The 72,089-nt window shown below is 33.5% G+C and overlaps 2 protein-coding genes and 1 pseudogene across 2 annotated transcripts; 2 read left to right on the forward strand and 1 right to left on the reverse strand.

Moving 5' to 3' along the window:
* Positions 1-3,458: 3,458 nt before the first annotated feature.
* Positions 3,459-9,841, reverse strand: LOC18442988 (7-deoxyloganetin glucosyltransferase). The gene is made up of 3 exons (XM_011628267.2): positions 9,607-9,841; positions 4,024-4,393; positions 3,459-3,939 (listed from the first exon to the last, which is right to left on the reverse strand). The coding sequence occupies exons 1-3, from the start codon at positions 9,839-9,841 to the stop codon at positions 3,459-3,461; spliced, it is 1,086 nt and encodes a 361-aa protein (XP_011626569.2).
* Positions 9,842-23,248: 13,407 nt separating this feature from the next.
* Positions 23,249-58,454, forward strand: LOC105421317 (beta-glucosidase 12-like). The gene is made up of 13 exons (XM_088863640.1): positions 23,249-23,381; positions 27,122-27,191; positions 38,149-38,207; positions 38,294-38,369; positions 38,542-38,619; positions 38,703-38,790; positions 39,747-39,999; positions 50,018-50,133; positions 50,294-50,508; positions 50,628-50,659; positions 50,940-51,042; positions 51,176-51,284; positions 58,209-58,454. The coding sequence occupies exons 4-13, from the start codon at positions 38,309-38,311 to the stop codon at positions 58,384-58,386; spliced, it is 1,233 nt and encodes a 410-aa protein (XP_088719766.1). The 5' UTR covers positions 23,249-23,381; positions 27,122-27,191; positions 38,149-38,207; positions 38,294-38,308; the 3' UTR covers positions 58,387-58,454.
* Positions 58,455-70,508: 12,054 nt separating this feature from the next.
* LOC148782264 ((R)-mandelonitrile beta-glucosyltransferase pseudogene) lies at positions 70,509-71,262 on the forward strand (annotated as a pseudogene).
* Positions 71,263-72,089: the final 827 nt, after the last annotated feature.

Consider the following 72,089-nt stretch of genomic DNA (forward strand, 5'->3'; position numbering starts at 1 on the left):
TAATTCATAAGTTATCCCCATCTTGGAGAGAGTACCAAAAGAAGATGAAACACAAGAAAGTTGATCTTGATTTGGTCCAACTTCAAAGATCTCTTTGAATTGAAGAAGAGAATTGACTTAGGGAAAAGAAAGATGAATAATTTAATTTTCACTCTAAGGCAAATTTTGTTGAGCAAAAATCAAGTTCTCCTTTTAAAAATAAGCATTTCTTTCCCAGTTTCCATAATGAAAATTATAAGGACCTGAAGTCTATTGCCAACAAAAAGAAAGCCATTTGTTCTGTATACGGAAAATTGGGAAACTATTCAAGAGAGTGCCGACACCGGAAATGTCTCAAAAGGCCTAGAAACCAAGTAAACTTGAACACTGAAGAAAATTTGGTAGCAATAGTCATTGAAGTAAATATGATCGATAAAGACAATGGATGGTGGGTCGATACCGCCGCTACCATTCATGTGTCTAACAATCGAGACATGTTTAAGACTTTTGAACTAGTGGGTAACGATAATTCAGTGCAACTTGAAACCCAAGTTATAATAAATATGCTCGAAAATTGTAAGGTAGAACTAAAGTTTAGATCTAGAAAGGTACTCACTTTAGAAAATGTGTACTACTTACCAGACATGAGAAGAAACCTTGTTTCAGGATGTATCTTATACACGAAGGTTTTAAAATGGTCATTGGATCTAACAAACTCATCTTGACAAAAAATGGTGTATTTGTTGTCACATTTATGGCAAAAAGAATTTTAGAGTGGGGTTCCCTATACTAAGTTCCCTCTTGCTATTTCCTTAGGGATTATCCTCGAAAAAACTTTATATGTGATGCCAACCACATATAAAACATATGTGACCTTGTTTCTCAGCTTTTGATTGGAGTAGACGGTTGGGATAAATTCATATATAATGTCCCATGTCAGTTTTGTGTTAGAGTTTTTTTATTTTTTTTATTTTTGTATTTTTTTTATTTTTTATTTATTATTATTATTTTTTTATCAAGAGAGATAGAAAAAGAAATAGATGAGACTGGCGTAGACCAATCAAAGAGCTGAGAGACAAAGCCTTACTTCTATTTTTTTTGTTCTCCTTTTCTTTGTTCTAAAATAAAAATTATTTTGTGGTGAAATTTTGGTATGCAAGGGCGCTACCCGTTATTTGGGAGCTCCAAGAAGTGTGCTATCGCACATAATTGTATTTTGCTTGTTAAGCGACTTAAGAATATATATGGTATATCCCTTCTCCCGCCTGCAGCAGTGGCAATGAAAGTTATTAAGCATGACGCTTGGTTTTGTGGAAACTTATGCTGATGGATGTCGAGGAAGCGAGAAGAGCAGTTAGTACTACAATCTATAGGGTCAGAGGTATCCTTACCATTAACTTATGGAATAACTTTTGTCATTCATGTTTTGCCCTAAAAAATTTGTGTTGGTTAAAATTTTGTGGAGTTCTTTTACATGCTTGGTTAAAAGCTATTAACTAACGGTCCAAATGTTTTTTTTAATATAATTATTTTTTTTAGTTTTTAAATATATATTTTTTATGGGAAATGATCATATAGAACCTTCTCTTACTTGTATGTATAGGACCCAATGGATCACCGTTAAATTTGATATGGATATATAAAAAAATCAAATCCCACACCTATGTGATAATTTTTATAGAGATTAATGGTGATCATTTGGAAACCTACTTACATAAAATAAAGAAGGGCCTTATAAAATCAATACTCATTTTTTATATTCATGATTTCGATGTAAAAAATTGTATGTTATGTAAAAATTAGATTCAAATTATATTTAAAAATAAATTTATGGCCAAGCCCATCTTGGAACCATGTCCATAAATGAGTGTATGAGGTCACAAACCAAAGGTTTTTAACTATTTAAGCATTGCACGCGAAATGTGGGGTTTTGTGCAAGCCTTTGCTTCCACAGAGACTTGTGTTTGGTATGGCATTGTCCGGTTGCTTTTATTTGACGCATACATCTCACAGAGTACTTTATTATTTATAAACGTATATTTTTATGGTAAGTTGTCAGACTGCTTACAACAGCGTGCTCCCCTGGCGGCAATGCTCTACGACCTTCTAGGGTAAAAAAGCCGGTTATTATATATATATATATAGAATAAACATTTTGTCAGGTAAAGGGTGTCTTACTACAATAAACGTCAACGGTCTATATTCAATTTTGGTCGATCCAATGATCTCAAATATTCGATAGTGTTTGAATTTTTAATTTTTTTTTACAAATCGAATTGATTTGAAATTTAGAGCGTTTGTACATAAAAAAAAACATTTGGACCGTTAGTTAATAGCTTGTGTTGGTTAAAATTTTATGTTGGTCAATAGCTTGTCAAGCTATTTTCATAACCAATTGGAGGAAGGAGGTTTCTATAGGGGAAGTTAACAGAGCAATCTTTGGATTACCAGGAGACAAGACACCGGGCCCCGATGGGTTCCCCTTAAACTTTTTTCAAAAATTATAGAATTTGATTAAAGGGAAACTTTTACAGATGGTGATAGGTTTTTTGAGCTGTGGTGAATTTTTAAAGGGGATAAACTCAACTTATATTTCCTTGATTCCAAAAAAATAGATATTTGCGGAGCTTTTAGACATTATACCCATCAACTTGCTTACTAGCTTTTATAAAATTGTGGCTAAGCTTTTGGTAGAGAGATTGAAGAGAGTGTTACCTCAAATTATTATTGGGCCACAACCAGCCTTCATTCAAGATCGGTTGATTATGGATAATGCTTTGGTGGCAAATTTTGGTAAAAGACCTTAAACTTTTTTGTAAACCGTCCCAAATGTAAGTAAAGGAGGTAGATTGTATTAAGTAGGCAATGGACATAAAACGTTACCAAAAATTTCAATGAATCCTAAATACACCCCAAATAGTTAAAAAACGCTTTTATGATGATGATTATATTATAATATCATAATATATTATATTATTATGTAATAATATATTATTATATTATTATGTAATAATATATTACTATATTATATTGTAATGCCATATTATATAATTCTAGGGAGACACGTATTCCAGGAAATTCAAACAGTAGTCAAGTATCTTTTAAGTCTCTTACCATAAACTAGCCAAACAGCAACACCTATATTAGGATATGCCAAGTTTAGGAGATAACAATTCTACAAGAGACATCTCTCTAGGATAACTTAACAAGTCCTTAGAATCAATGTTATAAAAAAATGCGAGCTTTTTATATTTAGTAGTCCGAAGGCAACATGTGCTTCTCATTCTCCACATTACTTACTTGTATACAGTAACATCTTTCAAAGCTCCAAAGAAACGCCAGACATTATTTTCACCACACGGGCAAACCGACACATACCCAAACAAGTCTCACATTTCCATGCAATTTAGAGGAGGATGAGTTCTCATAAAAACTTCTAAAATCATTCAAGTGAAATTTGTGGGAACATGTAGATTTGATTAGTGCTTCTTTAGAAGCACTTCCTTTATTAGCCGCTCGAAGTTATTATGAGAGCTACCTCCAAATTGAACAACAATTTTTGAGCTCACCTTCGATTTCTTGGCCTTTAACTGCAACTCTTTACCCTTCTCTCCTCCCATCAACTTTCTCACCAATTCTTCCACATCCTCCCTCTTAACATCATTGTTTATCTCCATCCCAATGCCCAATTCCTTGCAAACGTACCAGCAATTTGTTTGTGGATCGGCAAAAAAGGGCCAACAAATCATCGGCACGCCATTGAGAATGCTATCAAGTGTAGACTTCCAGCCATTGTGAGTTAGGAAGCCACCAATGGCATGGTGTGGCAGTACTTTCATCTGGTTACACCAACTTAAGATTAGCCCGCATTCTTTGGTTGCTTCGACAAATTCTTTTTCTAACATTGCCGATTCGCCAACTACAAGATCTTTGCGAATAACCCATATGAAAGGCCTTTGGCTATTCGCAAGACCCCAGGCAAACTCATTGAGCTGATAGGGTGTTAAAAATGCCGAACTGCCAAAATTCATAAACACAACTTACCTAGTCTCCTTGTTGTTGAGCCATTCTACACAAGCATCCTCTTCTTTCCCAAGACTCATTGAAACTGACTTTAAACAGTCTTTGGATTCAAACTGGCTAAAGCTTGCAATCGGGCCGATTGTGTAGATTGGGCAATGGGTTCTTTCTCTTATGGCATCGAGAACAGATTTCTCTAATTCTTCGAATGTGTTGATGATCAATGCCGAAGACTTGAGAGCCTCAGGGCATCCAACCGTGCAATTTTGTAACATGGGATCATTAAGATTGGTTGTCCTAATGAAGGAGGGTGAGTCCCTTAGACGGATATTGGGCATTCCAGGTATCCAATCGACAACTGCTTCTAGTTCACCGTTGGTCATGAAATTCTCATCTGCATTCGCCAATAACACAACATCTACCATATGAGTTTTCTCTTGTGGTGGCCATCGAGTTGGTGGGTAAGGCCAGCCTGGAAAATGGACCCGATCTGAGTTTGGGTTTGGGTCAAAATTTTTGATCCGTTGGGTCGGGTTTGGGTCGAAAACCTTGGAATTGAGTCGGTTTTGGGGCCAGAACGACCTGACCCGACCTGGACCGGTTCCCAACATGGGTATGCCAACACATACACATCTGGTTATACATATAACATACATTATAAAAGGGATTGTGTACAATGAGACCATCTAGCTTTGAGACAAGGTGGTAACAATTCTTTACATCCATTTGACGTAAAATTTGATAGTTCGGATGTGTCACAAAGTTTGAAAAAATTTCTTTTGAAGATTGAGCTTGGTCAATAGAATAATTGTAGCCACCCAATTTCACATAGAATGGTCAAGACTAATATGACCACCTTGAATCAAAAGGTAAATAGTCTCATTATGTACTTTCCCTATATATAATGTACGTGTTTGTTCTCATGCTACCGTGTCATTGAAGTATAATGAAAACATACTTGTAGGAAACTATGTTTGTTATGTTTGTTTCAACCCAAATTTTGCACACACTCTCTTCATCTCGATAATCGATCCATTATAAAATTCAATTTGCACCATAAATATGGCCAAAATTAGTCCCCTCCAATAATGAATCAAGACTATAGATTTGATAAATTTCAAGATCTGGGCATTTAAGAGTTCAAATTAATTTTTTTCATTTTTAGTATTGTTAATCTAATGATAGCAAAGCTATCTAAAAAAATTAGGAAGGAAAAAGTTTCATTCTGAGGCCTAGATCTACACATCTCACTAAATTGATGGCCTATATTAATTGGGCTAAAAAAAAGCTTCTTTGTGTGTATTTTAAACTTTTCCGTTTTGGGTTGTTCATTAGAAAGAGCGTATATCTAAATATTGCGGAAAACAAATAGCCCTAACTTGGTTCTTGAATATTGTTTAATTATAGTACTATGAAGTTGTATAAAATCACTTTCCATATATATATATATATATATATATATATATATATATATATATATATATATATATATATATATATATATATATATAGAGAGAGAGAGAGAGAGAGTGGAAAAGTCTTCCCAATGCCTATAGGTTAAAATGAATAGTGATTTCGTCTACTCTCATCACTATCCAAATTTCATCGCGCAGTCAAGATTGTCTGGTAGTATTTTTTTTTCATTTTTTTTCTACAAATCGGAATGACTTAAAATTTGGCGGGTATGTACATCTTATTAAGGCGCATCTAATAAAAATATAAAAAAAATTATTTGTGAAAACTAAATTGACCAAAATAACCCCGAAACATTTCAAGGGTATTTTGGTCAATTGTTTTCACATAAAAAAAATTTTTATATATTTTTCAACGATTCCCCAATTTTTGATGAATACACGTTCCAAATTTCAGGTCAATTCAATTTGTAAAAAAACATGAAAAATGAACTACTACCGGACAATTGTGACCGTGCGATGAACTTTGGACGGTGATGGAGGTAGGCAAAATCACTTTTCATTTTAGCCTTTAAGCATTGTGTAGTGTTTTCCACATATATATATATATATATATATATATATATATATATATATATATATATATATATATATATATATATTGAATTTGCCTATATATGTATGTACATATGCGTATTGAATTTGCCTATATATGTATTTGCATATGTGTATTCTATATTTGAAATATATTTTTTAGAATATTTTTCAAAAAACTTTTTGTAAGGCTCTATAACTGTACAACCTGGACTTTAACTGGGCTGAGTTGAGGTCTAAGTTTGGGATCCGATGGGTCGAGTTTGCTTCAAATACATTGGACCTGAGTTGGGTCCAATCGGTTCAAGGTGTAAGTTGACTCGAAGCCGACGGACTTGTTATACCAATCTCTCTCTCTCTCTCTCTACTTGTGTTGTAGGCATCCTTTTACGATTCTTTGAGAACCTTAAAAATTCCCCTAATATCTTTAAAATTTGAAAATGAAATGTCTCTCCTCTGAGTTTTTAGTGTCCCAAAAAAAATTAGGCGGAGTACATTATGTACCATCATTATTTTATAAAAATAGGTGAATATTAAATGTACACACGTAAGAGTGGTTACTATATACAATCATTACATATTAATGTGTAGTTTCAGCTGTCATATGGTACAAGATAATGAAATGTTATTTACAATCGAATTATTCTTAAATTTCTATCTTAATGAACATTTTGTTGATCGTCTACAAATTTCTTTCGATGCGTCCAAAATTTCGTGATCTTAAATGAACATTTTCTTGATCATCTATAAATATCTTTGAATACCTTCCCATATTTCTAGTGAGTTACGCTTTACTGAAATACAAAATCACGGTAGAGAGAGAAGGAGAAGCAAAAGATGGGTAGAGTACTAGACAGAGATCAGTTCAATAAGAGAGACAGGTATGGCGAGAATGCTATAGAGAGATCCGCCCAAAAAAAAAGGCTTCAAAAGAGAGATGGCTAAAATGTTAGGGTGAGGTAAAACGGGAGCTCCATCATTACCCTCGGTTGCCACGACTCGGTTGAAGGCCGTCCTCCACTAGATCCTTTATTAGACGGAGATAAAAGATCCGTCGTTCATTGGAAGATTCAGAATCTCTAGGATTGTCCCGCACCGAAGAAAAGAAAAGCCAAAAAAAAATGAGCGTTTAAAGGAGATGGCATTGTCCACGTGAAAGCTTTACCCTGCCTAATTTAAAAGTAGTTTTAAACAACTTTAAAATTTTCATAAAGGTCAAGATCGGTTGATTCACTGTGCACGCCGATTGCAAAGTTAAATCGGTTTTAGGCCAGATTTGAGACCGTCCAGCAGATTCTCGATTTGGGCGGCAAATTTTTAAACCTTGCTTCTAGTCGGGCACACCAATAAAGCGTATATATAAATAATAGCAATAAATAAATTAAGCATAGTCGGGCACACCAATAAAGCATATATATAAATAATAGCAATAAAGAAAAGATGCAGTTGGCACACGGATGCATCCGTAGTAGTCAGGCACACCATTAAAGCATATATATAAATAATAGCAATAAATAAATTAAGCATAGTAGGGCACACCAATAAAGCATATATATAAATAATAGCAATAAATAAAGGGTGCAGTTGGCATACGGATGCATCCGGTAGAAGTAAGGTGCACCTTCAAATTTTATCATGGTATATAATTTTGATGTAAAATGTTTTTTGGATTATCTTGAAATCTATTTTTATTTCTAATTATAAAATTTTAAATTTAAAAAATGGTTAAAATCAAGTAGAACTATAAACATATGAAAATCTTGAAAATAGACGGTGTAGATAATATGTTGCAAAATACACTATTTCTGAGACTTAAAATCTTTTTATTTTTCATGGTCATACATCTCGAAGTTGAGATGATCAATCAAAGGGTTTTTCAACATTAAAACTACATTTTCCAATGGATTTTTGAGGTGCATCCGTAGTGCTACATTACAAATGTTGCATCCCTATATAAACTTTTTCCATAAATAAATTAAGCAAAATGCCTCCAATCATTTGAGCGGTGTTTTGATAAATTTATTTATTCATAGTTGTTTTTTCATAATTTTCTATATGAAGTCACTCCCCCCCCTCCCACACACACACACACACACACACATACACACACACACACACACACACACACACACACACATATATATATATATATAGGGTGCGGTTTCTATAACGTTGCAACTGTAAACAAACCAATTAAGGCGGACCTCGAAATTTTATCATAACATGTAATTTTGTTATAAAAAATTCTTAGGATTCACTTAAAATCTATTTTCATATCTAATTAGAAAATTCTAAACTCCAAACATAGTTAAAGTCAAGGAGATCTAAAAACATATGAAAATCTTGAAAATGGATGGCCTAGATAATGCGTTGCAAGATGCACTATTTCTGAGACTTAAAAACTTTTTTTATTTATATTCATACATCTCGATGTCGAGATGATCAAATAGAGGGCTTTTCAACATTAAAACAACCTTTCCGATAGATATTTAAGGTGCATACGTAATTCTACATTTTAAGGTTGCAACCTTATATAAACTTTATATATATATTAAAATATATTTTTGGAATATGTTTTAAATGATATTTTTGACAAATGTTAAAAAATCTTATTGAGAACCAAGTTACCCAGTTTGGATTAGATCATCAGAAATAGAAAAAGAACATAAAGAAGCACTTCCTTTAGCCAAATTATCTGCCAAATTATTTACATCTCGAAAAAATAAAATTTTGTTAGGTGCTAGACTTGGAACCGACCCTGACCAGGTCGGGCCTAGGTCCAATTTTTAAACCCAATGTTCGGATCCAGATCCAAAAGCATGGATTCGAGTTGGGTCGACCCAACCCATTAACACCCATTGCTCTTAGGGAGAAAATTCTTAAATAGTTGCACGAGAATAGGTGGCGTACTGCTTGGTTCAGCATTATTCGGAGGCACAACACCACATCCACGAAACCATAAGTAGACTGTAAAAATAGTTAATATTTCAAGCGTTTAAATCCAATGTTGAGCGACTATTTTAGTGGATACCCTAAAAGCTTGGAAAGATAATAGTGGGATGTGCAACAGGCAAGGCACTCTAAAAAGGATCATGGTATGAGACATAACCTTCTAAAGAAGTGGCGGATGGCCCTTGTGAGTTATTTTTTTTTTGTTTTTTTGTTTTTTTTTGGTGTATTAGTGACTATTTAGGCCCCTACCTTTTTATGCAATTGGAGTCCGAGACATTTTTTATGGGGCTCGATGGTACTACTAAAAAGGTTCTGGCTGATTCTCTATCATTGTAAGGACTTATCTTTTCTTTTGTGGTGGACTAAACGAGAATGACAAGATAACAAAAAAATGTGTGTGTGAGTAAGAGGGCACCTATATTTGAGACTCCCTCTCTCTCTCTCTCGCGCTACACAAATACAAAATAGATGTTACCTAATTACAATTGCCTTTTCGGATAAGCGTTCTCAAGGGCATTTCTTGCACCTACGATCTCAAGGAAGTAATGATAGAGTGAGAATGTGTGTGAGAGAGACCATTGAATGGCACAATTCCTCTTTCGATGAGCTTGTTTGTGGTAGTGCAAGAAACCCCAGAATGCACAACTACTTGTCAGGATCCCGAGCTCTTTTGCAACCACATGCGCAAAGCTGCGATCCGAAATTATGCATGTAAGCCGAGGGACTTGTATGTAGCCATTGAGTTTTGAAACCAAATCCCGGAAAGGACTCAAGAAATATTTCCCTGTGGCATCAGAACGGCTCGGAACATCCCGGCCATGCTCCAATGGCAAGCCATCGGGGATTGATTCCAGCTTGAAATCCTCTAAATACTTCAATTCCATGGCTCCTCTTGATCTAGTGTTACACGCTCATGGTTAAATTTAGTGTTGATAAAAGTAATGTAAAAGCCTCTAGCATGGAGAAGCTTAGCGAAGGGTTAATATGGCCTTGAACGGGAAACCGGAGGCACAAGGCGTGGGGTTTCTCTTCCGTTGCAGACTCCATACTCTCTCTCTCTCTCAAAAGCAATGAGATGTGTCTTGTGCCAGGGCCTTGCTTTCAATTTATTGAAAGACATGGAGGCAAAGGGACATGAAGTACCTCATGGGACCGGACTCCAACAATTGCAATTAATGATAATAATAAGAGAAAATTTCTTTGTACACCTTATGGTATTTATCTTAGTAGACCCATCGATTAGAAAAGTATCGATCAGTGTTAGGTTTTTTAAAAGTTCTAGACAGATTTTGAAATAACGGGTTCTCTTCTCTCTCACCTTTTACCATCGTCTTTTCTCTCTCTCACTCTTAGCATCCTTAAGGTAAAGCATTTATTTACTCACTAACATTATCATGTGTTTTTTTGAGGTCTCTGCACACACCTTAAAACATGGCCTCATGGAGAGAGAGGAAAATATGTCTGAAAAAATACAAAGAGAAAGAGAGCTTGTTATTTTGAAAGTTATTTGGGATATAAAAATATCATCAAGATTTACGGGGTTTTAAGATAGCTTTTTCAAAAAATTAATGCTGCTAGATAATTTTCCAATATGTGAGCCTACATGGAAATGATACACCAAGTTAAGGTACAAGCGAAATTTTCCATAGTAAACGCAAAACTAAAACAAAATTAGTTGGCATTTGTCCACTAAAAGTAGGAAGAAAGAAATTATCCAATTTTTAAATCCAGCTGACAGAAATATGCGTATTAGAGTACCCAATCATGCGTTCGATTTTAGTTGGAATTTTGTAATAACAAAATATTTAAATTTGACAATTTGGCTATTAATTGAGGCTTTCATAATGAGATAGTGATATTTGTTAAATAAATGAGATTTTGAAATCATTGCTCATCCATGGGAGGTCTAACAAAACGAGCAATCTAGATCTCACAAAGAAGAAAAAACGTTTTGAATGAGGTCTCCAAACTTCCTACCCTCACACACCTCCCCAAAAAAAAAAATTCGAACAAGTAACTTGGAGAGATTGTATGAACCAAATACCCTCATGGACCAAATATTTTTGGGTTTATATTTATTTTAATATAAATCAGATTGAGTGAAAATTTTGGGTGCCTAAGCTTCCAAACTTTGTTTAAAACAAATTAAAATATTTTTTTGGAAACTACGATATCAATCTCAAATGTCATATCTCGACTGGGCACTCTAGAGCATGATTTAGTATTGGGGTCAGCATTCTGAAATAATGGGCATCAACATTTGAACATCATCATCATAATTTTTTTCCAATTAATTGTGGTCGGGTAATACCGTGGTTTTCTGAATGCATGATGAGTTTTGGCAAAATTTTACGTTGGTTGTTTACGTAATACAACCTAGCCTTTTTACCCAGGCATGGGATAGGTTAAGGGAAAGTTTAAAGTCATCACCCTTCTTCGACCTAAATCTCATGAACCTATAAAATAATTAAAAAAAAATAACCTATGAAAAATGAAATAATTAAAATAGACTTAAAACTTTGAGACACATACACCATCCAAATTTCGTTTTAATCCGATTTCAGAAAGAAAGAAATAAATAATTTATCACATTTTCAAATGAAACAAAGGGCCCAAAAATGGGAAATCCGAAAAAACGAATCACCCAAAATTGAGGGTTAAAGATGGCATTTCTTACATTTGAGAAATGTGAACTTCCATGTTATGTACTGTTTCCTGTTGCTAGACTGGGAATTAGTATAGTGCAAGTGGAAATTTGGACTTCAATACCAAAATTTCCGGTTGCCAAACCACCAAACGCACTCCATGTTTCAGATATTTGTATGTAAACAAAGGTCGCACTTGTCGCTTGCATTGATCCTTAATTGCCGCATAATGTTGTTGCCATAGATCCCAATCGGCTGTGTTTTTTATGGTGAACATTTGATGTTCATGCACGAACATTCAAATATGGTGATCCCAGCGATTCGGTGCATTTTTTTAGTTCTAGATAAACTTTTGGGAGAAGAATTCAAAGAGACTATTTCCTCTTTAGTGTAAGGAAGTCACAATCGCCTTTGTCCATCATATTTTAAATTGAGTTTTTGTAAGTTAGATTCAAAATTCAAAAATTGAACTTTGTGACACACTCTCCAGTTGAAATATAATGGCTAGGAGTAATTGTAACGTTAAATGAAATCCAATGGCTAGCAGTAATTGTAATTGTAATGGCTAACAGTAATTAATTGCAATTGTAATTGTAATGGCTAGCAGTAATTGTAATTGTAATGGCCAGCATTAATTGTTTGAAATCTAATGGCTAGCAGTAATTGTTTGAAATCTAATGGCTAGTGGTAATGGCTAGCAGTAATTGTTTGAAATCTAATGGCTAACAGTAATTATTTGAAATCTAATGGCTAGCAGTAATTGTAATGTCATTATAACGGTAAATGATTTCATAGTATGCAATCCCTTCATATAATATCATTTCCGTAGTGGCTCTCCCAATAAAATTTAATTTAGAACTTCAATCTCCAAATCCTAGTATCCATTCCAATATGAAGTTTGGACCAATTTCGAGGTGAAAAGGGATTTAAACTAATTTTCGTACCCCAAATTACTTTATGTTATTGAATTGGGTAGGGTGTCTTGTAATGCTGAATACTGACTTGGGACTTCCTATAATCTTGCACCTATCACAAAATAATTTGTTTTTAGGTGTAGGAACATCGTGTTTCTCATGTTCTTAGAGGACCATTAAGATTTTGAAAAATTAAAATGTTTTTCTTTATGTACTATTTATTGGCTACGCTTCTTGTTGTTTGGAAATGATTTGGTTGTCTTGCACCGCAAACAAGTTAGGATTTGTTTGATCCTCACTTGTCTGATCTTGAATCCTTTTGGAATTATTTAATCCTTATGACAATCAATATACCACAAAAACAAAAAAAAAAAGTAAAAAGAGGAAGATATGATTTTAGGAGTGAGCACATTATATAAATCACTTTTCCCGATCGATGAAGTTTCTATATGGCCTAGATTTTATGAAAATAAATAAAGCCTCATCTCAAATCCTCGTTTGGAAAGAATTTTTACCAATGAAAATCTCCATGATGGATATAAAATCAATTTTCAACACCGATAGAAAATTTTGAAACCAAAAAGTGGTACCGACCTTAAGGATCTATGAACACTTATTTTTTAAGATAAAATAGACGGTCTAGATAATTTATTACAATATATACTATTTTTAGAGCTTAAAATCATATTGTTTTTTTCACAACCATAATATTTAAGTCGAGATGTTCAATGTAATTGTTTTTCAATACTTGAATTATAATTTTCAATGAGCTGTAGGCGAGGCTTTATTTAGTTTGATAGGGTTTGAGCCCCATCAAACTATTTTCCTTTTCTAATAATCCACTAAGGCTTCTCGAAATGTTGTCAAATTCGACGCCGAAGCTTTCAGTTGCTTCAGGTAGATTCGGCCGCTTCGGATGGATTCGACTGAGAAATAGCATTTGACCGAAAAGTTTCGAGGCAAAAATGCAAAATTTCAATCTCTCTTGTGGGTAAAATTGGTATTCCCGTTTTTTTCTCTCTCTTTAGTTAACAAGTAAGAGTTTTGAACTTTTGAAAGTTGCTTAAAAAGTGAAATTTTTTTTTTTTTTTTTTAATGTGTACGTCTTGGCCCTTGGGCACCAGAGCATCTCCCACCTCTCTCTCTCTCTCTCCAAAAAGTACCGGCACACTCTTTCTCTCCCCTAAGTCCCATAGCGAACGTAACTCTCTCTCTCTTCCTGAGTCCTATTCAGAGCGGTTGTGCCCTAAATTTGGGCCTCCAAAAACCCTAATGGTGCAAAACTTTGGGCTCCCAAAAACCCAATTGGTGCCCAAATGTTTTCATTACGAAAATTCTTCCTCTCTTAACATTGTGCTATTGGGTATTTGAGTAATCTCAAAATATCCTCTAATTCTGGGCTTTCCCACATTATATCTAAATTTTGGGCTTCTCTCTCAATTATTTTTTGATTTTTTTTATTAGTGGGAAACATTATAAATTGATGCGCTCAATCTACTTATATGGCATACATGTATCTTTATTAAGTTCATGCATCTTTTATAATTTTTTGTTTTTATATTATACATGGATGTTGTTTGCTTCTCGAGTTCTCTTGTACCAAATTTTCTATTTGTTGGTGTTTTTTTTATTAAAATAGAATAAAACTTAATAATATAAACACTGTAGACCAATGAAAAATAGAGAGATTAAAAAAGATACTGCACATAGAATTAGAACTAAATGGCAAGGTAGCAACGTGCATTTAAAGTTTTATATAAACACCGTAGACCAATAAAAAAGTAAAAATTAAATAAAAAAACTATGACTATTCTATTACTGCATGCTTGCTTTCTTTTCTATTGCAAAGTTATAAAATCGGTTTAAAAGCTTTGTAAAAATTTCATTGAAGTTTTATGCTTTTTAGATGCATGCACAAAATAACTTTTATAATAGAGAGATGTTTATACAACGTTGACACCTTACAAATGTAAATTGAGGTGCACCTCTAAAATCCCTATAAAATGTAGAGAAATAATCACAAGATAATTGCGATATAAGCATTTTGACCTTGCTATGCGACACCTCATGCCAATATTAAATGCTTCTTGATACTCAAAATACTTAAGAAGGCCCATTTTTTTTAAATCCTGGGAAAAATCAATCATAGAATTGAGATTTATTGGAATTGACGTTTCGTAAAATATGGTAGGTGCTGTTTGGATCGCATCCAGTAGAAATTAAGAAAATACAAATTCCCTGCATGGATTGCAGGGATATCTTATTTTTGGAAATACAATCCTTTGTCTCTCTCTAAAAAATTTAAAATAATTTCTCTTTCTAAAATTTTAATACAATCTCTTTCAAAAACTTAAAATTTGAAATAGTCTCTCTCTTTCTAAAATTTTTGAGATAGTTTATCTCTCTAAAAATTTTATATACTTTTTCTATCTAAAATTTGATATAGTTTCTCTCTAAAATTTTGAGATACTCTCTCTTTAAAACTTAAAATTTGATGTAGTTTCTCTATAGAATAATTTTGAGATACTCTCTCTCTAAACAATTTCATATAGTTTCTCTCTCTAAAATTTTAAGATACTTTCTCTTTCTAAAACTTAAAATATGAGATAGTTTCTTTCTAAATGTTTTACGATAGTATCTCTCTCTAAGAAATTTTAGGCACTTTCTCACTCTAAAATTTGATATAGTTACTTTCTAAAATTTTAATCTTCTTTCTCTCTATAAAACTTAAAATTTGAGATAGTTTCTCTCTCTAAAAATTTTATGTAGTTTCTCTCTCTAATATTTTAATATACTTACTCTTTTTAAAAATTAAAATTTGAGATAGTTTCTCCATCTAATTTTTTTTAAATAGTTTCTCTCTCTAAAAATTTTAGATACTTTATCTATCTAAAATTTGATATAGTTTCTCTTTCTAAAGTTTTATATACTTTTTCTCTCTAAAATTTTCAAGTAGTTTCTTTATCTAAAATTTTAATATACTTTCTCTCTCTAAAAATTTTAAATAGTTTCTCTCTAGAAAAATTTCAAGTACTTTCTCTTTCTAAAATTCGATATGGTTTCCCTCTTTAAAGTTTTAATATATTTTCTCTCTCTAAAACTAAAAATTTTAGATAGCTTCTCTCTCTAAAACTTTTCGGGTACTGTCTCTATCTAAAATTTAATATAGTTTCTAATCTCTAAAATTTTAATATGCTATCTCCCTAAAATTTAAAATTTGTGATAATTTCTCTCTCTAAATAGTTTGAGATATTTTACTCTAAATTTTTTTAAGTAGTTCGTTTGTTTAAAATTTAATGTAGTTTATCTCTTCAAACTATTAAGATACTTTCTCTCTAAAACTAAATAATTAAGATAGTTTCTCTATCTAAAATTTTAATATGGTCTCTCGAAAACTTTAACTTTAAGATAGTTTATCTCTTTAAAAATTTCTTTCTCTAAAACATTTTGTGTACTTTCTCTCTCTAAATAATTTTGTACATTTTCTCTCTCTAAACTTTGATTTAGTTTCCTTCTCTAAAATTTTAATAGATTTTCTCTCTCTAAAATTTAATATAGTTTCCCTCTTTAAAATTTTAACTATTTTTTTGTTTTTCTCCAACAAAATGAGTCATTTCCATGAAATGTCAATTCCACATCTTTTGGTGGTATTGAGATTTCCAAAAATTGGGGCTTAAAATGAGCATTCAAGAATCCCACGGAAATCCCAATTCCAACTGAAATATCAATTATGAGTGAATCAAACACGATTGGCCCAGCTTTTCCAGAAAAAATGACTCCTAAAAATCTGAATCCAATGAACCAAATGGGACCTAAAAGAAGTGGTTCTAGAACCTTTAATATTTTATTTGAATGTGATTTGTAGTACCAATTTCCATGCTTTTTTTTGACATGTTGGTTAGTTTTATGTAAATCCAAAGCATTACAAAATTTTGCTTTCTAATGAAACTTCTTTCAAATTTCTAGTTGCTAACTAGATTTAGTTTTGCCCGCTAGGGATATAAATTATGGAAATAAAGTTACGCACAAATTAGTCTAACTTCGTCACTAAAATTTCCCTCAAACTTAGCTAAATGAGAAAACATTGAAAGTTCCTTTACCACTTATGCCATAAGCAAAATACAAAATCAATTTTTTCTTCTGCAAATGTAACACCCAAATCTTGAAAAAACTATTGGATTCAAACACTACTGAGGAGTAAAATGTCAAGCCAACATCGCACTTCGATCGGGTTCAAATCACCATCACCACGTATCCTTCGCCCAGGTCTCTCACTTAATGTTTAGAAATGTCGCCTCAGGTTAAGTACTCAACCGAGGTATGTGGCAAGTTATTTGGGTGAGTCCGAGTGGATTTTCCTAGGTCTTATCATTATTTTCATCATCCGATTTTTAACTTAATTATTTGGGAGTGAGCTATATAAAACTATTTGTGCTATTCTTCCCTATGTAAAGTCATACTCTTAGTAAGATTATGTATTATTATTGTATCTTTTTTCACTACTTCCATTTGTATCTTTTTGGGACTTCTTATTACTTTTTTAGAGTCTTCCACTTGAACTAAATTGCGCATCCTAACTGGTGTTGTATTAGATGTATATTATACGTTGCCAGTCCACCTAAGTCCACATTCCCTTATCGCTTAATGATATCATACCGAAGTTATTCATTTTGAATTCTATCGTTTCTTGTCCTTTTACTCATAATGTTAGTTATGTGAAGCTATATTCCCTAGATATGTGGCATAACCAATTTTTATGAGTAAATTCCTTATGAACTTGGGAAGGTCCTATTAGTTAAGAAAATTACGTGATTTGGTAAAAATAAAAAATAAGTCATATCTTGTGGGGAAATCTTGAGCCTATTATTTAGGTAAACCCATCAAGATTGGATAGGTCTCACGTGGTAGCTTATGGAAAATAGGAGTCCAAGTCAAATTAGGAATAGGAGAGAGATGATCACGTGAGTTGGTATGTGTTTCTTCTATATAAAGTAACTCTTTATAGAGAGAGAAAAAGACATGGAATCATGCAAGAGAGAAGAGTTAGTTCTTTACTGGAAGAGAACTTTGCTACCCTGTTGATATAGACAATTTGCATAACCACATAAATCTTTATGTTTCTGTTTTTTTATTTTTCTGTATTATTTTTCTTTCTCTTATTTTTGTCAAACCTTGGTTTTTATCATCTACAATTGGTATCAAAGCCTTAGGGTTGTTTAAGATTCTTGTTAGGCATAAGGTTTGTGACAGATCGCAGATCTTTAAACATGGCTGAAGAAAGTTCGACTAGATATAATATTCCACAATTTATCGGTTCGGATTTCTCAACCTGAGATTGAAAGATGCATGCGGTGTTGGTGAAAGATAGTTGTATAGTAGCTTTAAAAGGCATAGAAAATAAACCATAAAAGATGGATGATGAAGAATTTGATGAAAAGATGTATTGGCCAAGGAAGATATTTTCTTAGCGCTTGATGAGTCCGTCTTATTCAATGTCTCCTTGGAAACTTCTGCGAAAGATTGATAGGATAGGCTAAAAAATACTTATGAAAGTAAGTCTCTTCGTAATAAAATTTTCCTTCTTCGGAAACTTTACAATCTCATCGTAAGTGTTGGTGCATCTTTTGCAAAGGCACTTAAATGAATTTAATGCCTTGATTAACAAGTTGGTGTCACTAGATGTAAAGATTGATGAAGAAGATAAAACAACTATTTTGCTTTGTTCTATGCCAAAATCTTGGGATGGATTAATCATGAATCTCAGTAGTACGAAATATCTTGAATTTGATTATGTTGTTTCAACATTTTTGACAAAGGAGTTTAGACGAAAGTCTGGTCAGGATTCCTATGGGAATGTGTTTATAGCATGGGGAAGATCAGTGGAGAGGACTATAGGTAGATGTCTGTCAAGATCCAAATCAAGAAGGCATTGGAAAGTGAAGTGTTGGAGCTGTGGAAAGTGAGGCCATATGAGGAGAGATCACAGAAAGGGAACCAGGAAGCCCCTATATCTAGTTTTAATGAGAAGCCTAATGGTTCTCAAGAAAATATAATAGAAGAAATTGATTCTTCTGAATATGGAGAAGTTATGTCTATAAATAAGGAAGACGTTTTGCAGTATTGGCTACTTGATTCAGGTGCATCCTTTCACATGACTCCACATAGGGATTGATTCCATAGGTACCAACCATGTGATGGATGTATTGTTTACATGAAAAATAATGACTCAAGTAAAATAGTAGGAGTTAGAGATATAAGAATCAATATGTTCAATGGAGGCATATGCACCATCTCGGGTGTCAGACATGTTCCAAGTCTTAGAAGAAGCCTCTTATTATTGGGAAGATTTGATGACCAAGGTTTCAAATTTACAAATGAAAAAAGATGTTTGAAAATTTGAAATGGCGAAAGGAGAGTTAACAGACAACTTGTACAGACTTGTTAGTGAAATAGTTTTGGGAGAGGTCCATAAGGTAGAGGTGGATTCTGTCATGACGTGACATGCACGTTTGGGTCATATAAGTGAGCGCAAACTCAAGGTAATTATCGATAAAAACTCCTTCTTGGATTAAAATATTTTAATTTAGATTTTTACAAGTCATGCTTGTTTGGAAAGCAGAACAAATTGCAATTTGCTTTATCCACCACTAAAAGTACGGATTTTTTTGAATTCATTCATTCGGATATATGGGAATCACCTATTGTATATGTTGGGGAGGGGGGGAGAACTGCTTATTTTGTCACTTTTATTGATGATTTTCAAGAAAAATATCGGTTTTTATGCTAAAAAAGAAATCAGATGCCTTTAGTTGTTTTCAAAAATTTAAAGCCTTGGTAGAAAATCAGAAAGGAGGAGCATCAAGTGTGTAAGAACTAATAATGTGGGAGAATGTTTTTTTTGGTGAATTTAATAATTTTTGTAGTGAGCATGATATTGCTAAGCAATTAACAATTTCTGGAACACCTCAGCAAACCGGTGTTGCTGAGTGAATGAATTACACCATTATGGAGAGTGTCAGGTGTGTGTTGAGTGCTGTCGAGTTAGAGCAGTGTTTTTGGGTAGAAGCTGTTCATACAACTTATTTACTAATCAATCGGTCTCCTAGTTCTGTTATTGACTGCAAGATACCAGAAGAGGTTCTGATAGGTAAACGTCATGATTACTTTTTCCTTCATATTTTTTGCTGTGATGCATGTTCTTTGATTATAAAGGAGAAAAGAACTAAGTTCGATGAAAAATCCAAGACGTGTGTTTTTCTTGGCTGTGTTCATGGTACGAAAGGGTATAGATTGTGGGATCCTACTGACCACAAGGTTATAGTTAGCCGAGATGTTATTTTCAATGAAAATTTCATACAGAAAAAGAAAGATGAGCTAGATGCAAAAGATGTTGAAGTGGAATACGCACGTGAGAACCAGCGAGATGGTTGTCAGGATCAAGAACCTGAAATTGTCCAAGAGTGAGGCTTAATGACTATGTCTTGTCCTATGCATGCCTAGCAGAAGTGGGTGAGCTAGTTTCTTTTTGTGAGGCATGTTAGGTCGATGAAGTTGGTCAATGGATAGTATCTATGGAAGAAGAGATGAAGGCCTTGCGAAAAAATAAAACATGGGACATCGTCAAACTACCAGAGAAGAGAAAGACAATTGGTTGCAGGTGGGTCTTCAAGAAGAAGAAATGTCCTGATGATACTGTTGAAAGGTACAAAGCTTGATTGGTTGTAAAAGGGTATGCTTAGACATCAGGTATTGATTTTGATGAGATTTTTTTCCTGTTGTGTACATGTCCACTAATAGAGTTGTTTTGGTTATAGTTATTGTTCTTGATTTAGAGTTAGAACAATTAGATGTGAAAGCTACATTTTTGCATGGCAACTTAAAATAAAAAATTTATATTACCCAACTTAAGGGTTTTATTGAGGAAGGTAAAGATAATTTGGTTTGTAGGCTTAAGAAATCATTGTACGGGTTGAAACAGGCATCGAGGTATTGGTACAAACGATTTGAATATTTCATGTTGAGATTGAATTTTCATAGATATGAAGTTGGCCATTATGCCTACTTTCATGACTATAGTGATGGGAGCTTTATTATCTTATTATTATATGTCAATGACATAATTGTTGCAGGACCAAACAAGTAGAATATCACAACACTTAAAGTTCAGTTGGTTAGGGAATTTGAGATGAAAGAATTGGGAGTTGTTAACCGAAATCTTAGGATGAGTGTACTTAGAGACATGAAGAACATAAAAATTTGGTTAACTCAAAAGAGTTATACCAATGACATGATTGTTGCAGGACCAAACAAGGGGAATATTGCAACACTTAAAGCTCTGTTGGTTAGCAAATTTGACATGAAACAATTGGGAGGTTAGCCGAATTCTTGGGATGAGTGTACTTAGAGACATGAATAATATAAAAATCTGGTTAACTCAGAAAAGTTATGTGGTGAGGGTTATGTGGTGGGGTTCTGCGGCGCTTCAATATGTAGAATTCCAAACAAGTTAATACGCCATCTCTTTTGCATATGAAGTTGTCTTCGAAATAATGTCCTAGCACCGAAGTAGAGAAGACACAGATGTCTCGAGTACCGTATTCATTTGTAGTAGGGAGCCTCATGTTTGCTATGGTTAGCACCAGACCTGACATAGCACAAACAATGGGAGTTGTGAGCAGATATATGACAAATCCTGGTCATGATCATTGGACCGCTGTGAAATGGATCCTTCGATATTAGAAGGTAACTTGTGATGTTGATATTAGTTGCAGTGGAATGGATTTGAAAGTTACTGGTTATGTCGATGCCGACTTTGCAATGGACTTGGATAAAATAAGGTCTACTATCAGATATGTTGCAGCCTGTTATAAGTTATAGGAATTTACTTTAATTTTTATATAAAAGCCACTACGCAACACCTATACCTATAGGCAAAATACTACAGTGATTTTGCCTATAGGCACATCGCCATCCAATTGTTTCGGACAACGAGGATTAAAGACAGCCACGGATCTAGCATGTTTGTGGCGGTAACCCGTCATAGACATAGTATATCCGTGGTGGTAAAAAAATCATGTGGAGACCGCCACAGACTATATGTCTTCCTTTGCGGCTCCATTCAATAAAATACTAGGAATATATTATGTCTGTGGCGGGACGAAACACTATTCAAAATTACATATAGGAGTTTTTAAGAGTTTTTGTTAGTATATATACTTTGAGTCGTACATATAACTTCGAACAATTTGGCCTTGCCCATAATAACTCGGTGGAGTCAGAGTGAACTCGGCTCTCCCTCTCTCTCTCTTATATCCAAGAACAATGAGTGTGCTGATTTTTAATAAAGAAAGGTATTTTCCAAGGTAGGTGAAGGAAATTTTGAAAATTTTATTTCCCCCGGATCTAAGTTAAAAAAAAAAAAATGAATAATTTGTGTAAATTATTGGCCATTCGTCCGCCGTAGTCCTAGGATCTTGGATAACAGTTAAATGGAGTAACTAACATGTGCATTTCGAAATATGGTATCAAGTAAAATGTAAATGGTGATTATATACAAATTCTAAATCGTGGTCTTCTGCGTATGGCACTTAGTATAGCATTTTCTTCAGATTTTTTCCGTCGTGTTTTTGCTTTCCAAAACAACATGCAAGTACTCTACGAGCATATTTCGATATAGACCTACGAGCATATTTCGATATAGGCCAACGTAGATGTTCACTTACTCCTTAAGAGGGATGTATGATTGGATAGAGTTTGTATGAGTTCATGTAGCATTGAGTCACCCCTTAAAATTTTATTTTTGAGATGGATTTTTGGACCTAGTTTTTCAGGACATATAGTCTCGAATATGGAGATCTTGAATATGAAAAAAGAAATAAATTTTGAAATTTTAAAATAATAATTCTATTAAGAAAACATTTGGACTGTTAGTTTCAATTGTTTTTAGATGGACCACTTATTTGCATCCATATTTAAGATAGATGCTTATACCTTGTGGACCGTAACTATAGAAATGTCGTGCCTACCGTATGAAACAATTTTCACATGTCATTACCATCAAAATTTTATTCCAACTATTTGGGGTCACTTACAAGTGTAATGAGTTACACACCTACAACCACCTAATTTAAAATTTGACGGATAAGAATGATTGTGACTTTTTTGTATTAAAAATGAATGATCTCTTTATATGTGTTTTCAATATATAACTCTTCAACTCTCCTACATGAGTATTTCATATATTTAATATGTAGGATATAATCCTGTCTTGGACAATTTGTGGATGTAACTTCCTCAATCCCGCTAACCAACTTTACAAGCAAAATCCAAATGCCTAAAAAAAATGGAGACTGTCTAATATTTGGATGATCAGATCCAAGTATTTAGGAATTGAAGACAATTTTTTATTTTACAAAAATACTCATTGGGTGATTCAAATGTGAATCCCAAAATTTCATATAAAAAATATATTCGAAATAATTCTTTTACTTGAGGGAGTAAATACCTCCCACAAGAACGTGGTATACACGCTCCATACACATTCTCTTTAGATATTCAAAAAAGAAAATGAATTGCTTGCATTCTAATAAATCCAAAGTCAACTTTAAGTAAAAAGGTTCGATGTAATTCTAAGGAGAAAAATTAAAATAATGGTGAGAAAAGATGATAATGGGATGATACTTTATATAAGGGGATCTAAGAGTGCCCAAGACTTAGACTTAGGTTTCCCAATGGCTTTGCACCTTTCTCTCCTCTCCTTTATCTTTCTCTCACTTAGTGCCTTTGCCTTTCCTTTTGCTGAGGCTTTAAACAGGAGGAGCTTCCCACCCGGTTTCATCTTTGGAGTTGCATCCTCAGCTTATCAGGTTTATTATTATTGTTATTACTTCTTCTTATTGTGATTTTTATGTATAAAAGATAAATGGTTACTTTATAAACAATCTTATTATTATTATTCGTGTTGGTGGTGGTGTTGCTTTCTTTATCCCTATAAGGCAAAAAAAAAAAAAAGAGATGGTATACTATGGTAGCATTTGGGTTTCCAATAGCATGATAGTAGCTCATCAACCAATAATGGTTAATTCTGTTGTTACATTGCCCCAAGTTTGCCTATAATAGTTATCGATTTTAGATAATAAACCTCGGTTGTTCATCGTAAAAATTGGATGGTTGAGGAGACGCTAAACATATTGTTTGGAGCCGGAATATTGTCATAGTTGATTTTTTCTTCCCCATTGAAAAGAAAAAGTAGATTGTTACCTTGGCGTATACATTTTTGTTCAATCATTGCAGTGAAGCCTCTAGGGAGCCGAACCAACCCAATTATTTGAAAATCCTCGGATTGATCAATTCTTAAGAACTGATGCTTCTATTTCAATTCTTAAGAAAATGAACCCATGAGTCCTAGCCGGAGGTTGGGACATCTAGGGAAATTTGAAAAAGCAGTTACATTAGCAAGAAAATACGCCAAATACAGTAATAACTTGTTAGAATCTAAGGTTTCTCCTCACCCTAAGTTAGTTCTCTAAAATCCTAAACACTTTTTTCTCTTACAATTTCTAAAAATAACGTGGAATGACTTCCTTAAAGTCTCAAACACTCTTATATATTATAATTTAAAATTCAAAAGCATGAAATGTCCATACAATAATTCAATGACTCAAATAAACATAACTTAAACATTGATCTTGTAGTGACAAATTTTCCATGTGAAGAGTAACTAGTGAATAGTAATTGTGAATAGTATCTATGAACAGTAACCAATGAATAGTACATAAAAAAAAAAAAAAACCCTAAGAATTCCCAAAAACAGCTTAAAACCTATTAAAAAAATAAAACTAAAATCAAAATATTCATCCTTTAGAATTTAATTAAAATTAAAAATAAGAAAACCTTTGTACTCCAACGTTCTCCCCTGCTTCTAAAAAATTGTCATTGCTTTTTGAAGTGTGCTAAGTTTAAATTTGGATTTATCTCACAATCTTCTTGAAGTCAAATATTGTAAATACGATATTGATACTTCTAGGTTATTGCACTAATCAAAACACAATGAATGTGTAGTGAAACTAATATTCACAGTCAATTGACATGTACATAAACACTTTTTGAGAAACCCTCAAAGAAAAGATCAATGTATGTCGATGGAGTCTATTTAACGATAAGAAATTATTGAAATTGCAAAAGTTCAGCTATATAACCTTACTGAAATTGCTTAGGCTCAGCCCTAAAACGCATCACTGGTGTGTCTTCAAGATGAATATAGCATTTGATGACTGAACAACAACTATAACTATTGATTATCATTGGAGTCATTCATCTTTTTCTTCATTATAGATCAATTTAACTATGAAATCTTGATCGTCATCGTCGATTGAGTCTCCTATGTCATTTTAGTCCTTCATCTTTTTGTTCATTACAGATCAGTTTAACTATGAAATCTTGATCGTCATCGTAAATTGAGTCTCCTACATGATGTTGTTGTTTATCTAAATATATACCAAAGATTGGTGGGAAAGACTAATGTACAACCAATTGAAACCACTGTCAAAATAATAAATGTCCCCTTCAAATCGAACACCCTAGAGTGATGTTCCCCACATCTGGGTCTTCTATCACTTTACCTTCCACTCGACTTTTTATATAGAGCATGGAGGTGAAAAGAGTGGTACTCAACATCCTCTTAGGTAGAAAGATTATCATTTTACCTATGAATGATATTAAAAAATTGCTACGCTAGCTGCTGAACTTGCTTTTTCGATTCCACAATTTCTTAATTTCTAGCGTCACGAAGGGGATCTGCAAAACAACCCCTTCCACAATCCCTTCTTGTTGTCATAGACTTATTGAAATCACAAGCCCTACGCAAATATTTAATGAAACCTTACTGAAATCTACAAGTTCTATTGACGATTTCGAATTCAAGTTTTGAATCACACACACATCAGCTTGGATGTGATTCAATTCAAAGTTAGAAGACCCATTCAAAATTGGATCCTGTTATTGTTGTAATTATTTGTTGTTATCTCATCCCTTCAAATATGGGTTTGAGAATTATTTGTTGTTATCTCATCCCTTCAATCATGGGTTTGAGAATTATGTTTATCTATCTTCTATCTTGTACATCTATAAGTGGGATGTTATGTCTATATTGAAGATAACACTTTCACATTTTAACAAGTTTTAAGCCAAAATGATAAAGCTCGGCCCAAAATCAACAACGCTAAACTTAGCTGTAGTGTCTTGGCTTTGTTGTTGATGGAATCATGAGCTCCAATACTACTTGAGGTAGGGAAATTTGATTGAGCAAAATTAGGAAGAAAACATGTCAAACACAAGCAATAACTTGGAGAAACCTAAGCTTTCCCTTCTCTTTAATTTTTTTAAAATCACATGGAACGATTACCTCAAGGTCCCACAAACTTTTTATATATTATAACTTAATTTTGAAAAACATTAAATGTCCATATATTAATTAAATGGCCTAAAAAATTCATAACTTAAACACAAAATACATAACGAAAGATTTACCGATGTGATCAGTAACTAGTAAATAATAGTGACAAATAGTATCTTTGAATAGTAACAAATGAGTAATAAATTAAAAAAAAAAAAAAAAAAAAAGCTTATAATCCAACGTAAAACCCTAAAAGTAAAACCTAAATAAAGTCAAAATAAGCATCATTTCGATTTGAATGGACATTAAAAATAAGAATAAATTTATCCTCCAGAAGTTCTAGTTTTAGGTAACATTTTGTTATTTGCCCGTCTCTTATTGTGCTTTCTCTTGCAACCACATTCTCTAATGTGCATTTTCTCTTTCTAACTATATCTTCTCTTTCTCCATGCCCATTCTCCAACGGTGCTCTTCCTCTCTCTAAATACCTTTCTCTTTATATATGTGATTTATCTCTCTAACTATTTATTGTCTTTAACCATGACTTTCTCTCTCTATGAAGTAGTAAAGCATGATTTTGTAAGGTTTTATTAGATAACGATGAAGACATGTATTGAAGAATTTGAAGAAATGCTATCAAGCATGTATTCTAAAACATCCAGATATCCATATTTCCATAAACTAGAACTTCCAGATGCAAAAGAATTCCCAGCATCCAAATACCAATTCATATGTACATATATGGCTCCCCACCAAATTTATTTTAGATTTTTTTTTTTGAAGTACCCTTTTTTGGTAAATTCAACATCTAGGCCAAGATGATCACAAATATGAACAGAAAAATAAAATTTAAAAATTAAAAATATAATATTTTAACATTTTTTATGCGCGATCCATATCTTATTTATGGCCAATAAACTTTAGATAACATTTATCTTTAGGATGCAAGTTTTTATGTCAGCAGGCTCTTGCGGCCGCTGACTCATGAAACAATTTTCCAATTATAATTCTGTTATTGAGCGGTCACTTGCAAGTAAATGAGTCATTTTGTTCAATGGTCCCTTTGCTATTAAATGAATTAGATGCTCCATGCATCATGCGTTATTATTAGACACTACACAAAATTGGAATTTACACTAAATATATTTGGCTTATTGGATTTTTTTTGTTTTTGTTTTCTTATTGTTAACTATTTTTCGTCTTATATAAAAGTATGAAGGTGCAGCGAAAGACGGTGGCAGAGGCATAACCAATTGGGATGTCTTTACACATACACACCCAGGTCTACACCATTCTATCTTTTCATCTATTTTCGTTTGCATGGATGTGTCCATATCTGTTTTTAAGGAAAATAAAACTGAAAAGCATGTGATCGTTATTAGGTTTTTATTTCCAAAAATTGAGTTAGTATTTTGAAACTATTTTTCTACGTATTCTTAATATATTATGTCTAAAAAAATACCTCACAAAATCGGAAGGTTATCTCTTGCACACATTTGATACGTGTGAAAATATTTCCACCATGTGAAAAAACTCCCTCCTATGATTCGGTGTGAGAGTTTTTTCACACTAAGCGGTCCCAATGCATTTTGACATACCAATTGGCAACCATTCGATGTGAAAATACTCCCATGTCTAATCATATGATGGTGTTTTTTTTATTGTTTTTATTATGTTAAGAAACCTTGGAAAAGATTTTAATTTATTATTATTTTTTTCACGAAAGTTACTATCTTTATTAATGTTAAATGATTACAACATTATAGGATCGAAAAAAGGTAGAAATTAAATTGACAAATGGATAATTGAAAGTTCTGTTAATGCGGCCCCTTGTTTTGCCAAATGATCCACTTTCCCATTGGCCTTTTCATAAACATGGCCAAAAGAGATATTCACCGAGCCTCAGAAAAATAATTTGCATCCACACCATCATTAGCCGTTAAGGGACTATCTGCAATTTGCAAAACCATTTAATAGTATTTTGTGTATCACTCTTATTGTAATAGAATTACCCATCTTTAAATCTACAAAAAAAACTTCCAGTTTTGCAACGAAGTATACATTTGAGCCTTATTAGCACCCTCATAGTATTGGACCCAAAAACATTAGAACTATACATCTCCTATGTGATTCCGATAAAACCTTGTTTTCCTGCAGAACCGAGATTACGCTATGAGCTTCCATCAAAATTAAGCTTAAAAATACCTTAAGGATGTTGGGATCTATTGGTGAAAAGCGGTAAGGATTTATAACATTTACAGATATTATGCATTCATATCAATATAAACAAGCAATGGAAATTACACATTATCAAAGCAAGAACATGGAATAAAAATCCAGCAACATTCAACCCATAGAGCACAAAGATTTAACGTGGTTCGGTCATAAATCGTAACCTACAGCCACAAGAGAATGGTGCGAGATGTTACTTACTGATTTGGGAAGATTAGAAAGTGAAATCGAGCTCAAAATATCAATTTCCAGCAGCCCTTTCTCAATTTAAACAGAGCCTAAAAAAAAGGCACTAAGAATACTAAAAATAGGTTCCTTTTAATACTTTCTCTTATTAAAACAGGGCACACAACAGACCTATAATGGAGTTCAAGCCTTTTGCTCAATTTCTCTCTCTAAAACAGAGCATATTAAGCCCTCAAGAGAAAACCCAATTGCAGCTCAATCTCTATATCTTTTTTTCACTTTTTTTTTCTTTAAACAAAAGGGTTTTAATCCCTTTAAAAGAGTAAAGTTCCTGCAACACTACAACTATTGTATTAGATGCAATCTAATAGCCCAAAATAAGAAAGAGAAAAGTTAAATAAAACTCCCACATGTGTGATTTGCTTTCACACATGTAACAATCTTCCACTTGAAGACAAACCATAAAGTCTCTGAAATAATCACCAATGCACCACTCTCCATCCACCCGAGATTACATCTCCTCCAATTCCGAAAGTCAACAAGGTTCTTTTATGTTGAGACATCCTTTGTCAACATATCAACAAGGTTTTCTCAGTGAGAATCTTGTCCACCTGCAAATCTCTACGCTCGAGGGCTAACCAAATAAAATGATATCTAACCTCTATATGCTTTGTCTTGGAGTGATAATCTGCATTCTTAGCCAGATGAATAGCACTATGGTTATCACAATGCACTACATATTTATCCTGTTTCAACCCAAATTAGCCAAGTAAACGTCTCTACCAAATCATTTCCTTCGTTGCCTCAGTCAATGCCACATACTCAACTTCAGTTGTTGACAAGGCAACAATATCTTGCAACCTTGACATCCAGCTGATTGCACCACCGCCAATATTGAAAATGTAGCCAGTGGAAGACCTTCTAGTATCACGCATCCTGCATAATCTGCATCTACATAACCAACAACTTCCAATGATAAATTTCTAAAACATAAGCATATATTTCATACCCCCTTCAAATACCGAAGAATCCACTTAACTGCTTGCCAATGTTCCCAACCTGGATTAAACATAAATCTGGAAACAACTCCCGCTGCATGGGCAATGTTAGGTCTAGTACAAACCATCGCATAGATTAAACTACCCACTACAGAAGTATATGGAACAATCTTCATCTTACTTCTATCTACCTCATAATTGAATAGTCCCTTTTAGACAACTTGAAATGTGAAGTTAACTGTGTAGAAATAGGTTTACAGTCAATCATATTAAAGGGCTCAAGAACTTTCGAAATATATTCAGATTGACTTAACTAGAGCTTACCTTGCTTTCTGTCTCTATGGATGTGCATGCCCAAAATCTTCGTGGCTGGTCTAAGATCCTTGGTGACAAAATGCTTGGACATATTAAGCTTTAAGTGCTTGATTTCACTCATATCATTGCTAGCAACAAGTATATCATCAACATAAAGCAACAAAACAGTAAACGAATCATATGTTGAAGCCTTGAAGTACACACAATTATCAAAATCGCATACAGAATAACCTTCACCTAGCATAAAACTGTCAAATTTCTTATAAAATTGCCTAAATACTTGTTTCAAACCATATAACCCCTTTTTTAACTTGCAAATTAAGTTAGAATTAGTTTTGTTTTCCAAACCTTCAAGTTGACACTTATAAATTTTTTCTTCAAGATCACCATGCAAGAAAGCAGTTTTAATATCAAATTATTCTAGCTCCAAATTTAAGTTAGCAACCAAAGATAAAACAACTCTAATAGAGTTATGTTTAACAACAGGAGTAAAAATTTCATTATAATCAACACCTAGTTTTTGCCCATAAACTTTCACCACAAGTCTGATCTTATATAGCATAAGACCATTTGCCTCCTACTTAGTAGCATATACCCACTTATTCTTCAATGCTTTCTTCCCATATGGAAGTTCTACCAACTCTCATGTATTATTCTTATGCAAAGCATCAATCTTTTCCTCTAATGCCTTATGCCACTTTTCAGCATTAGGGTAATAAATTGTCTCCTGAAAAGACTAAGATTCACCACTATAAGGAAGGATAATACATTTGTGTTGGCTTGTGAGGGTGTGTGGATCTTCTTAATTCTGGCTCAAGTGTAATTGGTAGTCCTGTTTCATCTTGAACCAATTCAGTGTCATCCTCATAACTAATATCACCTCCATCAAAATTCTCTTGAGCTTGAGCTTGAGCTTAACTCTCTTGCACTTGTCGAGGTAAAACAATGAGATTTGGTTCTTGTATATTCACAACAAGCCTTTCTTGTTTCGGCTCTTTTTGCTTCTTTTCAGCAAACATTATATTTTCATTAAAAAAAACATCACGACTTCTGATAGTCTTCTTTGCAATAGAATCTCGAATCCTATAACGTCTATCATCATTATCATACCCAAGAAAAACACATCTTCTTGACTTGACATCCAACTAGCTCTATTTTCACTAGGCACTTGAACCTAAGCTTCACTCGCAAACTTTCTCAAGTGTTTATATGACACACTTTTACCTCTCCATAGAATTTCACGTATTTCATCATTTAAGAGTGCACTGTGAGATCTATTAATCAAATATGCAGCAATACTAGCAGCTTCTACCCAAAATTGCTTACCAAGACCAAATTGTGATAGCATGCTTCTTACTCTTTCAATGATGGTCATATTCATCCACCTTTTTGTTATGGTGCCTTAAGAACATTCCTTACTCGGTGAATGCCATTCTCGTTACAAAAAGCATCAAAAGCATTCCAGTAATATTAACCGCTATTATAGTTTGCAAGCATTTTATAAATCTCTCTGCTTTTTTTTAAACCTTGGCTTTAAAATCTTAGAAAACTTCAAAAACTAGATCCTTAGATGCTAATTCATACTACCAACACTTTCTAGAATAAGCATCTAAAAAAGTGAGAAAATAAGAAGCTCTACTAGGAGATTTAACATTAACAGGGCCACAAATATCAGAATAAATCAATTCTAATGCTTTACTTTTTCTATGAGATTCATTTCTTTTAAAACTAACTCTACGCTACTTACCTATGGCACAATAATCACAAAAATCAAGAAAATAATGCTTAGAAATAGGAATAAGATTTTGAGTTTGTAATACCTTCATACCATGCTCAATGAGATGACCGAAACGACTATGCTCAATATGCATATCCTCATGCTTACTACCTGCAACAACGATTTTCTCTGTAGCATCATTTCTTTGAGCTGTGCTATGAAGAGTGTAGAGACTCCCATCTTTTTTCCCTTTCAATATTATTATACAACCTCTTGAAATCTTCCATGACCTATTTTCAAATGTCACTATGAAACTAGAGTCATCTAACTGCTCGGTTGAAATGAAATTTTTCTTCAACTCAGGAACATGCCTCACATTTCTCAATGTGTGCTTCTTTCCATCTGATTACTTGATAACAATATTTCTAATGCCGAAGAGTTTGCAAGCTCGATCATTACCAAGATAAACCAAACCACCATCCACATCAGTGTAAGATGAAAAATACGACCTTTCTGGGTAAAAATAAAATGAAGCACTAGAGTCTAAAACCCAAGTTTCTTTAATAGACAATGTTGTGTATGCAACACTAAAAGTAACTCTATCTTTACCATCTAAAACTGTACTTGCTTCAGCATGACTATCCTTGCTCTTGGCTTTTTGCTTATTCTTAAAAGCATAACAATCATTCCTTGTATGACCAGGTTTCTTGCAATACCAGCAAGTACCCTTCTTGCACTGTGACTTGGACCTGCATCTGTTATGAGATTTTCCCCTATTAAATCCATAAGGTTGGTCTCTATATTGTGTTATACCTCTATCTCATGCTACCAATGCTTTAGTTGATTCAACAAATATTTTTGTTGTTGTCTTTCTAGTCTCTTCATTTAACAATGAAGCTACAACATCTTTTAAATTAAACTTGTTTCCCATTATATTAGTCACCATGGTAACCAAGGTATCCTAACTAGCAAGCAAAGAACTCAGTAAAAGCAAAGGTATCACAACCTCTTGAAATCTTCCATGATCAATTTCCAAAAGTCACTATGAAATCAGAGTCATCTAACTGCCCGGCTGAAATGAGATTTTCCTTTAACTCAGGAACATGCCTCACATTTCGCAATGTGTGCTTATTTCCATCTGATTGCTTAATAACAACATTTCCAATGCTCAAGATTTTGTTAGCACGATCATCACTAAGACAAACCAAGCCACCATCCACATCACTGTAGAATGAAAAATATGACATTTCTGGGCAAACATGAAATGAAGCACCAGACAAGTATCTGCAATAGTCAATGTTGTGCATGCAACATTAAAAGTGACCACGTCTTCACCATCTGAAACTGCACTTGCTTCGGCATGACTATATTTGCTCTTGGCCTTTTGCTTATTCTTCAAAGCATAACAATCTTTCCTTGTATGACGAGGTTTTTTACAATACCAGCAAGTAACCTTCTTGCCCTATGACTTGGACCTGCATCTGTTATGAGAATTTCCCTTATTAAATACATAGGGTTGGTCTCTATATTATGCTCTTCTTCTATCTATTGCTACTAATGCTTGATTTGATTCGAAAAATATTTCTATGGATGTCTTTCTAGTCTCTTCATTTAACAATGAAGCTACAACATCTTTTAAATTAAACTTGTTACCCATTATATTAGTCACAGTGGTAATCAAAGTATCCCAACTAACAGACAAAGAACTCAGCAAAAGCAAACATAACACTTCTTCACCCAAATTCACTTTCAAAGACCTCAATTGTATAGAAATTGAATTAAATTCAGTTACTTGTGTCCTAATTGTAGCACCTTCTTTTATTTTCAAAAAAATAAATTTTTCATCACATGCATTTTATTTGTACCAGATGATTGCTCAAAAGATTGCTAAGGCTCTGCAGATATTTTACATTGACAAACGTCAAATAAAATTAATGGTAAAATACATGGTCTAATAGTTGCCAAACATTTTTTATCAAGAACATCCTATTCTCAATCTTCCATTCCAACAGGCATGGCCTCCTTATCTCGAAGTGGCCTATTTAATTCTTTTCCAACAAGATAATATTCTATTATCATTTTCCATATTGAAAAATTACTTTGATTTAATTTTTTAAATTCCATTGCTCTTTCTATTTTCAAGAAAAATACAACGAATAACCACAATAGGAAAAAACTCCCTTCTTAATAGACACAATGAAGAACAAACCCTAGGCTCTGATACCAGTTGTTGGGATCAATTGGCGAAAAATCAACAATGGTTAATAACATTCATAGATATTGTGCATTCATGTCAATATAAACAAGTAATGTAAATTACACAATATCAAAGCAAGAACATGAAATGAAAAATCCTGCAACATTCAATCCGCAGAGAATAAATATTTAACGTGGTTTGATCACAAATCGTGATCTACATCCATGGGAGGATGTTGCGAGATTTTATTTATTGATTTGGGAAGATTACAAAGTGAAATCGAGCTCAAAATATCAATTTCGAGCAGCCTTTTCTCACTCTAAACAGAACCAAAAAGCAAGGCACCAAGAATACTAAAAATGGGTTCTCTTTAATACTTTCTCTCAGTAAAACAGGGTACATAGCAAATCCACAATGGAGTTTAAGCCTTTTGCTCACTTTCTCTCTCTAAAACAAAGCATACTAAGCCCTCAAGAGAGAACCCAATTGTAGCTCAATCTCTCTATCTTTTTTATCACTCCTTTTTTTTTTCTCTAAACAAAAGGGTTTTAATCATTTTAAAAGCGTAAAGTTCTTATAACACTACAACCATTGGATTGGATTAGATGCAATCCAATGGCCCAAAATAAAAGAGAGAAAAGTTAAATAAAACTTCCACATATGTGATTTGTTTCACATATGTAACAAAGGAGGTGTAATCCAATTTTGAAGAGTTCTATACTTGACTACTCCCATATTCGCCATGTTAATAATGTTCACCAATAAGTCCTCCATAGCAATTCCGGAGGAGTGTCTATTAGCGGTCCCCGAATTGAATAATGTATCCAAGCTATTGTTTTTGACCAAGTTCACATACATCACCAGCCCATCTAAAACATTCATGTTCCTTTCTTTCCATATATCCTAAAGAATAGTTGCTCTTTTCTGAAAGATTTTCCCAATTTTAGACAAGTATGAAATATTGAGATGATCCAAAACATATCGTTGTCTCCCAGGCAGAGTAGTACAAATATCTAGTCTGTTAAAACCCCAAGACCATAACTGTTGTGGAAATGACCAAGTAAGGAACATATAATCCCCATTTTGTTCATCATTCTTCCACAACATTACAAATATTGATCATCAATCTTCCTCTTTTTCTTCATACATTCGATGCCACAGGTGTTAGGATTTAAAAACCCTCTTAGATGCGGAAACATGAATCCCAAAAGTTGTATCCCATCAAGATCGTGTACTTATCTAGTTATAAACAAAATATGAGATAGCACGAGCTATAATACGATAAATAAAGCATGAAACACACACGCCACAAGAACACAGAGATTTATGTGGTTCACTCCAAGATGGCTGCATCCATGGGCGCGATAAACTGAAATCCACTATACTAAAAAAAAGTTACATTATAGATTTTGGGACATGTAAAGACCTTTATAGCCCTTGACAAAACCTAGTCGAGTGAGCCCTTTTAAACGATGTTTCCCGATCGGCACAATCGTCGACCTCTCATCTCTATTCTACAGCTAAACCACTGTTCAGGAGGAGAACCTTGAGAGCAACCGAGATTTTCTCTCACTAAAAAGGGAAACCACCCAAAATCTTCATGAGAACCGCTTCTCTACAAGAAACCAGCCTCTCAATCCACAAGAGGCACATTGGGGCCTTTCTCTTTGTAGGAAGCTCTCTTCTCTCTAAGGGGAGGCTTTGCCTCTCAAGCACAAGAGACACATTTCTCTCTAGAGGAAATTATATTTCCTATATGGTAACCCAAGTAGGGCACAAGAATTCTCTGCTCTTTCATCCCATATACATAAGGTTAGGAATCCATATCAAATAGGAAACTTCTTATAGATGTTACATATATCTCAAAACTAAGAGATATATCACAAGAGTCCTAATATTTTTGGACTTCTATTTCCTTTAGGAAACGTATCAATATCATTAATAATCCCACATATTATGGGATTTACTTATGTAGATGAGTTTGGATATCACCATATCCAACAATCTCCACCTTGATATCAAAATCAGCTGCTCACTATGCCAACATCCATTAGATAGCTTTAAATTTCATCTTTTGCCAAATAAATTCCTTCATTATTCTTGCTGAAAAATTGTGTTTGCCATCATATTTCTCTACCTCAAATAAAACGTTAGCATACTTTGTCATGTGCTTTTCTAAAACCGAATACATAAACACTAGCTCGTACTGAATCTTGCGCTCTAATACCACTTGTTTCGATTTTTGAAACCTTGTAGATGTGGAAATAAGAATTTCATAAGTTGGATCCTATCAAGATCGTGTACTTATCGAACTAGAAAAAATATAAGAGAGCATGAGCCATAATACGAGAAAGAAAGCATGAATCACCCATGCCACAAGAATATAAAGATTTACGTAGATCACCCCAAGAGGGCTACATCTATAGACACGACAAACTGAATCCATTATAACAATGAAAGTTACCTTACAGACTTTGGGGTATAGAGATACCTCTATAACCCTCGACAAAACCCAGTCGAGTATGCTCTTTTAGGCCCAGTCTCTTGATCCACATCATCGTTGACCTCTCATCTCTATTCCACAGCTAATCCAAGAAGAGACCAGCAAAACCACTTTCTAAGAGGAGAACCTTGAGAGCAACTGAGACTTTCTCTCAATCTACAGGAGACACATTGAGGCGTTTCTCTCCATAAGAAGCTCTCTTTTCTCTAATGATAGGCCTTGCCTCTCATACACATGAGGCCCCTGCCCCCCTCTCTTTAGAGGACGTCATCTTTCTCATATGGTGACCCAAATAAGGCACACAAATTCTCTGCTCTTTCATCCCATATATATAAGGTTAGAAATTTACAACAAATAGGAAACTTCCTATAGATGTTACATATATCTCAAAACAAAGAGATATATCACAAGAGTCCAAATCTTTTTATACTTCTATTTCTTTTAGGAAACTTATCAATGTCAATACCAATCCCACATAATATGGGATTTCTTTATGTGGGTGATTTTAGCCATCACCATATCTAACACTAAAAACATCCAATATTCAACACCCAAAAAAAAGGCTTGAATCTTTTGTAGTATTGGCCACTTCCAAACTTTTCCTAATCTTATATCACTCCATGAATCTATCATCAAACAGTAAAAGATACAATAGCGTCACCCGAAACCTCCCATCTGTTTAACACTCCCAAATAATATCATCCCAAATCATGGGAAATATAAAACTTGTGAAACATTTTCAATTTCCAATTGTGTGCCTATCTTTTAATAGCTTAAACCAAAATGATAAATATTCCTGCCTTGGGCCTCTCTTGCTGTTATAGGGAGCATATATATGTATGTGGGGTGACATATATATGTGTGTGTGTGATTCTAGGCTATACAATCCTAGTAATGAATTTATAGGGATATAGATGTATATGCGTTATCTAGACAGTAACTTGTTTGAAAAGTTAAAACACACATCCAAACATATGGGAGTGATTTCACGTCAGATTCTCATTGTAATACATTGGAACCACACTTAGAGAATATCATATTTATGGCATTTGTAATGAGCACAGATTTTGCAATTGCACTATCTTCATTCCAACAATCAATAGGAGCAAATGAAATCCAATTTGTGACGTAGATATATTCAAAATGAGTCTCTCTCCAATATTTAATCTAGACTGTCCATTTGGGAAAATCATTTTTTCTTCTAACATTGTTCTTCTAATGATGATTGAAACCACCTAAAAGATTTGGGCAAGGAAAAAAATCTTTCTAAGGTTTAGATCTAAGTATCACACAATAAAGATCACTTATGTTTTCGAGTTAAAAAGTACGGTTTTTAGGTGCATTATTCTTTTAATATTTATTCTTCAAAATTTAAAGAGTTTAGGTTTAAAATTTAGGGTCAAACAATCACCAGTAGCATGGTTTTGGAAATTATTTTGTTATAGAAATATAAAATTGTTGCATGAAATCACTCATAGTATATGTGATTATATAATAAGATTGTGGCTTGCATGACACTAAGGCCCTTAACAATCAAAGTAAGGGACACCTTGAAATAGTATTGAAGGATGTTATTTCAGTACTATATAAATGTTTGTGATGGCATGGCAATTTATTTTTATATCTAGTTATAAAATTTAAAGCTTAAAAAATAGTGTAGATTTAGTACAACTATAAACACTTCATAGCTTGAAAATTGACAGTCCAGAAAAAGCACTGTAATATGCATTATTTCCAAGATTTGAAATTCAATTTTTTTTATATTCATACATCTAGAAGTTGAGATAATCGATTTGAAGATTTTTTTAGCATTCGAAACAACCTCTTTTTAGTGAACATTAGAGCTATGCCTTAATTTGATTGTTTCGGGCTCACCCTTATATAATATTTTTCCTAAAAATAACAACAAACATGGTTATCTCTCTCTCTACACATATAGGGAAGTGATTCCATGTAGTGATTTTTATAGAGTAATAGAATAAAACAATCTTCAAAATCCATGCTAAGGCCACGGTGACTTAAGATCATTCCCACATACATAGTTTTTGTTGCTCGGCCGTTGGATCTGACATCCTAGCAATCGTATTGCAGAGAAGATTCTCGATGGTAGCAATGGGGACGTTGCAATTGACCAATACCATCGTTACAAGGTTGCTTCATTTTCCTTTCGCTGTTACAGTGTGACTTTTTTGCAAGACTTGTTTAAATATTAATTTGAATTTTCATAATGTTGCAGGATGATATTAAACTAATGAAATATCTTGGGGTCGATGCCTATAGAATGTCAATAGCATGGTCTAGAATCTTACCCAGTAAGCCTTCAGAGATCCAAATTATTTTAATTTTTCAGAACTCCTTATTTTTTTAATTAATTAATGAATTTATTTTGCTAGTTTGTGGAAGATGAATAGACAGGGTCTAGTTATTGATGTTTAATATTTGAATGGAAAATAGTTATTCATTTTTCTAAATGTGACAAATCAGAGGGTTCCTTGAAAGGAGGAGTGAACAGGGAAGGGATCAAGCATTACAACAATGTCATCAATGAACTCCATGCCAATGGTTCTCTCTCTCTCTCTCTCTCTCTCTCTCTCTCTCTCCTTCATTGTGCAACTCATGTTAGATGCAATCCATGTGATTTGCAGATATTCAACCATTTGTGACACTTTTCCATTGGGATCTTCCACAAGCTCTAGAAGATGCCTATGGAGGATTCTTGAGTCCCCATATAGTGTAAACCTCTCTCTCCTTTAACTTCGTTATATCTTTTTTCTCAACAGATAGGCAGTTTATAACTCATACTTCATAAATCATTATTTTAATTATTAATAAATAAAATAAATTATCGCATTTCTGTTAAAAAGTTGGTTCTTTGTAATACTTTTCAAATATCGCCTATTAAACGGCTCTACCCTCACATACCAGCCACTGCTCTGTTATTCCTGTTCTGGCCCTTGGTCTTTTGAGCCTTGATATGCAGATATTAAAAAAAATATTTAATTTTCTTTAAAGTATTGCTTAGAAACATTTGTCATATAATTCCTCCATCATTTCCTGCTTTAATACGAAAATTGGTTTATCATTTCAATCATTTTTTAATACAATTAGTATATTCAATTATCTTCTAATGAAAACATTTTATTTAGGGACAAAAACTTTATTCACAATACAATACAAACACAGCTATAATTTATGATATATCTCTCTTTATTAAGTAGAAGTGTGATTTTTACATCTACCATTTTTATCATCATCATCATTCGAGCTGTATCTCAACTATTTGGATCCAGTTACATGAATCATGTTCTGCCAATCAAGATTCATAAAAAGTTATGATATAGTTTTGCACTAGCTACCCACCTAACACAACCCTTCTCCTTTAATCGAGCTCAGAACCAGCACGACCGGCATGGGGCCGGCCAGGTGGAGTTTGGCATGTTCTTAAAGAAGTTATAAAAATATCTACTTTTTGGACCCTACCGTGCTTTTGTTAAGTTGATTAATACTTTTTTGAGGAGCATCTATTGTAGCCAACTGCCATTCGCATGATAAAGCCCTTTTTAATTTGTTTTCAGTCTCACTTCTCAATACAATCAATATTAACTATTTACTATTATGATTTTGTTCATGAATTTTTTATCAGGGCAAATTCCCTCCGTGATTATAATAAGATTATGTGATCTAAACAGGGAAGACTACACAAACTATGTTGACATTTGCTTTAGAGAATTTGGAGACAGAGTGAAACATTGGATTACATTAAATGAACCATTCTCTTATGCATATGGAGGTTATGTGGCTGGATTTTTCGCACCTGGCCGTTGTTCGTACCCTGACGGAAACTGTACCGCAGGAAATTCTAGTACAGAGCCATATGTTGTTGCCCATAACCTTCTCCTTTCACATGCATCAGTAGTGAAGTTGTACAAGGAGAAATATCAAGTAAGGTCCAACATCTGTTTTAGAAATGTTTGTGTTTATATATTACACACACTATCGGCTCATATTAGTTTTGGGACAGGTTTCTATACTTCCTCTACAATATAGAAGAATTATGCTTCCCCTACCATCCAGCCGTCAAATTTTGTTCAAGAGAGCCACTCACCGTTTAATCTTAGATCCCTTGTCTCAAATTATTTTATTTTTAGTTTTTTTTTTATACAAATTGTATGAAAATGAAATTTGGTATGTTCCATCTTCTCATTGGGGTCCACCTGTAAAAAATATTAAAAATAATTTTTTGATAAAATATAATGACCAAAATACCCTTTGAAACTTTCAGGGGTATTTTGGTTATTTTATTTTATTGGAAATAATTTTTTTTATATTTTCGCAAGTGCGAGTTTAATAGAGAATTGGTCGTCCAAAATTTGGTGTCAAAATATATTGAAAAAATATTAAAAATAAAATATTGTAGAGACATGACAATGTGATCGGGGGCAATCTTAGCCCTCCATTCAGAATGGACGGTTGGATAAGAGGAAGTATATAAGTTTTACTGTAGGGGAAACATAGAAAGCTTGCCCATCAGTTTTCCCTATAAAAAACAAACAAGTAAGAAAAAAAAGACAATAGAAAATTGAAGGAAATTAAATTAGGTTTTTTCCCGTCAAAAATAAATAAATAAAAGAAATTGCTGCCAGCATATCAAATTTATTGAAAGTCCAGAATGAATATTTAGGCATCCATTTCTAACCTTTATAAAAAGGGAATGAGGTTCTTGTTCGACTTTCTTTGACTTTCAATCCAATGGGATTGTTTAGTTATTCAATTTTAAATTTGAACCAGGGCCTATTCGAATTGTAAATAATTTTATCTCGAATAGACTATCTTATTTAAAATCAATATATTCTAGATAATATTATCTTGTAAGTATTTTAGTACATCTCTTGTATTGTTTAATATTGCTCAAATAATTAAAAATTTTAAACTCTTCACGTACTTTTACGTATTTCTGCCCAAGCACCATGTGACTTTCTGTAAAAGGTGCAGTTTGTATAAAGCCGAGGCTCTAAATAATCAAAGTAAAGCGCAACTTTAAATAGTATCGAGAGATAAGGTTTCAATACTGAAAATCGTTGTGTTAGCCTTAAAATATATTTTCATATTTAATTATAACATTTCAAACTTGAAAAATAGTGTATATCAAGCAGATCTATAAAAACTTTAAAATCTTGAAATTGACAGTCCAAAAATACATTACAAAATGCACTATTTTCAAAAGTTGACATCCATCGTTTTCGAATATTCATGCATCTTGAGATCGAGATGATCAATTTGAGGATAGTTGGGCATCAAAACAACCTCTTCTAGTGAAATATTGAGGTGGGCTCTAATTTAATTGTTTAGAGCCTCGGCTCTATAAAAGCTTTTTCTTTCAGTAAATTACCATGAATAAAATAAAATCAAGTTTTCAAAAGATAAACTTATACATAAAGCTATCAATAAGTCTATATCAGATAACATTAAGAAATGTATAAAATAAGACTATTTTCCTTACGTGTATGGAAGTAACAATCCCTTCTAACTGTGATATTGATGTAGGATAACATGAAGAAACCAAGAAAAATCAGCAAGAAGCACACAATTTTGAAGAAACCCTAGGGTTTTCTCCCACCTAGGGCTCAAGCCTTAGGCTTGTTTTACAAGACAAAGTGTTTCTTTTCTTAAAGAGGGATACATGAATCACTCTCCCGCCCATCCATGCCCTTATATATCTTAAAAATTATTGTTTTGGAAAATATTTGTTTGTACAATTTAACTTTTAGTGAAAATGTCCTAACTTAAATATAACTTGAAACTAAACTCCCTAATTACAATTAAAATATCTAAAAAGTCTCTATTTGGTTCAGCAATGAAATAAGTAAATAAAATCTAAGATAGCCTTAAAAACTAAAAACTAAAAACAAAAAAGCCAAAACTATTTCCTTCTCTTCTTGTTCTTCTTGGAAGCCCTCCTAGGGTTTTCATCCTCCAAATATGAGCAAAAATTAGGAAGAATCTGTCACTCCAAAAGAAGATACTCGTGGCTACTTGTTGTGCTCTGATCTCCATCATTATCCCCAGGTTGGGGAGAACTCGCGCTCGAGTTCACATCTTCAGCTTCATGAACCTCCATACCATGATACTCTGACAGATAGCAATGTTGAGGATGTCAGAAGTTTCCATGTGTGAAGGTAAAGCGACCTTAAAAGCATTGCAGCCCATCTTCTTCAAATTCTTGAATGGTCCCACCTTGCGATCATTTAGCTTGCTGTATTTTCCCACTGGAAGTCGTTCTTTCCTGAGATACACCATTACCTAGTCTCCCACATTAAACTACTTGAAACGACAATGCTTGTCTGTTGCTTTCTTGTATTTGGCTGTATTGGCTTCTAGACTAGCATGCACTTGTTTCTACACTCCTTTCATTTGTTCAACCAAGTCCTCCCCATTGGTCTGGACAGGAACCAAGTCAAGTGAATGAGTAGAGTTTTTCTTATATACCTCTTCGAAAGGACTCTTACTAGTAGATCTACTGCAAACACTATTATAGGCAAACTCAGCTTAAGGCAGTGCTAGGTCCCACTGTTTCTTCTTTTCCCTCACAATACTTCTCAAAAGATTGCCACCTCTTTGAAGTACAAGTTAGCAACATGTGTGGCATCCAGAGTCTTCTTACAAGGTATAAAATAAGCCATCTTTGAGAATCTATCCACTACCACAAATATAGAATCCATAGCCCTTTGAGTTCTTGGAAGTTCCAGAATAAAATCAATACTAACATCCTCCCAAGGTGCATTAGGAATAGGAAGTGGAGAATAAAGCCTGGTATTTTGTCGTTGCCGCTTAGCCAGTTGACATGTATAACACCTCTCAACAAATCGCATAACATCTCTCTTCAATTTTGGCTAATAGTACTTAGACTCCACCAATATTATGGTTTTGTCTCGACCAAATTGTCGACCAAGACCTCCCCCATGAAGCTCTGCTATTAGGGTTTCTCTAAGGGAATCTGCAAGAATGCAAAGACAGTTTCCTTTGAAGAGAAATCCATCTTGAGTAAGAAAATCCCCAACAACTCCACTGGAATATTGGTCTCATATCTCCCTAAAGTCATCATCATCTTTATAAAAATCCTTCATAAAATTGAACCCAGTAATAGCAGTTGCCATGATAGTTAATAGAGTTGACCTTCTACTCAAAGCATTTGCCACTCTGCTCTGACTGCTTGCCTTATGCCGAATAAAAAAAGTAAATTCTTGCAAATAGGCTACCCATCTAACATGCCGCTCATTTAGTTTATGTTTCCCATTAATATACTTCACTGCTTAATGATCTAAGAACAAAATAAATTCCTTTTGAATCAGATAATGCCGCTAATGCCTTAAGGCTTGAATAATAGCATAAAACTTCTGGTCATAAGTAGAATAGCATCGATGGGTGTTATTCAACATCTCACTAAAGAAGGCAATGGGGCAACTTTCTTGGCTCGACACTACACGAATTCCAACATGTGAAGCATCACATTCCAACCCAAAGACTTTATCAAAGTCTAGAAGAGCTAACATGGGTACTTCAGTCATCTTCTGTTTCACCAACTAAAAACTTTCCTCAGCTTTAGCAATCCATACAAATTCCCTTTTCTTCAGTCATCTTCTGCTTCACCAATTGAAAACATTCCTCGGCTTCAGCAGTCCATACGAATCCCCCCTTCTTCAGACAATCTGTGATAGGTGCTATAATTGAACTGAAACCTCTGATAAACCTCCTGTAGAAAGTAGCCAACCCATGAAAACTGTGAACATCATGCACTGTAGTAGGAGTAAGGCAATCCCTGACAATTTCTACCGCCTTTGGTCAACCTTGATTCCCTCAACTGAAAGAGCATAGTCAAGAAAGATAAGGCTATCTGTCACGAGTTCACACGTTTTACGATTCAAATACAATTGTTATTCCCGTAACATGTCAAACATCAACCGTAAGTGCTCCATATACTCCTGCTCATTAATGTTGTACACTAGAATATCATTAAAGTATGGAAAATGTTTATATAGAACCGAGGCTCTAAACAATCAAATTTGAGACCCCCTCAAAACTTTCACTAGAAAATGTTGTTTTGATGCCCAAATATTCTCAATTGATCATCTCGATATCAAGATGCATGGTCATGAGAAAAAAATGGATTTCAAGTTTTGAAAATAGTGCATTCTGTAATGCATTTTTGGACCGTCAATTTTCAAGATTTTCAAGTTCTCATAGATATGCGTGATCTAGATTATTTTTAAGATTTAAATTTTATAATTAAAGATGAAAATATATTTTATATCTTTCACAAAGATTTCTAAGATTGAAACGACATTTCTTGACACTATTTGAAGGTAGGCTCTAATTTGATTGTTTAGAGCCTAGGCTCTATACAAACCGCACCCTTAAAGTATACCACCACGAATTTTCCAATAAAAGGCTTGAACACTTGATTAATCACCCTCATAAAAGTACTGAGCACATTGGAGAGGCCAAATGATATCACCAATCATTCATAACGGCCCTCTCGTGTTTCAAATGCAGTCTTCCACTCATCTTCAGGTCGAATACGGATCTAATGGTACCCACTCCTCAAATCTATCTTAGAAAACATAGTAGCACTAGCCAACCTATCTAACATATCATCAAGGTGAGGAATTGGGAAGCGGTACTTGAATGTGATATTGTTAATGGCTCTATTATCCATACACATACGCCGTCCCATCTTTTTTTGGAGTCAACAAGGTCGAGACAGCACAAGGGCTCATGGTCTATCGTATGAACCCCTTCTATAGAAGCCCTATGACATATCTTTACAACTCATCATACTCCTTTGGGCTCATTATATATGCAGCCTTGTTTGGTAGGCTAGACCTAAGAACGAGGTCTATGTAATGTTAAATGTCCCTCATAGGTGGTAAACCCTCTGGTAGCTCATCTGGAGTGTCATCACTATAGTCCTTCATTAAGGGCTCTAACTATGGTGGAACCAAACTAATAGGCTGCTTCTCCACTTGGACCACTGCAAACACCATCCTCCACTCCTCCAATCCCTCTATAAACTCAGCCAAAAAAAGAAGGCTTGCACACCCTTTATTTGATTTGGATGCACTTTCCTTTTTAGATGGACCTAAAACCACTTTTATCCCATCTTTGACAAAGGAATAAGTGTTTTTAAATCTATCGTGTATGGTATGTCTATCAAATTACCATGGACTACCCAATAATAAATAACATGCATCCATAGACACAACATCGCCCCACACTTCATCTTTATAGTGCTTTTCAATAGAAAAAGAAACTAGACAGCTCTTAGAAACTGTTACCTCATTTCTCTTTTTGAACCAAGCTATCTTATATAGTTTTGGATGGCTCTCTATCTTCAACTTCAACTTGTCTGCCATCTCCTGAGAAACAATATTTTCACAACTGCTCCCATCAATGATAAGATTGCAAATCTTCCCGTAGGTCATGAATTGAGTGTATAAAATATTAGTACGCAAACAATCCACCTCATCTACTACCTTGTGGGTCACCTTTCTACACCAAATCACCAAACCCTCACCATGGTCACTAAAGGTTACTTCAGGCTCTTCTCCCTTGGGCTCTTCATCATAAATAGGGTCCCCATCAAAAGATGCTTTGTTGTCATCCTCTAAAACCTCTTTAGCAAGGGCCAAAAATTTTCTATTCGGGCACTTAGAAGAGACATGTCCAATCGCCGAACACTTAAAGCGTTTTATGGTGCTGCTGTTTGGGTGATTTGGCAACTAGAACCAGCCCCAATACCCATAGTTTCCTACCGTTTTGACAGATCAGCAGGCTATGAGGACTGTCCACCCACTAAATTTCCACTTTTTCCCTTATATTCACTTCCACGGCCTTTTGAGCTACCCTGGCTTCCAGCCCACCTTGATGATGGATGCCTCAACTGAGCTTCAACCGTAACTACGAGGATATAAGCCTCATTTAAGGTCCAATACGTTGTAAAACCACCGCATCTTGTATAGACGATCTTAGCCCACCAACATAATGAGCGAAGGACTGTTCTTCCCTTTCAACCATATCACTGAGAGCCATTAACTCATGAAATTCATCGGTATACTTCTCTACACTCTTTTCAACTTGGTGAAGATTATTCATCTTGTAATAGAGGGATTGCAAATAATTTTCAAGCAAATATCTTTCTTTCAATTTCTTTTTCATCTTCTCCCTTGTATTAATTTTGGGCTTTCCCATCCTCTCTCTTCTAGCCCTAAGTTGTTTCCACCGTGCCGACGCACATTTTTTCAATTTTATGGCAATAATGTTTATCCTTTTATTTTCAGGTACCTCCTTATACTAAAAAACCCTTTCTATTGTATTTTTAACCAACCTATAAACTCCTATATCCACCTTAAAATCGACATCACTAGAGTGACGCATCCCAATATATGTCTCTGATCGCTATCCTCATCACTTAACTCCACACGCGGAGAGTGATGGTTAAGAGTGTTGTATTTGAGATCCTTTCGAGCTAAAAGATCACCGTCTTGCCCATTATTAAGGATCGCAAATTGTTGTATCAGTTGTTGAACTTGTCTTTCAAGTTTCTCAATTCTCTCATCTCTTATCTCCAGGATCATGAAGTGGGTCTACTAAAATACCCATTCTACGGCCCCTCTCGCTGTCATGGGTACGCTGAAATCAAAAACCTTAAGCAAATAATCAACAAAAGTAGTTAAAATCAGCAAGATCTAAGTTGTTTTTGGCAAAACATTGACCAAATTAGTAAACCCCAAACACCACTATAATTTCCCCTCTTTTTTGATGACCTAGGGCACCAAGAAAAGTGGTGCTACAGTAACTTTCGTATTCCTACAATACTTTTTGTACTGCTATAGTAACTTCCGTATGGCTACAGTGGCTTTTTGTGTGGATTGCGGGCTCTGTTACTACTTGATGTAGGAGAAATTTAAAAATCCAAGAAAAATTAGCAAGAAACACACAATTTTGGAGAAACCCTAAGGTTTTCTCCCACCTAAGGCCCAAGCCTTAAGCTTTTTGTACAAGACAAAGTCTTTCTTTTATTAAAGGGGAATACATGAATGAGTCTCCAGCCCATCCATGCCTTTATTTATATTAAAAATTATTATTTTGGACAATATTTGTCCATACAATTTAACTTTTGACCGAAAGGTGTTAACTTAAATATAACTTGAACCTAAACTCCCTAACCTTAATTAAAATATCTAAAAAGTCTCTAACTGGTCCATCAATGAAATAAATAAATAAAAAACATTAAAAAACCTTAAAAATTAAAAAAAACACCAAAAAAACTATCTTGCTTTTCTTGTTCTCCTTACAAGCCCTCCTAGGGTTTTCATCTTCCAAATATGAGCGAAAATTAGGAGGAATCAGTCTTCTAATAGAAGATACACATAGCTATTTGTTGTGCTCCGATCTCAATCAAATATGAATTCGAAAGGATGAGAGTGTATTATTGACTAAAACTCAAGGTTTCGAACTTTATGATATATTTTAAGCTACCTTATTTGATATTAGCAGGTTAGGATTAGTTTTGACTTCCTTATTTCATAGATAAATGGTCTCCTTATATACAATCCCATAACATTATGGGTGGAAATAGTTAAACAATAAATAATTTATTATCAACAGTAATTATATTGAAATATGAAAATGATTACATCGAAACAGGCCCTTAAAAGACAACCCAAAAAGGGAGTCATCTTCGCTTTTACCATAGTATTTTATACTCTTATTTAACATATGATTCAACTTAAGAAAACATCCAAAATCATTGTTTAAAAGATAGATTGGTGACATAGATTGGCCATCCTGAAAACTTGTCTGCATAGGTGGAACGTGATCCAGATTGGTGGATCGGTCGGATGGGGAAGATCTGACAATAAATTTAAAAAACATTTACTAAAGTTTCTTAAAAATCTAGTTTTTGGAATTTCCAAAATACAAAAAATGGTATTACATAATAACTTTTTATTATATTATTGAAATGCATAGGTATTATTAACCTATCTTATGTTTGAGTGTTTGTTATCCATGACATTCATTTTATAGTCAAAATAAAATTTTAAATACAACTCATTCAAACAAACTAGATTTCTCTAACTCAAATGTTTATCATAAAAAAAAAAAAGTTATGACCCTCACAATAAGCTATCACGTTTATCTTAGAAAAGACAATCGGGGAAATAACTTTGGGACAAATAAATTTTTTTTGAAGGTATATAATCTTAAATTTCAATTAATTAAATTATTTTCAAAGTCTTCTCACGCAGTTCCAATTGTAAACTAATTCTTTCCAAATAGGAAAAAACCCTTCCTTTTTAACTTTTAACACCGTAGAAATAATGCGCTGGCCCTATTGATATTTGCACTGTTGGTAGGGGTAAATGACAAAGAAATACGGCATTACTAGGCATGTCCTTTTTTGCAATACACACGTTTTCGCAAATAAGTAGATCTAAGGTTTAACAAATAGTTTTTACGAAAATATAAAATTTAGAAATATAAATTTACAATCTTGAAAAATAAATAAAAGCATTTATGCTTACAATGGGAACGCAAATCTCCTATAACAAAAAAAAAATCGCTTGTCGAAGGCTTATTCACCCCAAAACAAAGAAGGGGTAGAGGCGAGAACGATTTGCCTCGTATCAAGGACTAGAGGTACACAAAACCAATTTTGAACTGACGGTTGAGATTGTTCTAATCACAATATCACATCTCTACACTATTTTATTTTTAATATTTTTTATAAAATGTTTTGACATCAAATTTTGGCATCCACTCCTCTTCTAAACTTGCAACGGTAAAATCTATATAAACTATAGTCTCAATAAAATAAAATGACCAAAATACTCTTGAAAGATTCAAGCGGTAGTTTGGTTATTATACTTTTTGTTTTTTAAATATTTGTTTAGTTACGGCCCATTGATATGATGGCATGTACTAAATTTCATTCAATATGTAGAAAAAAACTAAATATAAAATACTTTGAAAAGTCGAATCTAGATCAAACAGTCAGTGGCTCACTTGATCTAAGGTTGGATAAGGGGAAAGTAAGTATATTCCCAAAAAAAAAAAAAAAGACATTAGACTCGCATGTTAAGAAAACGAGACTATTCGCGCGAGGTAAGCCTAACAAGAGTATGCATGGACGTGGTACCAGCCAATAACTAATAAAGACAATAAGTAATAAAGAAGGAAAAGTGCTATATGTGACCAGGAATGCATTCCTACATTTGGTCCCCCAGGCACAAACCATCCATCCAAAGATGGATGTAAATCATGCTTCCTCTCAAAAAAAATAAAATAAGATCAATGATTTAAACATTTCCTTCAAAACGAATATTATTTTTAGTTTTTTTAAATTTATTGTTTTTACACATTATTGATCTCCATGTTATGGATTATATATTCCTTAAATATTAATGATCAATGTGTGGATTTGTACAGATATGAGTCGGGGGACTCATAGAAACTATGTCCAATAAAGGGAACAAGGAGTTTCAAAAAGCCGACGAACACGAAACTATACAAAGTGGGGTGGGCCACCATCCTCCTTATCAATTAATTGGAAAAGACCGCAGGATTTGGTGAATAAAAATTTTACAAGTTAAGGGAATAAAATTTTTAAAAAATAATAAAAAATACAATGAGACCGATTCACATGGGAGCTTGCCAGTTTTCGATATCTAATGCGATCCGGATCTGCCTGGCCAATCCAGATCATCTAATGCAATCTGGATCTGCTTGGCCGATCCGTGGTCTGGATCGACCGTTTCCAATCTGAGTCACTCAAATTTTAAACATTGTTCACAAAGGTTTATAGGGCCATGGCAATCTTTGTGTCCATTTTAACAATTGAAATATCATTCTTTTTTATTTTATTCTATTTACTTTTTGGATAACAGAATATAAATATGTGCAGGCCTACCAAAAGGGATTGATTGGCATTAGCCTTGTTACCAATTGGATGGTTCCTTACTCTCCTTCGAAATCCAACCACGATGCTGCGCAAAGAGCCATTGACTTTATGTTTGGATGGTTAGATTTCTTTTTTCAAAGCATTTTGTTTTCCATATACCCAGGAAGGACATAATTTAGCCTCACAAAAACAATAAAAAGTAGTTTTCAAAATATGAAATAGAGGAATAACATTATTCTTTTAAATATATTTCTCATTTATATTTGTGTTGTATTTTAGGTTTTGGGATCCAATTGCCTTGGGTGATTATCCATTGAGCATGAGGGCTTTAGTGGGAGAAAGGTTGCCCAAATTTACCAAGGAGCAGTCACTGATGTTGAAGGGATCATATGATTTCTTGGGGTTGAATTATTACACCACCAATTATGTGTTCAATGCTCCCAGTGAGAGTAATGTACTAAGCTACAGAACTGACTCACAAGTTAACTACACAGGTAAGAAGAAACTAAAAGTACTCTCTCTCTCTCTCTCTCTCTCTCTCTCTCTCTCTACTCTGTCATTATTTCACAATAAACTAAAAATATTAAGTATTTATTGTTTCTGGTCTGAGAAGGAATGAAGAATGGAAAATTGATCGGCCCACAGGTGAAGTCTCTAATCATACAACCGTTTCATTTTAGCCACTGTTAAATTGTACTTATTTATTGTTTTCAGATGTTAGCCTTGCATTTAGGCAAATTTTTTCCGTTTGATTTTCCATGTCATATGTTGTTCTTTTATTTATAAATATTAGAATTCTGAACAGATTGTAGTGTTGCTTCCATTATTTTGAAATATTAGATTTCTTAGCATATCCTGGGCGAAATTTGAATGCAATATAGAACATTCAAAAGTGTACTAATTAATTGGAGGTGAAAATTTTCAGGCGGGTATCGGTTTTCTCTACATATATCCAAAGGGTCTTAAAGATCTTCTCGTTTATATTAAGAAAAGATACAACAATCCCCTCATTTATGTCACAGAAAATGGTAGCATCTCTGTCTCATCAATCTTTCACCTTTAGTTTCTCATCAATTTTTTATTTTCAAAGTTTTTTCTCTCTGTTATTTTGGTTACATTTATAGACTGTGTAAGTACTAAAGTGTTCAATTGTTTGAACAGGTGTATCTGAGTTTAACAACGCGTCGATTCCTCTTAAGGAGGCCCTTAATGACCAAATGAGAGTAGAATTCTACAGAGGACACACTCATTACCTTCATCGGGCGATTCAGTAAGTTTGACATATAAAAATTATCATTGTTTAAAGGAAAGAGTTTATATAAGGTTGCAACCTTATAATGTAGAGCTACGGATGCGCTTAAAAAATCCATCGGAAAAGCTAATTTAATGTTGAAAAGCCCTTTGATCGATCATCTCGGCATCGAGATGTATGACCATGAAAAATAAAAAGATTTTAAGTCTAAAACATAGTGCATTTGACAACATATTATCTACACCGTCTATTTTCAAGATTTTCATATATTTATAGATCTACTTGATTTTAACCATTTTTGAAATTTAAAATTTTATAATTAGATATAAAAATAGATTTTGAGATAATCCTAAGAACATTTTACATCAAAATTATATACCATGATCAAATTTGAAGGCGCACCTTACCTCTACAACTACAGAAGCATCCTTATGCCAACTGCACCCTTGGCTAAATATAGGCACTTTTAGTTTCTTTTGAGTGGGTATGGAAATGTTTCGTAGAATTTCCTTTAGAAGGGTAGGTTTGGAAAGGGGCTAGGTCAGGCCTAGCCCAACTCCCCATAGTCTGGACTCAACTCGGGCTGCGCAAATACAATCAAAGAAAAATAAAAGGAAAAAATAGGGGCAAGCCGGGCCAAACAGGGCTGGACCTGACATGACCATGGCCCGAGCCTCAGATGGTGGTGGCCAGCCCTCGGGCTGTTATTTTTAAGGAATTAGTTCCTTCGTTAAGGTTCTCCTTTTGAATCCCTATTATTAGGGGATTAGTTTCCTTTTATTTTGAGTCTCATATTCTTAGGTTATCTCCTAATTGTCGGAAGTAGGGATGAACGAAACTTTCTATGTGGATTTTTTCTTATGCACACAACAAATACCAAATTAACATAATGGGAAAGGGGGTGGGATCATGGTGGTAGCACCCCACACTCTTGTTACCATGTTGTGGTTTTCATTCCCACCACTAACACCACCTCACTAATTCCTTCCAAAAAAGCTAACTCCTAATCTACCTGAAAAAATGGGTAGGGGCCAGTCTTCCCCATTGAATTACCCAAAAAGAAATTAACATAATTTCATTGCTCTCAAATCACAAATACTTAGTACATGGACCTTCCTAGTGAAGTTTTTCCTCTCTTAATATGCGCCGTACTTGCATTGATGAATTTACAAGAAAACACAAGAAATTTTGGACACACATTCCAAATTCAACTTTGCATTCATTGCATGATTTGGACTCCTCTTCATTAATCTTAGAATTTTTATCTTCAAACTCTACAAAAAATTTAGTACTTTACTCAAAAATTTCCCATAATGTCCCCTATATTATATTCAAATGCCCAAAATACCTTTAACCAAAATCAATCTTATTTTAATCCCCCCCTCTTTGTTTAATTTTCTAACTTGGTTACCCCTAATATAAATTTTAATTTTAAAAACATTTTATATTCGAGGGGTTTCATGAAAATACTGGCAATTTGATCTTGTGTCTTTGTGTTAGGAAGTTTAACCTTCTTCTCTTTTACTGGTCCTTGATGAAATGAATCCTTGTATCAATACGCTTGCTTCTCTCATGAAAAACCAAGTTCTTTTCTAATGTGATATCACACCGGTTATCTATATAGATCTTCCTAGGAGGCTCTTGAGGCTTTAGAAGTTCTTTGAGAAGATTTTGTAGCCACAATGCGTGAGAAGCACTTGATGTGGCAGCTATGTACTCGGCCGCTCAAGTCGATAGTGTCATGGTTGGTGGCTTATTTGATGAACATGTGAATGCCCTATTGGGGTGCCTTTTTTATTGTCCAAGTCTACAACCAACCACTATTAAATGAAAATTACACGATAAAAAATATTAGACAATTGAAAAAACAAACTTCTAATGCGCCCTCTATTTAATGGAGGACCACTCTCAATTAAGGCGTATTTCAAGTGTACATGTACCAGCAAATCAAACAAACCCATAGAGAATATCATGTCTTGTCTATGTTAAGTATAAGAGGCTTCCCATGATACTTTTCTCAAAAGTAGGATCAATCCTTTATCCATCAACTTCTTGCTTCAAGTTTGGACCACATTCCACCGGTGTATTTACTATATTATAATTCTCCATTTTAAATTTCTTGGGAATCGCTTTAGCATAAGATTTTGTGTCCATTTTTTTAACTTCAATGCCAAGAAAATATGACATGAGCCCAATGTCTGTTATTTCAAACTCCTTGATCATAGATTTTTTGAATTCTGTAAACATGCCCGAACAATTTCCCATATAGAGCAAGTCATCAACCGACAAACAAAAAAATTGCTTCATTTTCATGTACAAGGAATTTTCATATGGGCACTTACAAAACCCATTTTCTAGAAAATATTTATCAATTCTATTATTCAATGCCCTAGGTGCTTGCTTTAAGTTGTATAAAGCCTTGTTCAATTTGTGAACTTTAGTTGTTTGTCTTTTCGTCACATAACCAATTGGTTGTTCAACATGCACATCTTCTTCAATAACACCATTCAAGAATGCCAATTTTACATCCATTTGAAAAGATTTCCATTTATTTCATGTTGCAACAAAATAATTAATTAAATAGTTTCCCAACTGGCAACGGGGACAAATGCCTCATCATTACCCTTTAGCTACTAACCTTACTTTATACCTATTGATATCTCCATTAGCATTTATCTCTGTCTTGTAGATCTATTTCAAACTAATGGCTTTTTCATCATTAGGAAGTATTGTAAGCTCCTATATGTCAATCCTCTCAATTGCTTCATTCTCTTCATAGATGGCGTTTTTCCACACTTCACTTTTACATGCTTCATCAAAACAAATAAGATCAAAATCTGTATAAAGACAAAGCAATGTGAAATCTTCATTCTTCATCCACAACATCAAGCCTATGTGTAACCAAATAAATTTCTTGAAGGCTTTTTGTTTTTATGGGCCTATGAGATGAAATCCTTGTTGAATTAGCCACTCAATAACTTTCTTGATACTCAACATCTTCCTAGCCTTTTACCTAATCAAACTCCATGGTTTCTTTTCTCGATTATTTTTCCCTTCCCATACTCAATTTTCACCAAAAATCACATCTCTACGACGAATATAATTTTAGTAATGGGATTGTATAACTTGTAAACTTTTGTATTTTCTCCATAGCCTAGAAATATACATTTTTCTCCTTTGACATCAATACTTTCCCTATTCTCCTTTGGAGTTTTAGCAAAAGCCACACAATTAGAGATTTTTAGATGATCTACATTTAGCTTGTAGGAGCTCCAAGCTCCTTTAGATGTCACATACCACAAACCATTTATGGGACACCTATTCACAAGCAATGACCTTGGCCCAAAATTCTTTTGCCATTTTTTTTTTTCTTTTAACGTGCTTCTTGCTCTATTCAGAATTGTTTTTTTTTTCTTTCTGCAACCCTATTTTATTGTGGTTTGTAAGATGTGGCTATTTGGTGACAAATTCTTGTTCTTTAACAAAATATAAAAAAAAAATTGAATTCTATTCTCCTTGTCTATCTATTATTATTACGTTAATTTGAAAACCATTTTATCAACAAAAGATTTGAATTTCATAAATCTTTGATTTCAATTCTTCTTTAAGAAAATAAACCAATGTTTTGCTATTATAATCATCAATAAAGGTTAGAAAATACCCTTTTCCAAATGATATGAGTTCAAGTGGTTTACACAAATCTGTATGCACAAGTTGGAAAGAATTTTGTGCTTTCCTTGATTTTCCATTCTTTAAGATTTCTTTCTTAATGTTACTTTCCTACAATGCACCCTTCACATACATCATCGAGTTGCTTTATCTGTGGCAAATCATTCACCATTTTTGCCTTCGCCAACAATTTCAAAACATCAAAATTAAGATCTTTAAAATGAAAATTCTGTAATCATGAATCATCAATTAAAATTAATTTGAGGCATTCCATAATTTCACTTTTAATATTAATTGAAAATATTTTATTATTAGGCATAATCACTTTGGCAATCAAATAGTTTATTGGTCTTTTAAGTAAATGCTATCATTTTTTGTAAAACTATTATAGCCTTTTTCAAACAATTGCCCCACACTTAAAATATTAATTTTTATGTCTGGCACATAATATACATCATAAATAAATTGATGACCACCATTTTCTTATTTTAATCAAAATTTTACCTTTGCCTTTTATGGGTCTTTTTGATAAGTCTCTAATATGCCCATGACTTAATTCATTCAATTCCACGAACAACTTTTATCTATTATACATGTGGTTGCGTGCATCAGTTCGAAGATACCAAGTAGCAATTCAATTTTTATTGGTGTCATTATAAGCTAATAACAAAGTTGGTTCTTCTTCTTCTAGCTTTTGCTTATACATCATTTTGAGAGCGGCATCTAAACTCAAAACTATAGCGGCCATATCTTTTGCAATTCTAACATTCAATAGTAGATTTTTTATACATTGAATGATTATATGACCTTAAAAAATTACGTCTTCCTTGTTCTCTTGGAGCTTGTGGTTTTGATCTCTCAAACCTCGATTGTTAAAGTTGCCTCTTCCATGTCATTTCCTTCCATTGCCATGACATTTTTGGCCTCTTCCCACGAGCTTCTTCATTTTCTTTTTTTATTGTATGCTTTGGTTGAAGTGCATGAACCAAAGAGGTTTGAGTCTTTTTTCACAATATTTGCTAATGGGCATGCAAGGAACCCATTAGTTGATCTATAGTTATAGCCTCTAAATTACTTGATTCTTCAATGGCTACAGCTATATGCTCATACTTACAATCAACTGACCATAGTATTCTCTCCATAACTCTAACTTCATCATCTATATTTTCTCCATTTGTTATCAGTTGGTTTACAACAACCAAAACCCTTGAGAAGTATGCCAAAACATTTTCGAATTCATTCATATACAATGCCTCAAACTTGGCTATGAGAGTTTGAAGGCACATTTTTTTCACCTTTTCAACTCACTTAAAAAAGTTATAAAGACTCATCCATACCCTCTTGGAATTTGCGGTGGAAGCAACATTCTCAAAAGTGCTCTCATTAATTTTTTGATAAATAATAAAGAAAGCATTCTTGTGCAACCTTCACGACTCCTTCAGCACAATTTTTTTACTTTGATCCATGACGGCTTCTTCTTGAGGGGTTGCCCGTTTTGCACACCCCTTTTCAACAATATCCCAAGCATCTTGAGACCCCAACAATGTTGTCATTTAAATACTCCAATTCCCATAATTGTCTTAAGTGAGAAGGGGAATTTGTTGTTAGATCAAATGGGTCATTCTTGAGCACATTGGCTTTGATTCCACTTGTTGGAAGTATGGAGAAAGAAAGATTTTTTTAAAAAAAATTGTAATGCATACAAAAGATACCAAATTAGCATAATTTCTTCACTCTCAAATCACAAATACATAGTACATGGATAAATAGACCGTCAAGGATCTTTCTGGATTCTTTGCAAACCTTTCTATTGATTTTTTCCTCTCTTAACATAGACTCTATTTGCTTGTCCGACTTTACAAGAAAATACAAAAAAATCCAGATTTCACACAGTCCAAATTTAAATTTGCATGTGTTGCATGCTTTGGACACCTCTCTATATTCATCTTGGAATTTTCACCTTGGAACTTTACAAAAATTTTAGTTCATTGTTCGAAATTTTCCCTTTATATAAATTCTCTATAATGACCCTTATATTATATTCAAATGTCCAAAATACTCTAACCAAAATCAAACTTTCTTCTAATACTAATAACTATCTTGTTTTCCATATGGGTTTTGTTTTAGGATGGACTTGTGGTCCAAGTTTAAGATAAAGTTAAATTTTCCCTTAGGGAAAAGATAGGGAGTTGGGTACCACCTTTTTTGTTGTGCTTTTCTTTTTATATTGGGTCATTGTCTCGAGAGAGACAGTGTCAGAAAAAGAATGAGAACTTAGGTGTGGAGAGATAATATTATAGAGAGAAGAAAGGTTTGGTGGGAGATTGAGTGTGTCTCTAATTCTCTCAAGTAAATACTTGGAATTTTTTTTTTTTTGAAAAACCATTGATTGACTTTAAAACAATATAGTGACAACAATTTAGTTTCAAATATACATGCTAGAGTCTCGCCATATATATATATATATATATATATATATATATATGTTTGAGGTAAGGCATATATCAAGCATTTGTTGACATCGGAAGTTTGAGGCAGTTAAAATAGTATTTGAAACAAGTATAGTTTAGTTTACATTCTTGAACTCTTTTAAGACACAACAAGCCAGTTGGAGAATTACTTTCAGATACTCCTAATTCTAAAACTGACAAAAACGCACCAAATTTATCAAAACGACTAACAAAATCCTTGTGACCATCATCATCAACATTATCTCTCAATCTTATCCAAACTATTTGGGGTATACTACAAAAATCTTTTTTCCACTTATTTGATATTTCTTTGGAATCCGTACCTACTTATTACCGAAGCCGGACCTTATTATGCTGCATCATTCCACATAATTCTCTATCAAACTTTTGCTCATTTCTCACTGTACCGAGGTGCCAATATGGTGCGTCAAATAAATAGAATGCCTTAGCTTAAGCCTGTAACTTTAGATCAGATTCATGATGGATGTAGTAGAACTTTTATGTTGGTTACTAGCCAAACATAACACTCCCCCTTTTCATCTGTCTTGGGATTGGCAATGGTGGAGTTCTTAGGACCAACATTACATAAAACAAAAGATTAAAAAGAGGATCCTCATAACCAATGACAAATAACTAAGGTTTATGAAATAAAGATGCGAAAAATACCATATTACCTTAAAATCTTTTCGTAAAATTACTATAAGAGACAACATTGATGGGAAAATTAAATAGAAATACCATTTCAATCCTCCAAAGCAATTTGGATAGATCTGGATAATAAATGGGAAATTGTGGGTCTCAGGAAAGGAGTGAATGTAAACGGCTACTTCCCTTGGACATTGATGGATGATTATGAATGGTACCTTGGTTTCTCTGTTCGTTTTGGCCTTGTTTTCGTGGACTACAAGACTTTGAAGAGGTATCCAAAACTCTCTGCTTATTGGTACAAGAACTTCCTCAAAGGCAGAATCCACCATTAATGGAGCTCTGAGAAATTACCTGAAGTCCTGATTGATGTTTTAAACTCGAGTTAATCACTAGGTGAACAAGTGGCTTTCCTTTCGAGTTTCACTCGTGTTTTTCTCTTTTACTGCACTTGTTTACCTTCTTTATACTTTCCTAATTTTATGTGTTTGGTGATTGAAGGAATTGTTGTCTTGGTTGTAATAAGTGCCTCAGCATGCAGAAGCTGGTAGTCTATATATATATATATATATGAAAAGGATTTTTTAAGATACTAATTCTCGGCCATTAAATATTCATTGAGTGGTTCAAAATTCAGATCACTATTATAATTTTAATTGTTTTTCTATAATTCAAATTAATAGTGAATTTTGGATGTATATACCTAATACTATTACGCATCATATAAAAATATAAAACAATTACTTTCAATAATTTAAAATGAACCACCTTCATATTTTAGAGGTATTTTGGTCAGTTTATATTTTAGAAAATATTTTTTATATATTTTTTTATTGTGCACACTATATTTTAGTACATACGTTTAAAATTTCCTTACAATCTAATTTCTAAAAAAAAATTAAAATTCAGTAGTGATATGAATTTTGAATACCTGATGAAGATCTGACGGCTAAGAACTAGTCGCTTATACTATTCATTATAGCTAGTAACTTAGGAAATATATTTCCATTTATATATATACACACACATACACATAGGAGGTGACAATTATTCTTGTCCATCAAATTTTAAATAAAATAGTTAGAAATGTACTTGTGACTAAATTCAAAGCCTAACCAAAAAATTCTTGAACTTGGTGACATATCTCAGACCATCCAATTGGATATATAATGCTTAGCCCACTAGCTCACAACTACATATGAGCCCAACAACCCGTATTGAGTGTATGCCGATTTACAGTCACGACCTCATGTCATATTTGAATTTTAATTTTTTTTCTACAAATTTAAATCACTTGAATTTTTGAACATGTATTCTTGAAAAATAGAAGAATATAATAAAAATATCAAAAAATAATTTGCAAAAAAAGTATAAAACAAAATACCTTCTAAATCTTTTAGAGGTATTTTGATCAATTTGTTTTTTCCTAATTATTTTTTTAAATGCAATATGATGGACCCAAAAATCTGAAATGGTGTGAATATGACCTAAGATTAATTTTAGATAAGATGGGTTAAACTAATAATATAGATAATACATATCTACAACTAAACAAAGAAATGTCTACAATGAAAAAGACCAAAAAAAAAAAAAAAATACACATCATTCTAATTTTTTCCACAAGTTCTTGTACTAAAACTGGTAACCAGGACAAGAGTTTACCTCAAGAAGTGGATAGCGAAAGGCAATTAAGGCTATGTCATTGTTTCTCTCGGCTTCATTTCCATTATAGGCATGTCAATGTCAAAATTGCAAAAGTGCAAACTAGCAAGTTCTTGGCGAATTTCAGAAATGGAAAATGATATTGATAGGACTACAGCTCTATTAAAATAATTTAAACCTCACCTCATAACTCATTGAAAATTGTAATTCAAGCATTACAAAACTTTTACATCGATTATCTTGGCTTGACATTATGTTGGTGAAAAAAATAGGATTTCAAGCATTAAAATTAATGTTTTTGTAACAAATTATTTAGACCATCCATTTTGCCCTAAAAATAATTGTTTTTAGATCCACAAGGTCTGTACCATTTTTTTAGTTTCAACTTTTATTGTCCATGTTGGAAAAGAAATTGATTTTAGAGCCACCATGTAGATTTCTGTTGTCAAAGATGTTTTTTATATTAGGATTTGAGGTTGGGTTTTATATTGTTTTTATAAAGCCTAGGCCTTATAGAAACCTCATCCAAAACTAAATGCGTCAATTAATAGTTTCAACCTTAGTCTTAAAAGTTGTACAATTGCACCGTGACTATATAATTTTTCCATAAAGTGCATTCTCAGCCCCATTTGGTTCCCCATAAATGGGACTGTAGGGATATACATATATTGGAATTGGTATCTCCTCAAATTGACATTTCCTGGAAGATGGGTTTATGCTATTCCTATAGCATCAGGTAGAGACGTGAAAGATGCATCTTCGTTATTTGAATTGCCTTGAAGATGCATCATCTTTAGGAAATTTAAAAACTTTCATTGTATCATTATTTTTTTAAAATTATTCATTCTCATTATTGTGAGTATTCTATTTAAGAATTGTATAGGTCCTTTTTAGAGTTTATCCAAATGAGGAATAAATGACGATATTTCAAAAGGAAAAAATTTATATGAGGTTGCAACCTTAAAATGTAGAACTACAGATGAACCTAAAAAATCCATTGAAAAATATTATTTTAATGTTGAAAATCCCTCTAATTGAGCATCTCGACCTCAAGATGTATGATTATGGAAGAAAAAATGATTTTGAGTCCCAGAAATAGTGAGTCTTACAACATTTTATCTAGACCATCTATGTTTTAAATTTTCATATGTTTATAGATCTATTTGATTTTAACTATTTTTGGAGTTTAAAATTTTATAATTAGAAATGAAAATAGTTTTGAGATAATCCTAAAAATATTTTACGTCAAAATTATATGTTACGATCAAATTTGAAGATGCGCCTTAATTGGATTGTTAAGGTTGCAACCTTATAGAAACCACACCCCCTTTCAAAGTTGTCAAGTTTGTTTTCAGATAACTAACAATGACCAATATCTCAGGTTCAACGAGCTCAACTAAAATTTATGTACTTGTAAAGGTGAGATTCATTTATTCCAACATTACATTTCATGAAATGCGTGCATTCAAACATTAACATCATAATTACAATAATTAAATAAGAATAATATATATATATAATTAATATTAATATGATGTTATATTATTATTATATAATAAAATTGTTAGGACATAATAGTATCATCATTATTTTTGGAATTATTATAATATTATTACTTCAATTATTATGATACATTATAATAAATAAATAATATAAAATTATTTTATTTATGTTAATACGATATTATAATTTTATTATATTTTTATAATACTATTATAATATATTATAATATGATATTACAATAATTATCATTATTATCATCATCATTCAAATCTTATCCCAAATAAAAGCCGACTAATTGCTATTCATATAATATTATAATATTAAACTTCTTATAAAATCCAAGTATTTGAGTAGTTATATAATATGACATTAATAAATTACGAAAATAACATATTATTATAGTAAAAATATATTTTAATGAATGCTATTTCCATAATAAATATATGATACTATGGTAGTATTTTTTTTTGTTAATAACCAAAGTCTTTCACTATTTGACCCACTTGCTACAATTTTAAAGGCAACTTTACTTAAATCATCATAGGTATTATCTGTTGCAATCACCCTTGATCCGAACACCATCACCATCCAACACAATCCCCATCTTCACTTCCTTGATCCATCTCTCAATTATGTAACAAGGAAATGCACATGACATTGTGAAAATAAAATCCTTTAAAATATGAGTACAAAGAAAACAAGCCAAAATGGGAATATGTAGTGTTTTTCTGTTTTTCGCTATAAAAATAAATAAAAAGTTTATATATGATTGAAAATAAAATCCTTTATGAGTACAAAGGAGACAAGCCAAATTGAAAATATCTAGTGTTTTTTCACTATAGAAATAAGGAATACTTTTATATAAGGTTGCAATATCAAAATGAATAATTCAAGTGTATCTACAAAATCCATATTAAAATGTTATTTTGAAAATAAGAAAACCCACTAATTGATCATCTTAATATCAAGTTGTACGAATATGAAAAAGGAAGAAAAAGATTTCGAATCTTAAAATAATGTATCTGGCAACACATTATCTGGGCAGGCCATTTTAAGATTTTTATATGTTTATAAATCTATTTGATTTGAACCATTTTTAGAATCTAAAATTTATAATTAGAGATAAAAATAGATTTTCAAGACATCCTAAGGGTTTTTTACATCAAAATTACATTTTATGATAAAATTTGGTTGTACAACTTATTGTCAGGTTGTAACCTTATGCAAACCGTATCATATAAAAAATCCAGTCTCTCTCGTTCATTTGGTTGTGTGGTCTCAAACAACCTTCTTAAATGCGTGGGACTTAATATCATTTTTTTAATCTTTTTTCTTGGGAATACGTCACTTTTGAAATGCATCATATCGATCGAAGAGGGGGTTTCCTTTTTTCAACCCTTCCAAATATAGGCATAATAGATATGTCCATTTCACCATATGATATCTATATGGTCCCAAGTTTAATGGGAGTTTAAAAAGTTGATGTTCGGTGATTGAGAGACATTAACATGTCGAGAGCATTATTTCAAAACAATATTTACCCCCGATGATTAAAATCCATGTGAATAAGGTGGGAAAGGATAAATTTATCCTCAGGATACTTGAAAATGGAAGATCGATATTTTATCTTTCGCATGTCCAATGCACTTGAACTTTATGATATGTATACCCCAAAGTTCCATGGAATTTAGAGAGAAAAACTAAGTAAATAAAAAGAGAAATCAAATGTAAAAGTTCTTTATCGTCGTAATTTTTTTTCAACTAATGGAGATCGTTATACAAATCCTAGTCCTCACTTCTAATCTTTTAAGGGTCATACCCTTGATGAGGCCATAAGTCCACAAATATTTTTTCAATTCTTCCAACTATGCTCTTTTGGGCATGCTTCTTGCCCTTTTTGAGCTTTTTACTTGAACTAACTTGCATTTTTTAACAAGCGTTGTATAGGGTCCGCACCATACATGGCCAACCCATTTAAATTTATTTTCTCTTATTTTATTACCTATTGGTGTCACACCTGAATTTTTCTGAATGTATTCATTTCGAATTTTATCCGGTATTGCCTTACCAGTTATCCATCTCAATTTCCTCATCTTAGCTACATTCATTCTATAGGTATGTTGTTTCTTGACTGCCCAATATTTTGCCCTGCAAAAAAAAGCTAGTCTCACAGTTGTCCTATAAGACTTGCCCTTCAAATTCATCGGTATACGGAAATCACATAAAACTCCGTTGGCACATCTCCACTTCGCTAACTCAGCTCTAATTCTATTTGCGACACCTTTATCAATCTCTCTATTTTCTTGGATTAGTGAGCCAAGATATCGAAAGTGTGCTCTTTTTGGTATTTCTTCGCCACCAGTCTTATATATTTCTTCATCTCTACTATTGATATTACTAAAATTTCATTTCATATATTCCGCCTCAGTCTGTCTGCAAACACCCACCTCGAAATTTTGGCAAAGGGAATTCCTAGAAACCCTGATTCTAAGTCTTAAGGACGAAATAAACTCTAGTGAACCATAGTCAACCTAGACCTAGTAGGATTATCCCAAAACTATCTGAAACTTATCCCAAGTCGTAGTAGACCCAGAGAGCTTTTTAACAATCCAAAGATCATAAAAAAAATTGACATTCCATTCGAAAGGTATTGGTCGTGGAAGTTTGACAGAAGAAATTACCAAAATTCCCCTTGCACGACTCATTGCATGTCACCGCATGTATCACCACACGTCGCGTATACCAATGGGCCCAAATGTGGCTTAAGTTTCCTAGTTGTACTTTGATGAAGATTATTAAGTCATTTATAATTGGAATATTCCAAAAAAATACAGAAAATACACCATTCCTAATCAAATTGGGGCTAGAAGATTAGATCAATTATTTTCAACCCTAAACCTCACTAAAACCTAAAAGTATCACATCAAAATCCTAAGAAAATCCATTTTAAAATGTTCTACCTAGTCGATGGAGATATGTGACACTTCTCAATCTATAATATGAGCGACCCTACTCTCTTTACTAATTTAAAACTTAATTCATTAGTTGATCTTGCTCAGAGATTGATTCAAATTCGTATATAAACAGTTTGATGGCTGCTGTGAGGCCCTCAATCTTTAGATCGGCCTATTTAGATCATAAAAGGCTTCTTGTAAAATTCCCATAAAATTTTTTCAGAAAACTAGGGATTACAGGTTTAAGACTCTCGAAAAATCCACTGCAAAGACCCTAGAATTCGATCTCCACCCTGCTGCCATCCGTCCCCCCCCCCCCCCCCCCTCCCCCCCCCCCCACCCCACGAAAGGAGCTACTTGACTCGAATTGAGTCGCATAGTAACAACTCAAGCTGAGTCGATCCATGCAGCATTGGTTGACCAGAAATGTGATAGGAAATATATTTATAGAATTATGATTATATATTAGAGAAATAATCCAGAGAGCTAACACAACAGGGGCCAAATTCGCCTTTAATTTTCATGTTATGGAAACAAAAAGAATTTTTATATATATACCTGGTACATGAGGAGTTTTAGGAGTTCCCCATTCTTATTACAATTTATATCAACCCCCTCTATGCATTTGGGTCTTAAAGCTTATACATTCACTCATCTAAAAGGTAAAATATACCAAAATGGAGAATATCAATACAAAAGGGCATATAGGGTCAGGTGAGCCAAGTAATCATCTTTCTCTCTCTTTAATATGCTTACACTAACCTAACAAGGAACGACACTAATTGGGCATATCTCTTGACTACTAGTGTAAAGGATGGCATCAGTCTCTGAGCTCTTCCTCTGTCTGCAAAGTATGGCATCAGTCTCTGAACTCTTCCTCGGTCAAGCGCAAAGATAGAAAAAACAAACGGGCACGTGTGCATTCAGAGATCTCTCTTATGAGTTCATGAGAAGTGGGTCTAAATAGGCTTTTTATGTGATGAGGACGAAGGATGATGAAGCATATCCAAATTGTTGATCATATTCAAAATATATTGGACATGAAAAAATTGGACTTTGAGTCTTAGAAATAATGTATCTTATAATGCATTTTATGGACCGTCACATTTCAAGATTTTCAAGTTTTCGATCTACTCAATCTACATTATTTTTTAAGCCTTAAATTTTGTAATTTAAAAGTAAAATAAATTTTCAGGCTATCACAAAGATTTCCACTACTGAATTAACATCTTTCAACATTATTTGAAGGTGTGTCTTACTTTGAATTTTTTGGGCCTCATATTTATACAAACCATGCCCTTTTATTTTTTAGATATTTGGGGCATCGAAAGTTGGACTTTTGAATTATCCAAAAACTTAATTATCATTATTACTATTATTATTATTATTATTATTATTATTATTATTATTATTATTATTATTATTATTATTATTATTATTATTATTATTATTATTATTATTATTATTATTATTATTATTATTATTATTATTATTATTATTATTATTATTATTATTATTATTATTATTATTATTATTATTATTATTATTATTATTATTATTATTATTATTATTATTATTATTATTTTAGGCAGTTCGAATATTTTATTTCCAAACCACTCAAACACGGTTTGTGCTTTGGGTAGATCAAAAATCAAAATTATAAATTATAGGTAAACAAAATATTAAAGAAGTTCGACATTTTGGACCTCTTTTCACAGTACCCTTCCTTAATCCCAAAACTTCGAGTAAATTTCCTAAAATCAAAAGATTTTCTACTCCCTCGGGAGTATACTATCCTTGTACTTCCTCAGGTATAACACATGCTTGGAAGACTTTTTAGATCTCAAATATTGGGGAAGGAATATCTACAACCCATAAACTAATTTCAATTAAAACCTTTGAAATAAACTCTCTATATATTAAAAAAAAAAAAAGTAATGCCTTGAGATTGAGATTGAGTAAAGATTGTCTATTTTTTTGAAGAGATTTAAGTGTCACAAAACTCAAAATTTTTTTAAAAAAAATTGAAAATAATGATCTAGTAGGTCTTATGTGGTTTCCAAGGGCTTCAACTAAAATAATATTTCTAAATGCGTGTCTCGCACGAAGGAGTAGACGCATAATATCCTCCTGAAGTAGCATACTATAAACTTGTGTGTGCGACCGTCGCTAAATACAAAGCAAGAGCAAAACATGATTTTATCGCCTCATAATGTAAAAGTTGGCATGTCTTTAGTGCTAATGTGGCATTTCTTCTCAGATTAATGTATTTGTAAACCGATTAACCTCTGAAACATGTCTTTATTCTGTAGGGGTCAAAAGTCATGTTGAACTCACGTTATTTACTTATGCTTCCCTGCAGCTTAAAATTTATATACTTTCCCTTATCCAACCGTCCATTCTTAATGGACGGCTAAGATTGCTCTAATCATAATATTACATTTCTACACTATTTTATTTTTAATTTTTTTTCTATAAACTATTTTGACACCAAATTTTGGACGTCCAATTCTCTATTAAACTTGCACTAGCGAAAAATATTAAAAAAATATTTTCAATAAAATAGAATGACCAAAATACCCTTAAAAGTTTCAAGGGGTATTTTGGTCATTATATTTTATCAAAACTTATTTTAAATATGTTTTATAGGTGCGCCCCAATGAGAATATGACACGTACCAAATTTCATACTCATACAATTTGTATAAAAAAAAACTGAAAATAAAATACTTTGAGACGTCGGATCTAAGATCAAAATTGGAAGGCTGGATGGTAGGGGAAGCATAGATCTTCTATGCTATAGGAGAAGTATACAAACTTTTCCCAAAAAAAATATCTCATGTTATATGTTTATATTCATTAATTCAAAACGGGCTATATGACTTGTTTTTGTAGGTGACAAATTCAGCCCACCCTCTCAGTTCTTTCTTAATAATAGAAAGAACTGGGTCATAGTGAGTTTCCATTTATAAAGCGTTCCTCTGCAATGGGTGAGCATGTGGTTAGTAAGATATACAATGGCCATAGTTTGTAAAAAAAAACTAAATAAATAAATATACAATCGCCATAAAATTTCCCTTTTTTTTGTTGTCAATTATTACAATACACAATTAAGCAAGGTAAACTTTTGGCTTGTCCACCGCGTGTTCCATGTTGATGGACAGCGGAGATGAGCCGTCGATTAAATAGTACTCAAGCAGGGAAAAAGTTGAGGAAAATTACAAAAAATACCCAAGACAACACTTTCTATACAACTTAACTCCAACCTAATTTTTTCTCTTACTTTTTTCTCCAAAATACGCTTTCTATGCAAATACCCCCAACCAAAAAATAAATAAAAAAATACCTAAACTACCCTCCCTTACATTTACCTTACCGACGCCTCTTTCTCCTCTATCCCACCAAAATAGGGCTCCGGCACTGTGTAAGTGCCCGGCAGTGGATCAAGCGCTCCGGCACCATGTTTGTGCGGTCCGACAATGGAACGAGTCATAACGCTCTGCTAATGTGTAAGTGCGGCCCTGCAATGGAACACTCTGGAGTCATAAGGCTCCGACACTGTGTAAGTGTGGTCCGACAGTACATGTTCTGGAGTCACAACACATCGGTAGTTGCAAAGGGCAGTCTGACAGTAGAACTTCTAAGTCATTGTGCTTCGGTACTTGCAAAGGGCGGTCCTACAGTAATCGGTTTCAGTCTGGCAATGCGATGGTGCACTCTAGCAATGTGCTACTGGGGTCCGAAAGTGAACGTCAAATCTGGCCAAATTAATTTTTGCGTATGGAAAGGGCATTTCCGTCTAAAAAAAAGAACTATTTTCCTTGAGGTGTATTTGCATAGAAAAATTGTTTTGGGGAAAAAAGTGAAAAAAAAGTTACGTTATGGAGTCACAACACTATGTAAGTGCGGTCCGACAGTACATATTCTGGAGTCACAACACGCGGGCAGTTGCAAAGGGCAGTTCGACAGTAGAACTTCTAAGTCATTGTGCTCCGGTAGTTGCAAAGGGTGGTCCGGCACTACTCAGTTTCAGTCCGGCAATGCGATGGTGCGCTCTGGCAATGTGCTACTAGGGTCCGAAAGTGAACGTCAAATCTGGCAAAATTAATTTTTGCGTATAGAAAGGGTATTTCCGTCTAAAAAAAAAAGAACTTTTTCCCTTTGGGTGTATTTGAATAGAAAGTTTGTTTTGGGGAAAAAAGTAAGAAAAAAAATTACGTTGGAGGTAAGTTGTATAAAAAGTGTAGTCTTGAGAGTTTTTTATAATTTTCCGAAAAATTTACTTATAGCTATTAACATGAAATTACCAGAGACACCCCTTTGGTGTGCTGCACTATATACCATGTGAGAAATAGGTTATGGCTTGGCAAAATCTATCCGAGTGTTTTAAAATTGAGTGATTCCTGATTCGGCAATTTCCCGATTTGGATTGCCGACTTGGGTGGGGTATCTTCCAGGACCTAACAATTTTGGGATGGTCCGGGTTTTGACCCTCTAAAACAAACTCTTTAACGTATATATTTTTTTCATAGGGTTATCTAATGTCTTTTTTGAAATAGCTCTAAATCCCCACTCTATAACCTCTATTTCAATTTTAGTTTTATTTTATTTATTTTTTATATATTTTTAGATCGCCAATTTGATTTAGATTGTCAATCCAACGATCTGATACAGATCTACGTGTGAATGACCACCCCACGAAGTGAGAAGCCCGCTTTCCTCATCCTGCCATTATTGTAGAACAACAGTAAAAAAAATTTAGTGAAAGAGGTATATGGTAGATGATTCGATATACAAAACTAGTCAAAAGCGACGTGTTGTCCTGTTGTTAAGAAGTGTCACAAAGGAGCGAGCCGCCTTCAATACTTTTCTTCAAGGTTTTGAAATTTCACTGGGTGACGTTTTTTTCTCAGTTTTAGACTTTCAGGCCCTTTGACCTTGACCTCGACATCTAAAATTTGGTGGATTATTAGAATTTTGTGCATTCAGCATGTCCTCTAGATCAAAAGACTAAATTGTGTCTTTGGTCTGACAGTTGGAACACCAAATCAAAACCTATGGTCTTTAGTTCCACTTAAACTCGCTTGAAATATTATAATCATCGATGAAAGAATTGAGCTTAAAAAATTTATAAACACAGGATGCGTCCATCAAGATGGAGTAGCCTCCATTTAGTTTTGGAGCGGATTTGATTTTGTGCGCCATTATTTTTAATTAATTTTTGTTTATTTTAAAATATTTTGAAAAATTTTATCAAAAAATACACTAAAAAGGTCAACTATTTAATATATTACCATTTTTCAATTATTCCAACTCATGATCATGAATTTTTTCACATATCTTTTAAAAGGTTGTGCTTCATATAAGGTGCCCTCTTTATACTATAGAAGTAAAATGCATATATGGAATTTGCTTGGAGATATAGTTCTAGTGCGAGAAACTTTATGGTGACTTGAAAATCTATTTTAAACCCTAGTTATCAATTTAAAGTTTAAAAAATGGTATGGATCAAACTGATCTATAAATACTTAAAAATTTTGAAAATAGATGGCTTAGGTAACTTGTTATAAGATGTACTATTTTTAGAACTTGAAATTCTTTTATTTTTTTATATCCACATATCTCAAAGATGAGCTAATCAATTAGAAGGAAATTCAACATCGAAATATTCTCTTCTAGACGATTTTTGAAGTGCAACTTAATTCAATTTTCCCACTTTTAGACTTTTAAGCTCTTTCTATCTTGTCCAATGAAATTTGTAACCATTTTTTTAATGCAGTGTGGTATCTGGTGGTCCCGTTGAACAAAAGATTGAATTGTACACTTGTTCAGCCGGTTAAAACAACGTTTTGGAGTCTTAGGAGATAACTACCACTTAGGCTTGTTTGATAACTTGAAGGTAAATGTACTATGGAAATTAGAAGTTATTCTTTGTTGGTTAGAAAGAAGTTTCGTTAAGAAGTTTTGAGTTTCTGAAAGAAGTTTCGTTAAGAAGTTCTGAGTTCTGAGTTTGATAACTTGCTCGAATATTAAAAAAGTTTATCCGATGGAATGTAGGTGAGAAATGCATATCACTTTCCCTTAAAAATAAAAGCATAACACACATTGTGATATAATTCAGATCACATTGCCTTAAAACATAACAAACATATAACACCATATGTGGTATACTATTGAAAAAAACACAGACAAACACATACCCATCTTTTCTTGTTTTTGGTACTCTTCCACGTTTGTATTTTGTACCGCCTTGATGATTTTTTTCCACACAAATTGCATATGTTTTTCCACACAACAAAAATTGCAGATGTTTTACATTCTATATTTACTAGGTGAGCTAAGAACCTTATTCCAAATCTTGATCGCAAGAGCATACAACGAGGGAAAAAAAACTGTAGAAAAAGATAAATAAATTAATTCATTGTATTTTTAATGTTTCCCTTTGCCAATCAGAATGCATACGAAATGACTATAAGGCCCTTTACCTTGCCATATAAATTAAACGCCCTCTTTTAGCACAAATCATAGGCATCCTTAAATCAAAAATGGGATCTCAGGTGGCTGGTAAACCCCACGCCCTTTGCGTCCCCTTCCCTGCACAAGGCCACATAAACCCCATGATGCAGCTAGCAAGGCTCCTGCATTCCAAAGGCTTTTACATAAAATTCGTCAACTCCGAGTTCAACCAAGATCGGATTACAGAAGCAAACCGTCATGTTCCAGCCACTGGATTCGATGATTTTCGGCTAGAATCGATACCCGATGGACTACCTCCGAGTTATGGAAGGACCACAAATGTGCTTGAGCTTTGTGAGTCCACTAAGAAGAACATGAAGGCAAGAACATGAAGGCTACCTCTGGGGAACTCATGACTAGGCTCGTGTGTAGTCCAGGTGTGCCTGGCGTGACTTATGTGATCTCTGATGGGGTTACGAACTTCACTCAAGAGTTAGCTGAGGAGTTTGGGGTCCCAATGGTGAGCTTTTGGACCACGAGTGCTTGTGGATATTGGGCGTACCTTCAGATTCCTGTGCTCATGGAGAGAGGATACACACCCCTCAAAGGTATGTTGCCTGCATATCTAACCTTTTGAATATGCATATGTAACTTTCTCTCTCTCTCAAGATTAATTAAGCGATTGTAAAATTTTTGAAGAGCTGGATTTTTTTCTTTTTTTGTTCTTTTGGTAGATTAGTGGAGATTTCAGCTTTCTACCTGTTTTGAAAAGTGAGAATTTTGAGAATGGAGGTTGTCGCCTTTCACCGGGTCTTAAGTGGCACTACCACTACGACCCTAGCCCCATCCCATTCTCTGAAGAGCTATGTCTGAGTTTTACAACACTCAAAAGTCAAAAAATTTTCTTTTGAAAATAATCATTTAATAGTTTTTATGTGGTTTTCAAAATTAGACTAAAATGGCCTTTTTAAATAGGTGTTTTGCATGAGGTAGCAGACCCATAGTATGCTCCTGTAGGAGTGCAGTTTACATACTCGACTAAATTATATCCTCAAGCATTCACTCCCAGTATTAGAGAACTACCATGGAGTGTCTATTGCAACTTGGGGTTATAACCAGTGTATCATATATTACTTAGCCAACCGCAAATAGTTGGGAGAAGGCTCTAGTTGTTGATGATAATGAATCGATATATTGTAAATTTGAAAAAGGAAAAAGTTTATATAAGGTTGCCACCTTAAAATTGTAGAACTACAGATGCATCTAAAAAATCCATTACAAAATGTTGTTTTAATGTTAGAAAACGCTCTAATTGAGCATCTTGACATCGAGATGTATGATTATGAAAGAAAAAAGATTTTGAGTCTCATAAATAGTGCATCTTATGATATATTATCTAGACCGTCCATTTTCAAAATTTTCATATGTTTATAGATCTACTTGATTTTAACCATTTTTAGAATT

The sequence above is a fragment of the Amborella trichopoda genome, chromosome 4 (genome assembly GCF_054954075.1).
Source record: "Amborella trichopoda isolate Santa Cruz 75 chromosome 4, AtrichopodaSantaCruz75HAP2 v2.0, whole genome shotgun sequence".
In the NCBI taxonomy this organism is placed as follows: domain Eukaryota; kingdom Viridiplantae; phylum Streptophyta; class Magnoliopsida; order Amborellales; family Amborellaceae; genus Amborella; species Amborella trichopoda.

What these genes read in the sequence shown, in the direction of transcription:
- LOC18442988 (XM_011628267.2), bottom strand. Translation starts at nt 9,841, where the DNA reads ATGGAATTGAAGTATTTAGAGGATTTCAAGCTGGAATCAATCCCCGAT. An exon ending in AGAGCTCGGGATCCTGACAA is followed by an intron (nt 4,394 to 9,606) that starts GTAGTTGTGCAT and finishes TGGCGAATGCAG; the next exon opens with ATGAGAATTTCATGACCAAC. An exon ending in CTCAACAACAAGGAGACTAG is followed by an intron (nt 3,940 to 4,023) that starts GTAAGTTGTGTT and finishes TCTTGCGAATAG; the next exon opens with CCAAAGGCCTTTCATATGGG.
- LOC105421317 (XM_088863640.1), top strand. Translation starts at nt 38,309, where the DNA reads ATGAAATATCTTGGGGTCGATGCCTATAGAATGTCAATAGCATGGTCT. An exon ending in ATGGTCTAGAATCTTACCCA is followed by an intron (nt 38,370 to 38,541) that starts GTAAGCCTTCAG and finishes GTGACAAATCAG; the next exon opens with AGGGTTCCTTGAAAGGAGGA. An exon ending in ATTGACTTTATGTTTGGATG is followed by an intron (nt 50,134 to 50,293) that starts GTTAGATTTCTT and finishes GTTGTATTTTAG; the next exon opens with GTTTTGGGATCCAATTGCCT.